Here is a 72,089-nt window from a genome sequence, read left to right as displayed (position 1 = left end):
AGCCGGTGCTCCTATATTTTTTGTGAAGAAAAAGGACGGATCGCTTCATTTGGTCGTGGACTATCAGGGATTAAATAAAGTCACCATAAGAAATAGGTATGCTCTTCCTTTAATCTCCAGTCTTTTAGAGCACATTGGTGGGGCAAAACATTTTACAAAGATTGATTTAAGGAGTGCATATAATCTTGTTCGCATTCGATCGGGAGATGAGTGGAAAACGGCATTTCGCACTCGGTATGGTCATTTCGAGTATATAGTCATGCCTTTCAGGCTCACATATGCACCCGCAGTTTTCCAACATATGGCAAATGACATTTTCCGGGATTTTCTGGATATCTTTCTCATAATCTATTTAGATGATCTGTTGATTTACTCTAAAACACCGGAGGAGCATGATATACATGTCCGGAAAGTACTTGAACGCTTAAGAAAGTATGGTCTGTATGCCAAACTTGAGAAGTGCAGTTTTGACAGCGAACAAGTCGAATTCTTGGGTTATACTATTTCATCTAAGGGTATCTTCATGGATCCAGCAAAAGTCAAAACAATATTGGAATGGAAACCCCCACGTTCTGTTCGAGACGTCCAATGTTTCCTCGGGTTTGCTAACTTCTATCGCAAATTCATACGAAATTATTCAAAGATCGTGTTGCCTCTCACCCAACTCACCAAGAAGAATCAAGCGTTTGTTTGGACTATTGAAGCGGACATAGCCTTTACTCAACTCAAAGAGGCATTCACATAAGCTCCTATATTAGCACATATTGATCCCGAAAAGTCATTTACCATTGAAGCGGATGCATTAGACTTTGCATTGGGGAGTATCCTATCCCAACCAGGCAAGGACGGGCAGTCCCATCCAGTCGCATTTCACTCGAGAAAATTTACTACTACGGAGATAAACTATGAGGTGCATGACAAGGAGTTACTAGTTGTGGTTGGCTCTTTCGAGCAATGGCGACATTTCTTGGAAGGATTGCCTCATCAAATAATCATTTATAGTGATCACAAAAATCTTACGTATTTTCAAACGGCTCGAGTGTTAAATAGGAGACAAGCTTAGTGGGCACAATTTCTAACTTGTTTTGATTTCAAGATCGTTTTCCACCTCGGGAAGCAACGAGGGAAGCCAGATGCGCTATCTCGACGTTCATATCTCGCACCTCGACCTAGAGATCCGGCCTTCGACGACCAAAAGCAAATTCTACTAGGACCATCAAAGTGTTGGGAGACAGGTCCCTCCGGATGGGAAACGGTATGAGGAGTACTCGGCTACGTAGAGCCGGATGATACAGGCCCGGTATGAACCGGATGAGGAGTACCCGGCTACGGAGAGCCGGATGGTGCAGGCCCGGTATGAACCGGATGAGGAGTACCCGGCTACAGAGAGCCGGATGGTGCAGGCCCGGTATGAACCGGAGGAAGAGACATATTCGTAAATATGTTTCTGAGAGCCCATCGAGGCTATATTTGTAAATAGCCGAAAAGTCATATTAGTATAAATATGACTTAGGGAAAACTTTTAGTTGTTGTTGTCATTCTTCCTTGTTGGTGCAAGAAGAAGAGAGAGTGTGTAACTGTACAGAGAGAGAGAGAGAGAGAGAGAGAGAGACGAGGTCGTTGCCTCTGTTGTAACCGCCGCCTGTGGCGAAGATCCGTGAGCACGAGGTCGTTGCCTCAGTGAACTCACTGTTGTATATTCCTACATAGTGACAGTTTGCAGCCTGTGGGCTGCCGTGGTTTTTCCCTTAGTTTGGGGTTTTCCACGTTAACCTCCTGTGTACCATTTCTCCTTTTGTGTCGTGTTCTATTTCCCGTTTTCTGTGTATGAAAAGAAGCTCGGTTGCGGCCGAGCGTTGGACATAAGGAACGACAAGTTCTCGTCAAGTGGTATCAGAGCGAAATCGACACAGAAAATGGACGAATCATTTGGCGGCATTTTCAAGCTCACCGGCTCCAACTACTCAGTGTGGAAGTCGAAGATGAGGGACATGCTCGTGGTTAAAGACCTCTGGCTGCCGATTCAGTTCGGGGACAAGAGACCAGACAAAATCGACGCCGCGATATGGGAGGTGATGCACATGAAGACAACAGCGTACATACGGTGCTTCATCGACATGAGCCTGTACAACAACTTCAATGAAGAGAGCAAGGCTCATGAGCTCTGGGAGAAGATCGGCATAATGTTCCAAAACAAAAATGCTGTTAACCAGGTTTCGGTATTCCGGAAGCTAGTAAGACTCCGGTACCAAGATGGCTCCAGCATGGCGGAGCACATGAATGCCTTCCAGGGGCTGATCCACCAGGCAACGTCATTGGAAGTACCTCTTGCCGATGAGGTACTAGCGCTACTCCTGCTCGGTTCCCTCCCGGATAGCTGGGAGACGTTGGTTGTCACTTTGGGCAACGCCGGGCCGGAAGGAAAACGGTTATCCCTAGCAAGAGTAAAGTCGAGCTTGCTAGATGAGGAGGCGCGTCGGAAAGATAAAGATACGAGCTCCGACTCCAAAGCGCTCCTTACCGAATCGGAACGCGGAAGACATAGAAACCGTAGTCCTCAGAACCGGGAGAAGTCGGGGACACGGTCAAAGTCAAGGGGAAGGCCCACTTGCTTCTATTGCGGCAAGCCGGGTCACTTCCAAAAGAACTGTCGGCATTTCCGTAAAGACAAGGAAACCGACGGTACCGATTCGAAGCAAACCCCGGACCGGAAGGGAACGACGACAATCGCGGCAAGTGAAGAAGAGTTGAGATAAACCTTGCCGGCGACGAGATGACCTGGGTGGTAGACTCCGGAGCGTTGTTCCACCTTACCCCGGACCGGAAATGCTTCTCATCCTACTCAGCCGGTGACCACGGCTGTGTCCGGATGGGGAATGAAGGTACATGCCGAATTGTCGGCATAGGAGACGTGTGGCTGACAACACCAACCGGATGCAAGTTGTTGCTGAAGGATGTCCGACACGTTCCGGAAGTTCGTCTGAACCTGATATTAGCCGGTCGGCTAGATGATGAAGGCTACACGGGTAGCATCCGGAACGGTGTCATGAAGTTCAGCAAAGGGAGCCTGATTGTGGCTCGGGCCCGGAAGGTAAACACGTTGTACCTGATAAATGCCCGGTTATGTCTGGAAGAAGTGAACGTGGCATCCGACACTGCCGGTGAGCTGTGGCACAAGAGGCTGTGTCATATGAGCGAGAAGGGGATGAAGAGGCTTGCAGACGACAACCTCATTCCAGTGAAGAATGTGCACTTGGAGAAGTGCACTGATTGTTTGGTCGGTAAGCAGAACCGGACCTCCTTCCAACCAAGGCCACCGATGAGACGTAATGCACCACTGGAGCTGGTGCATACGGATGTGTGCCAAGTAGACATGAAGTCACATGCCGGAGCGCAGTACTTCGTGACGTTCATAGATTGTTGGTAGACAGGTCCCTCCGGATGGGAAGGGAGAAGAACAATGCCGACGAACAAACTCGGCCGAGGCCGAAACGGTATGAACCGGATGGGGAGAACCCGACTTCGGAGAGTCGGATGGTGTAGGCCCGGTATGAACTGAATGAGGAGTACCCGACTGCGGAGAGCCGGATGGAGCCCATCGTGGCTACATTTGTAAATAGCCGAAAAGTCATATTAGTATAAATATGACTTAGGGCAAATCTTTAGTTTTTTGGAGCAGTTGTCGTTTTTGTGATTATTCTTTCTTGTTGGTGCAAGAAGAAATCAGAGCTCGTAACTGTACAGAGAGAGAGAGAGAGAGAGAGAGAGAGAGAGAGACGAGGTCGTTGCCTCTGTTGTAACCGCCGCCTGTGGCGAAGATCTGAGAGCACGAGATCGTTGCCTCAGTGATCTCACTGTTGTATATTTCTACATAGTGACAGTTTGCAGCTTGTGGGCTGCCGTGGTTTTTTTCCCTATTTTGGGGTTTTCCACGTATACCTCCTGTGTATCATTTCTCCTCTTTTGTGTCGCGATTCATTACCTGTTTTTCTGTGTATGTAAAGAATCTCGGTTGTGGCCGAGCGTCGGACATAAGGAACGTCAAGTTCTCATCATAGATGACCACAACCGGAAGCTGTGGGCCACACCGTTGAAGACGAAGGATCAGGTGTTATCCGTCTTCAAAGAGCTCCACGTGAGAGTGGAAAGAGAAACCGGCCGGAAGCTGAAGGCGGTTCGAGCAAATAACGGAGGAGAGTACCGGGGGCAGTTCGAGGAGTACCGCCGCTCGAAGGGAATCCGGCTCGAATTTACTGTGCCGAAGATGCCGGAACTAAACGGACTGGCCGAGAGGATGAACCGAACCATAATGGAGAGGGTCCGGAGTATGCTAGCACATGCAAAACTACCCAAGAAGTTTTGGGCTGAGGCACTGTCGACGGCGACATACGTGATAAATAGATCACCCTCAGTACCCTTGGACGGAGACACGCCACAGAGAGTATGGACCGGTAAGGAAGTGTCCTACCGGCATCTGAGAGTGTTCGGGTGTCTCGCGTACGTGCATGTAGCAAAGGACCGGAGAGGAAAGTTAGATCCAAAGACCCGGCCATGCATATTCCTCAGTTACGGTGACGATGAGTTCGGCTACCGAGTGTGGGACCCGGTCGACAAGAAGGTATTCCGGAGTCGAGATATTATCTTCATGGAGGACAAGACGCTCGCCGACCGGGAGTCGGAGAAGAAGATAATGAACTCCGAGTCGACCGGTAAGGATAGACTCTACGATGAGCAGACCCAACCGGCAAGAGACCGGTCAGCACTCGAGGAACCAGCCGGTTACGGTGAGGATACCGAACCGGCAGAAGAAGAAGTAGAGGAAGCTGAGACCGGAACCGGTCAAGACCCCGAATCGGATTCGGATGAAGAGCAAATAGAGGAGCCGGCTACCGAAGCCCAAAGACGGAGATATCCTCTAAGAGAGAGAAGGCCCCCCCGGAGATTTCCGGATGCAGAGCATGTTCTGCTGACCGATGAGGGGGAGCCGGAAAGCTTCGAAGAAGCGAAGGAAGACACCCACAACCGAAAATGGTTAAGTGCCATGCATGACGAGATGGATTCCCTGCATGAGAACCATACGTACAAATTGGTGGAGCTACCGAAAGGAAAGGGGGCACTCCGAAACAAGTGGGTGTACAAGTTGAAACCGGGAGATGCCGGAAACCCCCCGAGATACAAAGCTAGGATCGTGGTGAAGGGGTTCCAGTAGAAGAAGGGCGTGGACTTCGACGAGATATTTGCCCCGGTAGTAAAGATGACCTCCATCCGGACGGTGCTGAGTATAGCAGCAAGCATGGACCTTGAGGTAGAGCAGCTGGACGTGAAGACGACATTCCTTCACGACGACCTCGAAGAGGAGATCTACATGCAGCAACCTGGAAGGATTTGTGGAGAAAGGGAAGGAGCACCTGGTATGCTAGTTGAAGAAGAGCCTGTACGGACTGAAGCAGGCTCCCCGACAATGGTACCGGAAGTTCGACTCCTTCATGACCGATCAAGGGTACCACAAGACGCAGGCCGATCACTGCGTGTTTGTGAAGAGGTTCGAAGGAGGCGACTTCTTGATACTCCTCCTGTACGTGGATGACATGTTGATCGTCGGACGTGACCAAGTCAAAATATGGATGCTGAAGAAGGCCCTCAACCGAACCTTCTCAATGAAAGACTTGGGTCCGGCAAGACAGATGTTGGGGATGCACATCATTCGGGACCGGTCAGTGAAGCAATTATGGCTGTCACAGGAGAAGTATGTGACAAAGGTGCTTCACCGGTTCAACATGTTAGAAGCAAAACCGGTCGAATCGACACTTCCGGCAAACTGCAAGCTGTCCGGCAAGCAAAGCCCAAAGACGAAAGGAGAGAAGGCAGATATGATGAAGATTCCATATGCCTCTGCCGTCGGGAGCTTGATGTACGCAATGGTGTGTATCCGACCGGATATTGGATACGCAGTCGGAGTGGTGAGCCGGTTTATGAGCAATCCCGGCAAGGAGCACTGGAACGCGGTCAAGTGGATACTCCGGTATCTGAAGGGCACTTCAAATATGTGTCTCGATTCGGCTCCGGAAAACCTAAACTGGACGGTTTCACCGATTCAGACATGTCGGCTGATGTGGATACCAGCCGGTCTACATCCGGGTATGTGATGACACATGCAGGGGGAGCTGTTTCGTGGCAGTCAAGACTGAAGAAGACGGTTGCATTGTCAACCACAGAGGCGGAGCACATGGCGGCTGTGGAAGCCGGCAAGGAAATTTTATGGATGAAGGACTTCATCGGAGAGCTCGGTATACGGCAAGAGGAATACCGACTCTACTGCGACAGTCAAAGTGCCATCCACCTTGCTAAAAATGCGGCCTACCATTCCCGGACGAAGCATATCCAGCAGAGGTATCACTGGATCCGGGAAAGAGTAGATGACTAGGAGTTCGCACTGACGAAGATCCACACGGTCGAGAACGGGTCAGATATGCTGACCAAAGTGCTGACACCCGACAAGCTGGATGCATGCCGGAAGAGAATCGGACTGGTAAGACACCCCATGCCGGAGTGAAGGGGGAGTTTTGGGAGACAGGTCCCTCCGGATGGGAAACGGTATGAGGAGTACCCGGCTACGGAGAGCCGGATGATACAGGCCCGGTATGAACCGGATGAGGAGTACCCGGCTACGGAGAGCCGGATGGTGCAGGCCCGGTATGAACCGGATGAGGAGTACCCGGCTACGGAGAGCCGGATGGTGCAGGCCCGGTATGAACCGGAGGAAGAGACATATTCGTAAATATGTTTCTGAGAGCCCATCGAGGCTATATTTGTAAATAGCCGAAAAGTCAGATTAGTATAAATATGACTTAGGGCAAACTTTTAGTTGTTGTTGTCATTCTTCCTTGTTGGTGCAAGAAGAAGAGAGAGTGCGTAACTGTATAGAGAGAGAGAGAGATAGACGAGGTTGTTGCCTCTGTTGTAACCGCCGCCTGTGGCGAAGATCCGTGAGCATGAGGTCGTTGCCTCAGTGAACTCACTGTTGTATATTCCTACATAGTGACAGTTTGCAGCCTGTGGGCTGCCGTGGTTTTTCCCTTAGTTTGGGGTTTTCCACGTTAACCTCCTGTGTACCATTTCTCCTTTTGTGTCGTGTTCTATTTCCCATTTTCAGTGTATGAAAAGAAGCTCGGTTGCGGCCAAGCGTTGGACATAAGGAACAACAAGTTCTCGTCACAAAGCTACAAGCAACAACAGTTTATGCGACCCCGCTTGATTCACGCCTTGTTGATACTATTCGGCAACAACTTCACTCTGATGATTTCGCTAAGGATGTCTCAGCCCACATTAGTCCAAACCATGCATCTTGCTCCACATTGCAAGATTCATCTCAACATTATGAGGAATTCAAGTGGCAAGATGGCTTACTCTTTTACAAGAATCTCCTTTACGTCCCTGATGGATCACCCCGCCTTCAAGTATTACAACATTGTCATGATGCCCCTATGGTTGGACATTTTGGTATTGCCAAGACCATGGAGTTGGTGAACCACTCGTTTTGGTGGCCTCATTTGCAAAAATTTGTCGAAGATTATGTTCGTACATGTGACACCTGTTGTCGAGCCAAAATACCCAGGCATCATCCTTATGGCTTGTTACAACCATTACCACCTACAACCAAGACATGGCAATCTATTTCTATGGATTTCATTACGGATCTGCCACCTTCAAAAGGATTTGATACCATTTTAACTGTAGTGGATCGGCTTACCAAGATGGCACATTTTTTGCCATGTGTAAAGAGTATCAATAGTCAGGAAACCGCAGATATCGTTATGCGTGAAGTATTTCGCCATCATGATCTTCTAGATGATATAATTATTGATCGTGGTCCTCAATTTATCTCTCACTTTTGGAAGCACCTATGGGCAGGCCTCAAAATCTCTTGCAAACTCTCTTTGGCTTATCATCCACAAACCGACGGATAAACAGAGCGCACAAATCAAACGCTCGAGCAATATCTTTGATGCTTCATCAGTTATCAACAAGATGATTGGAGCAATATTCTACATCTTGCTGAGTTTGCATACAATAACACGGTACACTCTTCTACCAAGGTTACACCTTTCTTTGCCTACACCGGTAACCATCCTCGATGGTGTATCTTGGATCTTCCCAAGGTTGCACGAAACCCTAGTGCTGAGCATCATCTTCATCGACTACGTCGAATCCAGTAAGTGTTATCTTCACATCTTCAAACAGCTCAAGCACAACATAAGACCACTGTTGATCGCCATCGTCTTAAGTCTCCTTTTAAGGTTGGTGACCAAATATGGTTGGTTCGTCGTCACATCAAGACTATCCGGCCATGTGAGAAGCTCGGTTATCAGTGCTTAGGTCCTTTTCTCATCACTGCACGTATTAATGATGCCACCTTTCGTCTTAATCTTCCAGCACACATGCTGCTTCACCTAGTCTTTCATAGCTCTCTTTTGGAACCTTGTCACACCTCTTCTATTCCTAATCGTGTCGTGCCACCTCCGCCCTTTGTCCAACTTGTTGACGGCCCTGAATACGAGGTAGCTGCTATTCTTGATTCGAAGATTGTGCGGAATAAGCTCTATTATCTGGTTGATTGGGTTGGCTATCCTCCGAGTGATTGCACTTGGGAACCCGTCAATAATGTTTCTAATGCTCAAGTTCTTGTCAAAGACTTCCATCGGCGTTATCCAAACAAACCGGGCCCTACATTGTTAACGACGACTTCCACTCGTCGTTCTCAAAGGGGAGATAGTGTCATGAATACATAAGCATCATGGCTTCACTTGGGCTTAAACCCAAGACCTTGTAATATATAATCAAGAACCTAACCATTAGGATAACATATGATTATAAAAAATAATAAAACCTACTTCTTGTAATAGATTGATTATTGTAAATGTTCTGGAACATTCTAGAACATCTTAGAATATTCTAGGTCTAGAACATTCTAGAACATTATAGAAATCACTAGGCTATTCTATAGGAACCTATAAATATGGACATACAATTCTTCTCAAACCAATTCGAATGAACACCAGTCTTAAGCTTTCGTCACCTTTCTTGTATCCATCTTCATTCTATCTTACTAATACATTCACTCTTATCACTTCATTCCTCTCTTCTCGTGATCTCTTTACATCTTTCTTCTACCACTCTATCTTTTCTCTTGGTTCTGACATGTTGAGTGACAAGCTCAACATGCTGGATCGGCTGAAGAAGCCAACAGGCCATTAGAGGCCTATATTCCTATTTTAGTAATAGGAATATTGTAGGTAATTAGTGTTAGAGGCTCATTGAAGAGCATTCAAGTACTTGTCAGTACTTGTGTCAGTCCTTGATTGTGGGCTTGTGTATAAAGTGCTCCATGAGCACGTTTGTCTGTACTGAGTATTTTTAATAAAACTTCCTTTGTTGTTGTCTTCTCTACTCAGTCTCTCTCTATGTACCTACCTCCATACATACATACTCTGTGTTTTTCCTAATTGTCAACTGAGTCACTGTTTGAAAGCTTCCGCATACTCTAACTTTTACATAGTATATGTTAGGAATAGTAGAGAGGGAATTAGTACTAAAAGATGCGAATAAGTACTAAGGGAGAGAAAAGAGTGTAGAACTCACGAGAGACGGAGAGAGGGAGAGAGAGAGAGAGAGAGAGAGAATGATGATAACAAAATATATATTATATTATATGAAGAGTAAGTACAAGAATAGCTATGAGGCTTCAGACCGACGTTGAACCGATTTGGTTCGAAATAATGCCTTGTGCCTCCTTTTATATTGTTTTCAGGAGTACTCCTGAAGTTTCTAGAATGTTCCATACAACCAGAATGAGATTCAAGTAATAAGCCTCACAACCAAAATGTACATCAAATTGAGTCATATACAGCCAGAATGAGATTCAAATAATAAGACTCACAACCAGAATGTACATCAAATTGAGTCATATACAACCAAAATGAGATTCAAATAATATGACTCACAACCAGAATGTACATCAGTCAGAGGTATATACAACCAAAATGAGATTCAACTATTTACCAGATATTACAAAAAAGTTGGCAATCCGCATGAGATAGTAAATCGAGATCATATGTTTGATGTTACAAAGTACAACATGCAAGTGATTAAAATAACCCTATGCCTAGAGTCCTTCGTGTCCATTTTGCCATGATTTTCCGAAGGAGCTCCACGTCTTCGAATCCAAACCATTGCTCCTTACCCTACACCACAAGATGCCATCAACCTAAGCCCTTACAAAAAGAAATGCTCAAATTCAATTCTCATAAATACTTACAAATTGATCAAACTCAAATCCTTGAATGAACTCCTCGACCAACATTCAAATGGTTTGCATCATGTAATACCCACAATCCGTCCCATTAGGTTGGGTTGGGATATGCAATACCTGGAACCGCTCGTTGTTGATGATGCAATGGTCGTGTGTGGCGCTAGAGATATGTTGTACAACCAAATCACGCAATGTCTTCATGTTGGCAATCGGGAGATTATTTAGTGGATCGCAAAATACAATTGGGCTCCTCACCTTGGCATCAAGACCTATAGGATTTTGTCGCATCTTCAACCAAAGCACCCAATGCCCTGAGTGCAATATCGGAATGAAGACATATTCCCGTTCAGGGACCCGAGTGAGTATGTCTTCACCCTTATCACTTTGGCCTTCTAGTTGTACCCATAGTGGATCCACAATATGAAACCGCTTGTTGATCTTGGGGGGCAACGAGTACTCCATCCATAAGTGGAAGAGGGTCATCATCCATGTGGATGCCATCTCCCCCACAATGCACAACGAACATAGTTCTACCTCCGTCAAAAAGACTGCTAGATCTAATCGTCGACAAGCCACCTGAAACCTGTTTATTAGGCCAGATTAGGAACTACAAAAAAAACATGAAGTTAACTATTGATCTCATGCCCCCACCATAACGACATACCTAGTGAAATTATTTCTTGTTGTGTTATCCCATGTTTTCGTGATTGTCCCAAGACCAACAAAGACAATCCCAATGTCCGCACCCTCATCTGTGTCAGATGATGTAATGAACGACAATTTACCAGGGTCCACTTTTTTCTTGCGGATTTGGATTTTAGGCCTCCTTGGTTGTTGGGTTGTCGATTCTGACTGTTGGTCTTGACCACGATCGATCTCGACATGTGTCTCATCTTCTAGCATGGGAATTACGACATGATTCTTACTCTAAAATTCATACATAAGATTCACACATAATCATTCACACACTAGATTTAGACTCACATAAGATGCACACATAATCATAAACCATACTTACATAAGCTTCAGACACAACCGCAATCTTCAACTTCAATTTTGCCATCCTATGCTCCTTTCCCTCATCATACCTGTCCATCTCTTGGCTAACGAATTGGGCAATGAAATCGGCCTCCTTGGATGTTCGAAGTGCGTCTGTAGTGGCTTTGAAGATCTTAATCGCTCTTGTCCTCAACTTCCTCATGTGTGATTGGCGTGATCTGTTGTACTTTAGCTCCGGATCCAAAAAACGCTTTATTGATCATTGTCTTTCGTAGTGGTTGAAGAATGACATGGTTGTACTCCTCATGGAGGTCGATTGCTCTTCTTCTTCTATCTTTAGCCCCGAGGCAGTACTACACGAATGCCATGTGCCTTCTGTAAGTGAGCCTCCACGTCAGCTTTTTTGCGAAACCATCGTACCTCTTTTCTACATGAATCTCCAACGATAAATGTGCGACATTTGATACCTGTCGAGTCTCTTCCCGCCTTAAACAGGGACATGGGGTCCACTACAATAGTGGTGTGACATTTGCATTAGAAAAACCCAATATATACTTCAATAATGATTATAAGAATACACATCAACTCACCATTCACACTGATATCTTCAACACCTGACCCCACGTCATGTATGGGGTTCGTATCCATGTTTGAGTCTTCAGTAATGATGTTTTCAGCATCCATATTGTTGGATTTGGGGCACCTAGCACCCTTTCTTACAAAAACCCTAAACCATCATTCAAGTTAGCACACAAACATCACTATTTATACACAATATATACTTGAGAAATGATTCAAGCCATACCTCCCTTCATAGGGTATTGTTTCACCTCGATTCGCATCAAAGTCTATGAAGGTCTTGGACCGACTAGCCATCTGTACAAAACACGTGTCATCCTCAAAAACCACCAATGGATCTACGATCATATTTGGACATCCAAATTCTTGTTCAAAATCTAATCTCTTTTCAGTGGCTTGTTTCCTTGATATACCACATGGAAGCTTTATAGGTATTTTGGCCTCAGTCAATGTGATGGTTTTATACTCTCCCACCCTTGCCAGAGTTTGGATCCTTTCAGCGAAACTTGGTGGTGGTCGGGAACACGATCTTAGTAGAAATTCCAAATCTGTTGCTCAAGATATTGACCTTGAGCAGAGAGCCAAGTTTGGAGGTCATAATCATGACCTTGGTCAGAATGTGCAATTTGGAGATCAAGATCATGACTTTGGTGGGAATGATGCGTGTAATCAAGGTTGAAACCATTATAGGAATGCCAAGCATGGGGATCTTGTTGCAGAAGTTTTTGAGAATCTTCTAGCTCAAGGTCAGGACCATGGTAGCAACGGGAAATTGGTCAATCTTACAGTCGAATATGGGCGAAAGCATCTAGATCACGATGAAGACAACATTGGGAATGCTAAAACAGGGTATTTTTCAGGTGCAAATTCTGTGAAGAATCTTCATAGAACTAAACAAGAGACAATGAATGGAAAACAACAGAACTAGTGTTTGCATCTTGTTAAGTGTGCAATAGTGGACTGCAATGGCCCTATCTATGACCTACACGTATCTTTGCAATATTTGCAATATTTGCAATATTTGCTTGTTGGACAACTTGGTGGAGTGAGAGTTAGGCATCTCAGGCCTTTGATCAAAGGACACATAACATCGAAGAAGGGAGTACAGGAAGGACTTTTTGTTCCTTTCCACAACCAAATCATTCCAATGAAAATGTCAGAACAAGTGGTCAGTATATGTAGTCTTTCAGGGAAAGAATATTTGATATTGGATTCCCAAGGGAAGTTGCATATACTGGTTTTGCAATACTCCCATCATGGTGGTGAGAGAATGATGCTCAACAACAAATTCCTCCAGCTCCACTAAATGCCTTTATGCAACCCCTGCCATGTGTTATGAAAACAAAGATGGTAGTTGCTACTTCTGTAGCATCAACTGTTGAGAATTCTCTCACACCTGTTCTCTCACACCTGGTATGATCTTGACTTGTAGGCTTGTTCTATGCCTAACGTGTATGTTGTAAAGAAGGAATTTTGTTTGTAGATTGAGATGCTATCCACACATTTTACTATAGGGAATTGCCAACTAAGAAACATAGTTAGCTTTTTCGTCAAATTTGGTATTTAACCGTCAAATTTTTGAGCTTTCACATATTGAACACACAAATATTAAGCAATTCATAAATAGACAAGAAATATCAGTATGAGAAAGAGGACTGATTGCTGTCTATGGGGAGAGATTATGTTGATAGCCACTCTTATGAACCATGATAGAGATGCTAAGAAACTCTCGATGGGCACCGCATCTTCACATAGGGAGCTACTCAATGTCTGATTCTTCATCAAAACTTAAAATCTGATTCATGAAATTTAATTTTCTTCCTATTCTTTCATCATGCACCAGTTTGCTTTCAGCTTCCGAAACAGAGCTTGAATTGAATTCTTGATGTTTTCATTCCCATTTTCTTCTCTACTTTCTTAAAGGATTATTGACTTGTTGAACTTCCAATTCTCTTCCAGAATGAGAACATTCTCTTTGCACTAGTGTAGAATTTTACGTCATTCCGACACCTGTGGTATACAAGGGTGCCCTTACACATCCACCTTGGCCCCTTGCTGATTATCTTTCTTTTTGGTTTATTTACTACTATTCACATGAATAACTTTTGGAAGTCTTCAATTGCAATGAAATTCAGAAATTCGCAACCATTGGCCATGGTTACTTTGTCTTTGTTAGTTGGGTTCAAGGCTAGTTATCGAAATTCAGAAACTTGTTAACAGAAACTGAGAATGAATCAAGATATACTTTTCCCCATGGTTACTTTGTCTTTGTTAGTTGGGTTCAAGGCTAGTTATCGAAATTCAGAAACTTGTTAATAGAAATAGAGAATGAATCAAGATATACTTTTCCCTATCTTTTCTATATCTTGACTTGCCTACCCATAACTGGGTGAGACTACAAGAAGGGTGTGATGATATTTATGCCCAATTCAATTTCTTTGGCTAGGTAAAATTCCAACTAAAATATGTAAAATGATCATTTATAAATCTAGTTCATGATCTCATTGTAATGATATATAATTTTTTACACATTTTAACAACAAAAAGAAAAAGTTAGTGTTTTAGATCGTTTCCTTAACCCATATTTAATTATGCCCATGAATATTGAACACATGGCTTCAAAATGGAAGAAATAGTGCATACCCTTCATCAAAAAGAGCACAAAAAGTGTGCATCAAGCCAAAAACAATGCAAATCATTATTTCCATCATAATAGACTAGGATATTTAACAGACTAATACTCAGGTTCTCTCATCATTTTTCAAAACTGAGAGAGATATTGGCGAGGAAACTCCAAATTTTGGGCCTATACAGTTAGGGCCTATCCAATTTTATACGTCAAATCTTTGAGCTTTCACAAATTGAACACACAAATATTAAGCAATTCATAAATAGACAAGAAATATGATACATACCTCTGGACAGTAGGTAAGCAGGTGCTCATGGACAGCAGGATAGCAGGTGGTGCGCCTCACTGAAGATGCCCCCAATAGGTGCTTGCGGACAGCAGGTGGTGTGCCTCGCTCCTAAACCCTAAACCCTAAACCTCTCTCTACCTATTTGTAAATAGGCAAAAATGACAGGTATGGGTTTTTATAGTCAATCCCATTCATATAGTCGGGCTCCCTTTCACAGAGTCGGGCTCCTTCTTTAATGAGACGGGCTCCCCTAAAATTGCACTTTTGATGGCGCGCTTTTTCGCGCCTTTTCTTCATCCAGTTTGGATGGTGCAGATCGCATGCGCCCTCATCTAGCGACATGCATCGTCCTTCTCTGCAATTCCCTCACTGGCCCTCATAAATATTTGGTGGTAGTTAAGACACCACGATGATATATACATATACATATACATATACACACATACATATATGATATATACATATACACACATACATATATGCATATACACACACATATATCACTCATATATGTATATACACACATACATCAATAATTAATTAAGTCACTAATATAATAATTAATTAATTCACTATACATTAATTAATTTACTAATACATATCTTAATTCATCAAAAAATTAATTAATTCATTGAAAAATATTAGTTAATTAATTAATTAGGGCTTCTCCTAAACTTAGCTAAACTTAGGGTTTTAATGAAAGTCTGAGTTTGCAGTAGAGAACAAGATATAGGATTAGAATAGAGCATGAGAGGGAGTCAAGGATGCGGGCTGAAAAGAAAGAAAACTGTTGAAACTAGAATTATGATAGAAATTAGGGTTTTAAGCCAAAACCCTAATTTCTTGGCCGAGAACAAGATGCAAAGGGAAGCGAGGGCAACACGCAGAGGGAGTAGGGTGAGGCTTTCTCGCTCGCTGCTCACTGTTCGTTCACTCACTCAAAGGGAAAAAATAGTTTTTTATTTTTTATAAAAAATTCAAAAAAAGAAGAAAACGAATACATTTACATGCATTCGTATTCCTATTCATATGAATTTGTGGGGCAGGCCCCACGAATGCAAATATGTCAATCTATGATTATAAATATGAACATTAGCTTAGGGTCTAATGACATTCGAGTGCATATAGGAGGGTGCAAGCAAGATTTGAACCTTGAACTTCGAAGATAGAAGACTTTTATCTTACCACTAGGGCTACTACCAAGTACTTTAAATATGTATTTCTTTTCATATTCAAAATGCATAGGAAACAACCGTACAAAACCATGTGCATAAAACCATGGTTCAAGCTCATGGTTTTGTGCATGTTAGAATGAAGGATAGACCTATAAAAACCCTCGTAAGGCTTGTGTAAGGGGGGGCTCAATATGTGATATCATTATCATCACCATCAATATAATCTTCTTCTTAATATTCTTCTTGAAATCTATCTTCTTCTCAAGTGTAAAATCTTTGATCTTCTCAAGTGTGACATTAGTTTCCTCTATTCCTACATACACATCGTCATCTTTTCGACAATTTCGCGAACGTCCTCCCCTTCCCGAGACCCCGGTGGTCCCGCTCAAGCGAAGCACGCATGCACGCGCATCTTCGCGACAACGTAGCCCTTCGCCACACGTCGGGCCTTGTACCGATGGACAGTGCCATTGGCGTTGTGCTTTACCTTGAAGATCCATCGACATCCAATTGCCTTTTGGTGGTTTGAAGAAGGGACGAGATCTCATGTCTTGTTCTTGGAGAGTGCTTGCATCTCCTCATTCATTGCTTCGACTCATCTAGGATCCTTCGTGGCTTTGGAATAGTTTTCCGGTTCTCAGACTGTCGACACCTTCATCATGAATGCATAATGATATGCCATGTAGTCATTGTAGCCGAATCGGCCAACTATGCTCTTTTCTTGGGTGGATCGACGTGGTTCTCCTGGTGTCCTCATGATGGGCACATCCAATCTACCAAACTCACTATCAGGTAAGTGAGTTGATTCATTTCCAACCGAGTCTTCGTACTCAGGCATTTTGGCCTTTCCTTTGTCCAGTTTCGGACTCGGTCGTGACGTGCTTTGGTCGCTTAGAGGCTCTTGTGGTCCACTCAACCTGGTTGAGATTGAACTTTCCTCTTATGTGGGCCTTGGTCAATCATTATCCTCCGCATCTGTGTCGAACTCGGTTTCGACTGCGGCGGATGGGTCTAATTCGATTGTATACCAGCAGGCCGACTCGTCGAATACTACATCCTTACTCACTCGTACCTTCTTGGTGGAAGGGTTGAAGCACTTATACCCTTTTTGCTTGAGTGAGTACCCTACGAGTATACATTTATCTGACTTGGGATCGAGCTTCTGCCAATTCTCGTCAGGAATATGTACATATGCAATTGAACCGAATATCCTGACATGAGATAGGTTTGGTTTCTTCCCATAGAACTTTTCGCAAGAGGTAATTTCGTGCACTCCTAATGTTGTGCAACGATATATCAGATAAATGGTTGTATTCGCCGCTTCAACCCAATATGACTTTGACAGATGTTTCTCATTCATAATTGCCCTTGCCACCTCGAGTATGTGCTAATTCTTGTGTTCGGCTACTCCGTTCTGCTGAGATATGTGTCGGCAAGTAAACTCCTACCGGATTCCTTCTTGTCGAAGATATGTTGTAAAGGTGTCAGAGAAGTACTCTTTGCTGCCGTCTGATCAAAAGCATCTGACATGCCGGCCAGTTGCCTTTTTGACTTCGTTTTTGAGCTGTTAATCCTAGGGCCGGACAACAGCCTAACACAGGGTGTCCACTTAAGACACTTCACCAAAGGGTGGTATGACAAAATGACTTACGGCACAACGCTTAATTAGACCTTAATTGGTTACTTAGCAATTCGTAATTAACACGCGTAATATATAACAATGAATACAGAACGGTAATCAACACTGGGAGATTAAGACAATAAGCTCTATTAATTATCCGCTTCTGATTACATTATAACCGGGCCTTTATATAGGTCTCCGGTGCAAAATACAAAACGGTGCCAACCGGCACCTTTACGGGATCGTTCCGGATCCGGATCGGCATACCGATTCCGGTCCGTCCGTCCACATCTTCTCATATATTAATATCTATATTTTAATTACAACAGTTCCCGAATAAACTATTCCTTTCCACACTCTGGTTTGGACCTCCTTAAGCCTTCTTGCCAGCCGGTAACATGAGCTTTTGGAAGTGTCCGAACACTTCGCTCTTCTGTCGCATAAGGTAGATCCAGGTATGTCTAGAGAAGTCGTCAATGAACATTATGTACTACCAGCAACCACCGAATGTTGCCGTCTAGGCTTATCCCCACACATCGAAATGTATTACATCTAGGATCCCTTTGCTTGTGTTCTTGTCCTTTGGGAATAATTTTCGGTGTTGTTTGCTGAATTGGCAAGCTTCTCACACGCCTGCAATTTCCTTTTCGATGAAGGTCGGGATTCCAATGACAACTCCTTTCGACTGCATTCCCTTGAGCTTTTGGAGATTAATGTGGCCTATCCTCTTGTGCCACAGCTCTATGTCGGCGTCAATTATTTGGCCCTTGGCATACATTGCTGAGTTCATCTTGTGAGAGTTGAGGATGAACATTCGACCTTCTCTCCGACCGCAAGCGATAAGTCCGCCTTCTTTTTCAATGAAGCAACCTACATCGTTGAAGCAAACTTGCATGCCTTGTTCAACTATCTGGAAAACTGAGACCGAGTTCTTTGTTATTGTAGGAACATGCAGAACATTCTTGATGTATGTTTGGTTGCCTTCTTCCCCAAATGGGACATTGTCGATATGTTGAATGGGGGAATTGTGTCATCCCCACTTTCCACATAGCCGGGTCCTCCTTGAACCAATCCTCGTGGGATGTCATGTGGTTGGATGCACCCGAGCTCACGAACCATACATCTTCTAGTTTGGAGGTGTTGGTCGGGTTGGAGGCTACTGTTGTAGACAAGGCCGTCAATGCGGAAGATCAAGTAGCATTCGATTGGGGTTGAGTACCTGCGTATGACAGTTTCCAAGATCGTGCACAGAGATAGAGAGAGAGAGAGAGAGAGAGGAGGCACAAAAGACTCTTTCTATTCAATAGAAACAATAATACAACCAACCTTACAAAAAGGTTACTAGGTCACTTTATATAGTGACCGACTTAGGGCAACTACCATTTATGCTAATTACACAAATGGCCCAAACTTGAGCTATACAAAGGGATAGTGTGAATACGTCCATTATACACTTGTATTCGACACTCCCCCGTAATGGGCGTATACATGGGTTATCTAGGATTACAGGTATAAACCTAGGTTCTCGGACATATCAGTTTTGTTCGAGTCGGCAGGGTCCAAAGGCAGAAGGCCGGACTGGTCGGGTCGGAAGAGTTGAAGCCGATCATTAAGGAACTGATGTCGGTTGTCTGAAAACCATCCTGCGCTGTGTTCGGCTCTAACCGGACTGGTTTGTCGTTACGCCCATCTGATGCCGAAGGGACCGAAAGCGGTCTGCCGAAAGACACTTGGTCATTCCATCTGCGACATTGTCGGTTGTGGATATTTTCTCTAGACCGATTTTCCCTGAAATGACGCAGTCCCGAACGAAGTGATATCGAACGTCGATATGTTTGGAGGCGTTGTGGTGAACCGGATTTTTCGACAAGGCAACAGCACCTTGACTGTCGCTATAGACAACTGGGGCCGAGTCATGGTCGACTTGTCGAAACGTGTGCGCCAGCCGGCCGAGCCACAAAGCTTCTTTTGCAGCGTCGGACGCAGCTACATATTCTGCTTCGGTCGTTGAGGTCGCTGTGCACTCCTGAAGTTTCGACTTCCACGAAATTGCTCCATTGCCGAATTTGAAGCAGTATCCAGTTGTTGATTTCCGACTGTCTATACAGCCGGCGAAGTCCAAGTCGGTGTAACCGACTACGCCTGAGGTTGAGTTCGGACCGAAAAGAATGCCGTGGTCTTTTGTGCCAGCCAGATATTTGAACACATGCTTGACTGCGTTCCAATGCGATCGGCCAGGATTGTGCATAAATCTGCTAACGACTCCTACGGCATGAGAAATATCAGGCCGTGTCGCGACCATCAGGTACATAAGGGAGCCGACTGCCGGTGCATACGGTACCGACTTCATATCTTCCCCCTCCGGACCGGATGTCGGGCAGTCTCGCTGAGAGAGCCGAAGATTCATGGGGAGCGGGGTTGAAGCAGATTTGGCTGATTGCATGTTGAAGCGTTCCAAGACACGTCCGATATAGTCGGTCTGAGACAAAAAAAGATGTTGTTTATCGCGATGCCGACTAATTTTCATGCCAAGTATGTGTCGTGCCGGACCGAGGTCCTTCATGGCAAACTTCAACCGCAATTGCCGAATGAGATCGGCAAGTTCGCCCGCGTGGCGTCCAGAAATTAGCATGTCGTCCACGTAAATGATGAGGAAGATGGGTGATCCATCTTGAGCTGTGTTGGTAAAAAGACAATGGTCCTCATCGCTTTTTGAGAAGCCGATCGATTGGATGAAGTCGTCGAACTTCTTGTACCATTGTCGCGGTGCCTGTTTGAGGCCGTATAGACTCTTCCTGAGTCGGCAGACTAGATGTTCTTGGCCAGTTGCCACGAAGCCTTTTGGCTGCTCCATATAAATTTCCTCTTCAAGATCACCATGGAGGAAGGCTGTTTTGACATCTAGCTGAATCAGCTCCAAGTTGTCGGCTGCCACTACGCCGAGTAGAAAACGAAGGGTTGTCATTTTCACCACTGGTGAAAAAATCTCGTCGAAGTCGACGCCATATTCTTGTCGGAAGCCCTTCGCAACTAATCTGGCCTTGTACTTTGGGGTGGTCGAATCAGACGTCTCTTTTAGTCGATAAACCCACTTGCAAGGAAGAGCATGTCGATTCTTAGGTAAGTCGACCAGATCCCAAGTCTTGTTTGCCCGAATGGAGTGCATTTCCGACTCCATCGCCAGATGCCAGGTGGCTGAATCGACAGATGTCGATGCTTCTTCGTAAGACGTCGGTTCGCCGGCGTCGGTGAAGAAAATTCCAAGAGAATACCTCTCCAGAGGTTGCGACAGTCTCTCGGATCGTCGAGGTATGATTGGACTGGTCGTATCGGGTATCGAGGTCGGATGGTCCGAAAGCGAATTATTCTGCTGTGCCGAGTCAGAGTTGTCCGAGTCGGTAGTGTAAGGTTCAGCTACCCGTGAAGCTGACCGTGTGTTGAGAGCGGGGCCTTCTTGAAGGGTCAGCACATCGGAAAATGTTACCCTTCGGACTTCGATTGGTGTTTCGACTGATGGAATCATAGCCGACTCGTTGAACACAACGTCCGAACTTCGAACGATTTGTCTGCGTTCGGGGTCCCAGAGTCGGTATCCCATTTCGCCGTCTGATCCATATCCAAGGAAAATGCATTTCCTGGACCGAGGTGCAAGTTTTCGGCGATCATCTTTCGGAATAAGGGCGTACGCCTCGCATCCGAAGATCCTCAGCTTGTCGTAATTCGGCTTACTGCCGATCCATAGTTCCTGAGGAATTTGAAGTCCTAGAGGTCTGCTTGGCGACATATTGATTATGTGTACTGCCGTGAGTAGAGCCTCTGCCCAGAAGCCATCCGACAGTCCGGAGTGTTGGAGCATGGAAACTATCCGTTCTTGGATTGTCCGATTCATGCGTTCTGCAATCCCGTTTTGCTCCGGACTGTGTGGTGCCGTAAATTCACGTCGGATGCCGCGTTGTCGGCAGAATTTGACGAATTCTTCTGATTTGAACTCTCCCCCATTGTCGGTCCGAAAGCATTTTAGTTTTCGGTCAGTTTGATTTTCTACCATAGCGAGCCAATCGGAGAAGACACGATCTTTGGTGCGAATTGGATAAGCCCACACCTTTCGAGTCGAATCGTCAATAAAACTGACGAAGTAAGAGGCACCGCCGAGAGACTGATGCGGCATTGGGCCACAGACATCCGAGTGGACTAAATCGAGAGGTCTCGTTTCTCTTGGTGCTGATGTCGGGTGTGATGCGGCTGCTTGTTTGCCATACTGGCAATGTTCGCAGAATTGATGGTCCGAGAAGGAGAGTTTAGGGATGTATCCGGCTCTAGATAGGTGCGTAATGCCGGCCTTGCTGAGGTGTCCTAATCTTCTGTGCCATAGTGATGACACAGGAATATCCACCAAAAACAGGTTATCCTCTCTGAGCGTAACATGTAACGGATACAGTGAGTGTATCTTGGGTCCTCTAGCAAGCAGGAGGTTCCCCCTGTGGAGTGTCCACCCTCCCGAAGAAAAACCGGCACGAATGCCGTCTTCATCTAGTTGTCCGACTGAGATCAATGGCCTTGAGAGCTCGGGTACATGTCAGACATTGTGAAGTACAAGTGTAGAGCCACCTGCAAGGTTGAGCTCTACTGTGCCGATTCCAATGATGTCACAGTGTTGCGAGTTGCCGACTCGAACTGAGTCGGAGTGACGGATTGTATATTGCCGAAATTGGGATCGATGAGGAGTCACGTGAAATGACGCGCCCGAATCTAAGAGCCATGTGCTCGATTCTTCAGTCGTGAGCAGAACTTCTGATCCGACTGGATTTTCGATTGATAGTATATTCGGGTCGTTTGGTAGCACATCAGCTGAGAAGCTGACGTAATTGATCTCCTCATGCCGGCCACTCTTCTTGTCTGATTTCTGAGACTTGTCGTTCTTGTTCTTGAGTGCGCGGCAGTCGGCTTTGATGTGTCCGGGTTTCTTGCAATAGTTGCAGATTCGATTATCCCGTGACTGGCTCCGTCTTCGCTGATTGTTCGGCTGCCGTGAGGAGTCTCTTCCTCGTATGTTCGATCGTTCTGTCGAACCTTGTACTACATAAGCGTCGTCTGTTGAGTCTTTGGCGAAAGACTTTCTCCAAGCTGCTTCGGTCAGGATTGCGCTCGTGACTGCGGAGTATTTAACAGCCGTGGTTGACGCGTTGCACACGGTTGTGACGAAAGTTTCCCATGATGAGGGAAGGTTGCTCATGAGTATCATTGCTCTGAGTTCATCCTCGATTGCCGTCCCCTGAGATGAGATTTGGGAGCTTATGTTTTCGTACTCATTGAGATGTGCTTGAACCGAATCTGATTCTTTCATCCGCAAGTTGTAGAGGCGCCGGATCAGAAACATCTTCGTTGCAGCGACCTTCTTTTCGTAGGTGTCCGACAGTGTTTTCCACAGTTCGAATGTTGTCGTACACGATTGCACCGTAAAGTATACCGATTCCGATAGGTGCATCCGAATCGTGGCGCGGACGATTCTGTCCAGCTTCTGCCACTCAATTGGTTTGTATCCTTCTGGAGGTGCTTCATTTTCGATGGGATCGATTTGCCCCTTGACTATGAGATAGTCCTGCATTTGCTCCTTCCAGAAGTTGAAGTTCGATCCATCGAACTTTCGTAGACTCATTTCTGACGAGCCGGATGTTGATGTCATGACTCTGCCCTAAGTCGGCTACGAACTTTGGTGAAGTGCAGCGGTTTGGCCCACTCAGTGTCGTTCTAGCCGAAGTTGGACACAAGTGATGTTGATTACGGAGAATCGGGGATTTGGTTCGGATTGACTACCGACAACTGTCTTAGTCGAGTTGAACCTAGATTTAACGATCCGACAGTACTTCAAGCCAATTCGGTTTCGGTTGACTGCAACGGTGAGAGCAATGGAACCGACTGGTCCTTCCGATTATTGTCCAATCGAATGAAACACGAACTGGGGTTGTCCTTGAAGTCGTCGTTGTGCAGGAAGCCCACCTCAAGCAGTTACGATCAAGGAAGTAGAGTACAGCCGACTGGCTTACTCCGAGTGATGATCTAACGCAGCGAGATTCAAGCTTGTGTTTGCCTACTTTCTTCTCTGTTTCTTCGAATGACGCAAGAAACCGAATGCTTTGCAGACTAGGATGAAGCGAAAGGCCGAATACTGTGCAGGCTATGATGACGGCCGACAGCGGGTTGAGGGACCTCGCGCTCTGATACCAGATGTTGTAGACAAGGCCGTCAATGCGGAAGATCAAGTAGCATTCGATTGGGGTTGAGTACCTGCGTATGACAGTTTCCAAGATCGTGCACAGAGATAGAGAGAGAGAGAGAAAGAGGAGGCACAAAAGACTCTTTCTATTCAATAGAAACAATAATACAACCAACCTTACAAAAAGGTTACTAGGTCACTTTATATAGTGACCGACTTAGGGCAACTACCATTTATGCTAATTACACAAATGGCCCAAACTTGAGCTATACAAAGGGATAGTGTGAATACGTCCATTATACACTTGTATTCGACAGCTACCATCGAGTTCACTCTGTGCCTCATCACAAACATTCTGCCACGATTGTTGTAATCGGAGTAGGAGGCGTAGTTTGTGAGTTGTCGGCTTGTGGAGGCCGACTCACTCTTCTTTTTCCGACACTTTGCCTCATAGTGACTGAATTTACCATAGTATCCGCACTGAGTGGGATTGTTTTGTCTGCTAGGTTCGGCATGATTGCTCCCCCTCCTTCCGGACGCTCTACCTCGCACGTTCGACATGTCTTGTCGGTAATAGAAGTTATGTTCTCAGGGTTGCTCTTGGTTGTGTTGGCCTTGACCAAATTGACATCTTCTTCCCCAACCTTGTCCTCTTCCTCCATCAAAGTTCAAATAGAGCATTTGTCCTTCTTGCGCATTGCTTCTTGTTTGAACATGATTCTCCTCGACAAGCAACATCGATTGGAGGTCGAAGAAGGAGGGAGGATTCTCCCTCGTGAGAATTGCCGACCAAATGGCTCTGAACCGAGGTGTTAAGACTCCAAGGCAAATCTGCACCAATTCATCGTCGTCAATGTTAATATTGATCGACCCGAGGGCATCGCAGAGCTCCTTGATCTTCAAGGTGTACCTGCCTATTGACATGCCCCTTTGTTGTATACTGTTCAACTCTTGACGGAGTTGAAACTTTCTTGCGGTCGTGTTGGTCGCGAAAATCTTCTTGAGGTTCCCCCATGCCTCCTTCGGTGTTTTGGCCTCTCGGATGTAGCTGAGCATGTGATCATGGACGCATGATGCAAGGCAGTACAACAAATGACTCGCCTCTTGCTCCCAAGCTAGGTAGTCGGCATGTGTTGGGTTGGGTTGATTCTCGTTTGCTCCATCGACATAGCTCCAATAGCCTTGACCGACAAGGTATTGGTGCATCTAGTTTTCCCAAGATGCAAAGTTGTTTCTGTCGAGCTTTTCTGTAGGAGGAGTGCTTCCCATCTGTGTGTTCATGTCGAGCTTCTTCTTCTTCTTCTTCTTCTTCATGTGAACTGTGCAGATTGTTGCTACAACGATCATTCGGTTCTTGCCGAACGCGGAATCGGGACAACACACGCAGAGGCGATGGGCTTCGATCAAGCAACCATGCGCTCTGATACCATGTAAAGAATCGGATGGATTCTGTGCAGCGGAAGAATTGTGTGTGTGTGTGTGTGTGTGTGTAGAGAGAGAGAGAGAGAGAGAGAACTCGCGATTACAAAAAATCAGAAAACTGTATTACAAAGAAAGCAAGAATAACCAACCAACAATTACACAAAGAGGGAGAAGGTGCTTATGTAGTCACCTTCTCTCTAAGTTCTCTCACTAGTAGGGCCTCTTGGGAAAGAGATTGTGTCTTAACTACTTAAGGAATATGTGTCATGGAACATTAACTTCTATGACACACTAGTTACTATACAAGTGGGGTGTTCACACACTTGAGTATCTTAAAGTGTGTTCAAGTTGAGTTTGATTCTCAACATGATATAATCGAGTGTTATGGGTTAACCAACATGTCCAATATACAGTCATATGCATAATTGTTCCTTGTAGTTTTAAGTTAGCATCATGAGCATAATTGCTCCATTGTATTATTCACACTTGGCACATGCATGCATACATACATGCTCTAGTGTATCACACGCATACAACAGGCATGCATGCAATGTAAGATATATATTAGAGTTCACCTTGAATGAATTCAAGGTGAATAACACTAGTCAAGCTTGTCAATCGTGTCTTTATAGCACTTTTCGGCTTATCAATCACATCCTTGTAGCTCCGATTCTTCTGTCCTTAACAACGTGATCCTATGTGTGGAAGATCTGCTTAGTGTCTAACCATTCCGGTTCAATGCTAGTCTTTAGCACCCTTGTCATCTTGGACTCCTGGTAATGCAAATTCTTGTGCTCTTGTTCTATTGTTTTCTTCTTGTTTTTTTTTCCAAAAAAGGAGCCACTTTCCCATTAATAAGGAGAGAATATTGTCTTCTTTTCTTTGAAATCGACATCATCTACAAAGCTTTGGTCGTGACACTTTATCGTAATATTGGCCAGACCATTGAGTATGTGCACTCTACCTCAACCCATACATGACACTCTTGCTCTAATATACATCGGTATTCCATTAGTGGCCTCCATAGAAGAATATGAACTTTTCTTATAAAAAACTAACAATTTCTCTTTATGATCTTGTGATACTAAAACAACCTCATAAAACCCACGAGGACTGACATAAACATCTTCAATACGATCAACTTGTAAAATCCCATGTAACCATTGTTTGACCCTCCAAAGGAAAGGTATCTTCCTTGTGAAAAACAATATGACTCCTCTATCAAAAAAATAACAAATGATCCCCAAAACTCCTTATTGTCTATTTCTACCTTAGCCATGTCATCATCAACAAACTTGTCAATAACTTTTACATTCTCCCTTATACAATCTTCCATTAGAATATTTGTCATGCATTTTAAATGTTCCCAATTACTATCCTCCCTCTCAATATCATCTTATCGCATTGCATAAGCATATGACATATCAATACTATCACCTCTAAGACATCGTTGTCTTTTACCATCCCCTCTTGGACTCGCTACTGACTAAAACATGCATGCATCTTTTAAGGAGTTTAGAGATGCATCCATATTCATGACAAAACTAACATCCATATGACAAAAATTTATGAGAGAGCTCATTTACAAGTAATTTTGTTGGAGAAGGAAACAAAGCAAGCTACTGTTGGATGCATACAACCGAATGCCAATTTTGCTCATACGGAAACCACCAAATGATACGTGAAATTATTCTTTAGAAAACTCTCTGTGGAAGCCTCAAAAGAATCAGAAAAACAAAAGAAACGAATATCAAAGGAGAAAGATACATTGAAAATAGTGTTTGTGGTTCTCCAACATCTTTTCTTTTTTTCTTTTTTTTCGTAAATAATGGCTTTCATTACGAAAGAAAAAACACCACCATGACTAACTTACAACAAACTATAGAACCCCTTCTATCTAGGGATCTAAAGAAAACTACGACACCAAACTCAATGCCACCCTACACACCAATTCAAATGGCGAATATGATGATATGTGACCTTGCAGAGTTCTCTCTCTTCTTGGTTGAGATTTTGTGCCTTCTCTAGCATTGTCAATTGCCACAAAAGAAGTCCTTTTAACTTAAGAACATATTTTCTCACCCCAACTTGTGAATAAAAAATGAAGGCATTCCGCATATTCCAATTGAACCATAGCCCCCAATACCTCAAGAACTCAAAAATAATTTGAAAATGAGGCATCGGTTCATTGTTCTCCATATGTGCAAAAACCCAACTGAAGGAAGATAGACTTACTCCTGTTAGAGACATCCAGACTAAACTGATACACCTCCAAACCATCCTTGCCATCGGACATGAAATAAATCGATGCCTACTATGTTCCAATTCCACCGAACAAAAGAAACACAATCCTTTAGTAATGTTTCTTCTTTTTAATGCATCCCCCAATGGTAAAGCTCCAACCATAACTCTCCAAATCAATAGCTTAGCTCATAGCATCAATCAAGAACACCAACCTGCCTTGATCACATGAAACCACTAGGTAATGGGCTTACGAAAACCCCATACCTTTATAACCCTTTCTTCCATCCACTTATGTTTGTTTGTCAATCAACTTGTGATAAGCATCGTTTGTTGAGATCATGGCGAATCGCCTATTTCCAACAAACATCCAATCAAGCTCTTGAGATCCCGCATCTAAATCAGGAATGGGCCCATACGAAGATAATAATTATTGCAACTTATCCTAAATAAACTTATAACCTTTTGGAATACAAAATGTTGATCTTGTTGTTCAAAAGGTCATTAATCTTCTTTGTGACACCAACATAACATCCTTGATTGTTACTAAACCCAATCTAGCCATCCGATTAAATTGAAGGTTAAGAATTTGTTTACCTTCCCACCTCAACAACCTTGATGTTGCCAAAACCTCCATTTGTAATGAATTGGCACATCCCCTTTCTTGTGGGGGATGCCATTCCACAAAATCCAACATACTTTGCCAAGATGTCAACAAATGATTAACTATCATAGACCATGTACATTTGACATCCCTGTCAGAATTAATTACATTCCACCAATTACCTTCATGTTTCCAAGCTTTATTCCGTTCTTCTCTATAAAGTATGCCACCATTTCTGTCCAAGGTTGTACACCTTCAAACATGAATCGAATGAAAGTAAATCGACGAGCCACCATATGCTCATATAGATTCAATATTGATGCCCCACCAAGACGCTTCGGAGTACAAACATGATCCCATGCCAACCATGACAAGGCACTTTTCCCTTTTCTTTTCCATAACATTCGCATCGAGCGTGACAACATTTCAAGAGCTTTCTTTGACCATGGGAGCAAAGGAAGATAATAAGATACCATAGAGACCATAATCGATTGGACCACCTTAAGTCGTACATGAAAAGGCCAAAATTGAGACCTCCAATACATAAACTTATCCTCCAACCTTTTGGATACCCACTCAATAAGTTTCACATGAGAAACTTCCACCCCAATTGGATATCCAAGTTGACGACAAATCATACCACGATGTACTATCCTTCCTGACCACCCCAACCCTAACACGTCTTGTTCTGTACATGAAATGAGGACAGATTTATGTATATTAATTCTCAACCCCAAAGCATTTGAAAACAATTCCCACACATCTCTTGTCTTACTAATATTTTCTCGATTAGGTGCCAAAAACATAATATGGTCATCTGCGAGAGCTTGAACAATACATGGCTTCCCTGATGGCAACCTTAGTCCAAGCAATTCTTCCCCCATAGCCATATTGTGTAACTTAACAAGAATAGGATGTGTCACAATAGTGAATAGTAAAGGACTTACCGGGCATCCTTGTCTAATTGACCTCCGAATAGAAATCGGTTGGGTTACTCCTCCATTAAACATCACAAGTGAAACCGAACCCTCCCCTAATGTGTATATCAACTTAGACATACAATCACCAAAACCCAACATCTCTCTCTCTCTCTCTCTCTCTCTCTCTCTCTCTCTCTCTCTCTCTTCATGGTGACTTAACTCTTCATGACTTGTCTATGCATTGTAAGAATTTATATGAATTATCTCTTGCCGGAAAGATGATGTGTTATGGTTCTCTTTCACATATGTCTCCCTTCTTTACAATTGAAGATATATGCATAAGACTTAAGAAATTGGCCTCTCGAAAGGCAAGCGATCTTCAATGTATAAAAGCTTAAATGCTCAAATGGACGAGAAAGGAAGCACATATATGGATATGCGATATGTTCAATGATGCATTGCAACATGGTATGCCATATGATTGGACTACAAATTGGATCAAACCTTTACATAAAGGCGAAGATGTAAATAATGTAAACAACTATCGAACCATCATGGTTGGCTCATTAATGGCAAAACTATTTGGATGTATAATGGAATCAAAGATAAGTGTATGGGCAGAAAAAAATGGTAAGAGAGCTTATGGACAAGCTGGTTTTCGAAAACACCATAGCACCATTGATCATCTTGTCACTCTTCGAGTATTAATGGAGGAAAGTCGCCTTAGAGGTAAAGGTTTATATTGTTGCTTTGTAGACTTCAAGAAAGCTTTTGATATGGTACCTCATGAGCATCTTTGGAGACAGGTGGAAGAACTTGAGGTGCCAATTGAATATATGCTTGCAATTTCCCGAATATATGAGAAGGTTATATGTTGTGTGCATATGAGAGATAGTCATTCAAATTTTTTCAATAGCACTATTGGTGTTAAGAAAGGATGCCCACTCTCACCAACATTATTTGGTCTATGCATTGATGAATTAGAAGAAATGGTTACCAAGTTTGTAAAGGAAGAATGTGTTGAAGAAGTTGCCATTGGGAATGTTGTGATTATGCTTTTGTTATATGCGGATGATGTAGTGATTTTGCAAATACTTCAGGAGATGCACAAAAGCTTATGAAGGCATTGGAAAAAATTTGCATGCATACTAGATTAAGTGTCAATAGCTCTAAAACAAAGATTATGCTTGTGAAGAGTCAAAAAAGAGATAAACCATGCATTATGTACAACAATGAGCCACTTGAATGTTTGGAAAGCTTCAAATATCTTGGCCTTCAAGTTCCTTCAGGTCATAAATGGAATGAATTTGCTACACGCCGCTTAGAGGTAGGTAAGGGAGCATATTATGCATTTGAGAACAAGAAATATCTTTTTGACACTTTGGTGACCTCGGTTCTTCTCTATGGGGTGGAAGTATGGGGCGGTAGCATCCCTAAATCTACGTGGAAAGAGTTTGAAAATGTCCAAAAACATTTTCTTACAAAGTTTCTACAAGTTAAGAAACAAACACCCTACACCCTCCTCTTCCTTGAGACGGGATCGCTTCCCATTGAGATCATGGCCATGGAAAGGGTTGTTGAATACATGCTTAAGGTTCAAAAAAGCCCCTCACATTGCCCTCCTAGAATTGCATGGGAAGCAAGCAAAAAGATCCAAAAGACGCATAAAAGCAAAATTTTGTGTTCCGGTTGGATGCAAGATTTAGAAAAATGGTTTGGTAGATGGGATGCAAGACACTTGCTTCATGATGCGTCACTAGATTCCTCTGTAAATGAGACCTTTTTGCAACGCCAATGTATCATGACATGGGACAAATGTGGTGGCTCACGCTTCACACATTATACTATAAATTTTGCACCTAACTACAAAAACATATTCTTCGCAAAACGGGGAAGCCGTACACATCGATACATGTTAGAGCCCATCCCGATATCTTCCATTCGAACCATTGCTTCCATGTGACTTAGCTCGCACGCATTGAGATGTGAGACAGGGCGTTGGGGCACAACTGATGAGAGTGGTCGACTATGCACACTTTGCCCTAAACAAGTTCGAGAGTATGAGTATCACACTTTGATATAATGCTCTACCTTTGATCATATTCGACCATGCTTTCCACATATCTTTGATCGAGCCCAATCCTTGCACGAATTTCTCTCACAACCACGATGTTCACTCTCGATTGCAACATTTATTGGTAAAGTTCTTGAACATCGAGAGTCTCTACTCACCTTCACACGTATCACGTGAAATGTACTATTTTTGGTCTCATAGGTCATATTTGACCTCTGAAGATGATAATATAATCTCTCTCTCTCTCTCTCTCTCTCTCTCTCTCTCTCTCTCTCTCTTTCGTAAATGTATACCAATTATTCCATGGTTCCACCACCACCAATTGTGGAATCAGTGATGATAAAATAGGCAAGTGTACTATTGTTTGCCAAATCTGACCATATCCAAGAGGTATATGAAATCTACTTCTCACAGTTCAAAAATCCATTATCTGCCTCTGTGACTCTAAAATACCATCCTCCACAATTACCAAACCTAGTTTTACCATTCTATTAAACTTTGACTATAAACTGTCTTTTCCATCCCATTGTAATAATCTTGAAGATTCTATCACCTCTACTGGCAAAGAGTTGTAATCTTTTCTACATTCAGGTGGTTTCCAATTGAACAACTTCAAACTTTTTTGCCAAGAGACCACTAAATGTTGAACAATAGTAGATTCTGAACATCTAAATGATCGAGTACTATTAATAACATGCCACCATAAAGTTCTAATTTTTGTTTTACCATGTTGTATCCCCACTTTCTCCACAAAATAACAAATTATCTCTGCCCACGGTTGAGAACCTGAACACATCTCTTTCAAGAGACTAAACCTTCAAGCAACCAGATGATCTTCCAAATTGAGTAAACCAGCTCCTCCTAAATGTTTCGGGGTACATATATGAAGCCATGAAACCCAACTGATACCAATGTTGGACTCTTTCTTCCATAACGTATACCTAAGAGCACGAGCCAACCAATCAATTGATTTCTTTATCCAAGGTACCAAAGGCAAAAAATATGAAATCATCGGAATCATAATTGCTTGCACCACTTTAAGATGAGTTGCAAATGACCAAGCTTGGGACTTCCAATATATAAATTTATTTGATATGGTCCTAGAAATCCAAGTTATGCTTTGCTTTGGTGAAATATCCACACCAATCGGATATCCCAAATGTCGACAAATCTTCCCTTTATCTAATATTCAGCCACTCCAACCAAGATTAACCAAATCTTGTTTAGTGCATCTAATCAACAATGATTTTTGCATATTAATATGTAAACCTGATGCTAATGAAAACACCTTCCACACCTCCATAGCTTTGGCTATGTTACTAGGATGCACCTTAAGAAACAAAAAAGAATCATCTGCCCATGCTTGAGCTATCAGTTGTTTCCTTGAGGGTAAAACAAGTCCCACTATATCTCAACATATCGCTAACTCATGCATTTTAACCAATTTTGGGTGGGTAACAATGGCAAATAATAATGGACTCAATGAACATCCTTGTCTCACTGACCTTGTTAATGATATTGCCTTAGTCACTCCACCATTTAACATGACATGTGACATTGCACCTAACCCCAACATAAATGAGAGTCGAGACATCCTTGTACCAAAACCCATCTCAGACATAAGTTGGGCAAGAAATGACCAATTGACATGATCATAAGCCTTCTCAATATCCAATTATATCATAACAATTCCTTGTTTTGATTCCTTCGCATAATCCACAACCATTTGAACATTTAAAATGTTATGAAGGATGTCCCTTCCTGCAATAAATTCATACTGCATCGGATGTACAATAGAGGGTAATACCTTGTGAAGTCGATTGGCAATTACTTTGGTAAAAAACTTTTATAAACCACCCATTAATGATATTGGCCTCCATTGACCAAATGAAGTAGGAGAAGAAACTTTAGGTATAAGTTTGATAAGCCCAATCTTCCAAGAATTAGGAATGTTACCAAATCTCCACACTTCTTGAAAGATTATTGTAAGAGGGCCTTTAAGGTCTTGAACAAATGATTTAAAAAACTCATTCGTAATTCCATCCCAACCTGGACTTTTATCATTTGCAAGATGTGATAAGACAGACTCCACCTCTTCTTCTCTTATGTCCTCTTCTATACTCATCACAATCTGTTGCCTAACATTGCCCTTGATGCATCGAAAAAATATTGCTCATGCTTCTTTCATATCGTTATCTAGAATACTTTCATGACCTAGAAGTTTTGTGAAATGTTGAATACAATTATCAATAATTACTTGTGGATTTGTACTCAAAGTTCCATCAACTTCTAGGCGTACCACATTCATTCTGGCATGAGATGCATGTAACCCATGAAAGAATTTATGTGAGATAAAGTTATGATCATATACCTCATATTGCTTGTCCCTCACCCGAAACTGTTGATAACTTCTGACCTCAAGAACTTGTAGTGCTTGATTCAATGTAACTTGAATATCCAATAACACATCATCCACCGGGATTGAGACCAACAAAGCATTACAACTGTGTAATAATTGTTGGAGTGCTCTCACTTTTTTGTTTATAGACAATTGCTTGAGAAATCCCATAATGTTGAGCAAACAGTTGAATATTAGAAAGGGAAACATCCCATGAAGAAGCACCACCAATATTAACTTGTCTTCTAAATTCTCCCACCAGCTGTCCCATAGCATGCGTGAAGCATACATGCTCAAGAAATGAAGAATAAAATCTAAGTGATTGTCTTCCCAATAAAGCTTTAAAACCATCCACCCCTTGATTTGTGCATTCCAAGATAACTGGAAAATGGTCAGACGATACCTCTGTATACCTGCATAATCAACACTTATGGCAAATACTCTCATCATGCATTATACATATGCGATCCAACCTACTTCATGTTGATCTAAATTGTGTGGATTGAAAAGTATACCCAGAATCTGTTCCATTAATCCAAAGCCATGCATCATACTTCAAAACCTCTATTGCAAATAAGTCCCAAGCTGCTCTATTGCCCCACTTCTGAACACATATTGAAATCAACCAATAAAAATCTTGGATTTCCATTACGAAGAACTTCATTCAAACGTTGCCAAAGTTCAATACATTGAGAGACTTTATTTGGTGCATAAATACCAACAATCCAAATCCTTTGCCCTTCATAATTTATCTCAACCACGGTGTACCGAACATGTATATCACTTTGAACCACCATTGGTTGCAAAGTATCTTTAACAATAAGAATTACACCTGAATAAAGTCCACCATTGACACCCGCATAACATACATGATACCCATTATGTTGAATAAAAGACCCAGACTTCGTATGATCCTTACGCTCTACCGCACATAATATATCCCATTGACACTCTAGGATATCTCCAAAATAATCCCTTAAGACTGCAAAAGCATTTTGCACAGATGGTAGCTGATTATTAACCAGTTGGTTTTTGACCGATGTCTCAATGACTCTCAAATTACCTCCTTTCCAAGGTTGCTTCTCTAATGGGGAAATGAGTTTACCAATTTAATCAAATCGAAGGTTAAAAGGTTTTGATCCTTGATTTGATTGATATTGAGACTTGTGCCAAGGTTTTGATTTTCGTTGAGATTGATTGGAAATTACCTTTGATAACCCCATTAGATTGCTAGATGAACCTATGAGCTCCTGTCCTTGTTGCAATGGAACATTCCCCTTGTGATATCGTGAGAACCTGCCATTAGCACCAACCTTGGTCCAAGGTCTTTCCTTAATTTCAAACTCTTCTAGCACTTCTTCTACAACACTTTTACCTTTTTGCTCCGAAGGCCCTCTAGTGTCTCCTTTACCTATATTTACCTCCTGACTTTTGTTCCTCTCATGTTCTTGTTGTACTTGATTTAGCATTACCATATCACAACAACGCTCATGGACCGGCGTTTGTTGACATTCAGCCATAAAATGCCCCAATTCACCACATTTGAAACAATGACCAACAAATGAACGCAATGCAATTGGCAACGAAATGACCGCATTTCCTCCGATTTTATATTTAACCACAAAGGTCTCTTCTTAGTTGTATTCCACAACATACATAACCGATATCTATTATACGCTTTTGGATTTGGAGCAACTATCACTTTTCCAGGTTGTTCCCTTACACTTTGTATAATGGGCCACAAAAATGAGAATTTACACTCTACTTCAACCCATATTGGACACTCCTGCTTCAAAGTCTGCTAATGGTCACCATGGAACATTGTCTACCAACTTATTATTGAAGAAAACTGGGATACGTGATAATAATCTATCTCTTTGTTCTTCAGTGCGAAATATAACCTCAAAAAAACCTATTGGACCTTTATACACATCCTCCACAGTATTTCTACCCACCATAACATTTAACCATTGACCCACCCAATCAACTAGAGGAATTTTTCCAGTAAAGAAACAAATAATACCTCCATCATGGAACATGGAAAAGGCCTTCAAGATGTCCTTGCGGGGCAACTCCACCTCCACAATATCATCAGTCATTGCTTCCACCAGAATATCTTCATCATCGGGTAGCACTTCATGTAACGCTTGGTTTGCAACAAGATGGATTGTCTCCCAATATTGATCACTCATCTCCTCCTCCTCACCTTCAACCGCAACTTGGGAATATCATGGCTTGTGCACCTTCTACTCTCCTTTTGTCTTCTCTCTCTCTCTCTCTCTCTTCTCTTTTTCTCTTTGGTGTTTCTCTCTCTCTCTCTCACACACACACACACACACAATCACGATGTGCACTCTCGATTGCAACATTCATTGGTAAAGTTCTTGAACATCGAGAGCCGCTACTCACCTTCACACATATCACGTGAAATGTAATATTTTTGGTCTCATAGGTCATATTTGACCTCCGAAGACGATAATATAATCTCTCTCTCTATCTCTCGGCGTATATGTTACCCATCAACTACCACTACCTTTAGGGTTTAGGGTTAGGATTAGGGTCGACGAGGACGAAGAAATTGTTCACGAAGCAGTTCTATTGAGATTAGATCCATTATCAATGCCTTCCTATTCTTTTTCTTCTGCTTAGTTTTCGGATTCAAGACAAGATATACAGGTACACACGTAATAGCCATGAAGGATTCACAAAAGGGTGTCTTTCTGGACATGGTTCATGCAAAACATGCAGAAGGAAATGTTGTTTTGAATATCTCTCGAAGTAGTTATCTAACAGCACCATACGAAGAGAAAGTTGTAGCAAAGCCCAAAGATACTAGTGATCGAATTGCTGAGAAGTTGCAACATTCAGTTCATGTCATGACCTCTAGAGCTGATCAGGTATGACTTAGAATTGTACATTTAATCATCAGCATCATCATCGTCGTCATCATCTTGTATAGGTATAAGCTGATTGGTTATTGCTCTCTTCTTTGTGTATTATTCCAAGTCAATGCTGGTATTGTTTCTTATATGCATATTGTTTGCATTAACAATAATGGTGAATGTACTCATGTAATACATTAAAATGTTAGAAGCGTTAAGAGTGCAAGCATAGTTTACATCGTAGGAATATTTTCAGAGTATTCATATCATTCTATAAGAGTCATCGCCATTCACCTTATTGTCCCATATAGAGGCATGCTGGATTCAATTAGCATGCTCTTACAGGCATGGTTGATTCAATTATCACACTTCTATTTGCATATTTTATTGACAACAATGGTGAAAACGATCATAGCATGTTAAAAGTTCAGTTGCTTTTAGATGGTCAGAAATGAGGAGATTTGAGTACATATGGCTTGGATTTGAATGAAATAATAAGAGAAATTGTCGTAAGGAGAAATTGGAAGCATACCTCAACTTTTCCTCTTGCATATTCCATGACTTCTCTCATGCCAAGAGAACATTTGAAATAGCCATGCATGTAACTTGTAAGATTAGAAAACTTTTGTGAATACACTGTGAAAAACTCAGACAAATAGTCTGCCAAAGATCTTTTCACAATACAATATAGAAGGTTACAAAAATATATGTATGTGTGAAGACAGATTATCTCAAGGAGAAATTAGGTAGCATACTTCAACTTTTCCATTTTCGCATTCCATGGTTTCTCTCATGCCAAGACACCATTTGAAATAGTCATGCTTGTAAGATGAGAAAGCTTTTGTAAATACATTGTGAAGAACTCAGACAAATATTCTGCCAACGATCTTGTTTCAATGCAGTGAGAAGGTTACAAAGATATTTATATGTGTGAAGACAGATTATCTTAAGGAGAAATTAGGAAGCATGCCTCAACTTTTCCCTTTTCGTATTCCATGATATCTCTCATGCCAAGACAAGATTTGACATAGCTATGCTTGTAAGATGAGAGAACTTTTCTGGATACATTGTGAAGAACTCAGACAAATATTCTGCCAAAGATCTTGTTACAATGCAGTGTTGAAGGTCACAAAGTGACCATAAGCAATAACTTAGATTGACAGATTAAGGAGTTGAAAACAGCCAACATGTTTTCCTGGAAAGGACGTGGTTTATATGCAATATTCTCTGTGTACCAATAATAAACCAGTCAGTCATGATGAGACAGTGAGAGAAATATAAGTTTCCTTTTAGTTCATTAATGTAGATAGAATATTCCTGTAGATTATCATACATCTAATACAAAAGGCGGGCAGTCATTACATGTTTTCCAACAAGTGTGTTACACAAGGACAGGTTAGGCCTGACTTCTCAATAAGTCCCCTCAAGCTCAAGTATGCTGTATGAAGAGCTTTTGTTTTCAACAATTCCCCTCAAGCCGAGCAGGTCAAGTGGATGCAGATCAAGTGCTTTTGAATACTGCCTCAGTTTATCCGCCCAAAATGCCCCGGCAAATATATCTGCTGTCTGCTGATCTTTATGGATATGGTGGAGATCAACATCATACTGCTTCACATGTAACAATCATGATGCCCCCAAATTCCGTTGTTGTGATGGATAGTGCTACAGTAGGTTGCTACTGTTGCTTTTTGCTGCTCCAAGTGATGGCATCATTGCCTATGGAAAATCCAAAGCTCAATGTAGGCCATGGGTTTGCCAATTACTTGCCCAATTGGCATCTATAAAGCCATGTAAGTGGATCAGAACACCTGACTTATAAAATATACTGTTAACCAATGATTCCTTTGGCATACCACAAAACTCTTTTAGCACAATCCAAATGCACTTGTGGTGTTTCAATGAACTGGCTGAGTAGACTGCCATATAACTGAGGTCAGAAAAGAGGGGGGGATAGGTAAGTATATTGGGTTGTCAATGATCTGCATGTACTGAGGGTGGTTACGGATGGTGATTTTGTTGTCGGCTGTATTTTAACCTTTCATTTGTCAAGTTTCTGTGATTACTCACACCTTTATTTTCAACCCTTGTAATATCCATGGAATTTTCGTTCAATATACCTCTGCTATACCCGCTGTACTGGGAAGTGTTGCATTTTGTATCTCTAGTTGGTGAGGTTTGTTTTGCACAACTTTTCACTATGGAGGCTCATCTTGGATGGTGTTTTGGGTGGCATCTTGCTCCTTAATGAACTTCCTTCGAAATACACTCAGATATTTCAGCCTCAAGAACATTGCTCGCTGTGCAATGTATTAACACACCAAACGCTGGTGAACCTCTTCCATGTGGTAAAATTGTGGACTTAATGTACTCACAATCTGTCAACTTTGTTGATGCAAATGAGCCAGCTTTAATACGGGAAGGTCTTCAACAACATGATATAACAGAGAGATAGGCAATGAAAAATTAATTCTCGCGCTCTAACACCACTTGAAGTGCTTAGGCAAATTCTGCAGAGGATCTTATTGCAATTCAATTCAATGGAGAAGGTTGCAAAAATGTGTGTATGTAGAAATGTGTATATGTGTGTGAGAAGGAGAGATTACTACATAGAATGCCCATAAGCAATATTTTTGATTAATAGATCAGGGGGATATGTCTTGTAATGATTGCTAATGCAATGGGATATGTTGGCAATCTTCCAGTTGATTGTTCCATCCTCTTTAGGAGTTCTTGGGGAAGGTTGCAAAAATGTGTGTATGTAGAAATGTGTATATGTGTACGAGGAGGATTACTACATAGAATGCCCATAAGCAGTATATTAGATTAATAGATCAGGGGGATCTATCTTGTAATGATTGCTAATCCAATGGGATATGTTGGCAATCTACCAATTTATTGTCCCGTCCTCTTTAGAAGTTCTTGGACAACCTTGTACGAGTTCCTGAAAATCATGCTGTTTATTATCATAATTTAATCAAATTATGTTTTCTTCTTATATAAACCATTCTACATCTTTGTAATCAGAAGCTCGTTTTTCCAAATCTACTGATTTTTCCTTAAGTCTTCTAAGTGATCTTTCTGTGCGAGAGTTAGTCTAGTCTAAAATCCCTACATTTTCTACATAAACTACCTTTAGTTTTGATGTAGAATATTATGTCATATAGCTCCTTGCATGTACTAAAAATGCAATTGGCTTTCAATGTTTATATGTGGATGCTGTGTAGTTAAAATCTATTTTGTATTTCTATGAAGGTGCATATATTTCTCTGAAAGTTATTGAGGATTGATCATATCATCTTTCAAGGATTAAGTTGACCCTATTTAGACATTGTTTATTTGTATGTGGATGTATGTATATGAACATATATTTCTCTGAAAGTTATTGAGGATTGATCATATCATCTTTCTAAGGATTAAGTTAACCCTATTTAGACATTATGCATTTGTATGTGGATGTATGTATATACAAATACGTAATACAAAACACACATACAAGGATGTATGCTGTATTTCATGACTCAATCATTTTATATGTGAGTAAATTCACGAGGGCACAGCTTGAACCTGAAATGGGTTCAAACACACACTTTAATAAAATATTTCAAGATTTTGGTTCAAGTGAAAATATCAAAAGCACCTAGAGTACTCTAATTTACTCAAATACAATCTGTGCTAGAATCCATGATGCATCAGCCAGATGAAAGTAATAGCTAGATCTGCAATGATGCCTGTCAATGTGAGTGTGATTGCTCCAGTTATTATAAATCACGTGATGACAAAATGGCAGATGTTTTACTTGGAATTTATGAATCCTTCACTTAAAGTTTAACAGTATAATTGTTAACCCTGGTAGATGTGATTTTCCTTTTTAATTGGTGTTTGACTTCATTTTGTCTTATTTAAACAACTGCTTTGAAAGTAGCCCAGGATGCACGTTAAAAATCTTTGATATATTCAAATATGAAGTATCAAACCCTCAAGTTAAGAAAGAGGGTAAAGCTTTAGGATATGGGCATTTAACTAATGTTTACAACTAGGTAACAGTTACAATGTGAGGTCTTGCAAGTTACACGCATCCGATCAGTTCTCAAAAGGGCAAGAGTACATGCACATAGATCCCTGAAGGGCGACAAAGCAGGAAATTCAGTAAATAAGAAGTCGAGGTTATTTGATGCAGTACGAACTGAAGCAATGAAACAGAAAAAAATGTCTGGTCTTTTCCGATTATGTAGTAGTATACTACAAAAGGTGTGCAAATAAATTTATTATTTTTTCCATACTCAGGATACGAAATATATTCTGAAACTAATATGGGCCCACACAATGTTCAAACTCCGTACAAGGACTATTCTTTCGATTGTTTATGCAAATTGTTCTTAGAGACCTGCAGGGAACTATTTGCAATTAAATCAATGCAAAGAAAATTTCATCACAAAAATATATATTTCTTATTCAAACCAGTCTCGCAATTGAATCAGTACAAAAGAACTTCATTTTGAAAGTAAAATTTCTCATGGAAACCAGTTGGTGTGAACTGTGATATTAAGGATTATGGGCTATTTCTTAAGGATTATTTCTTTAATAATAGCTCTTTATTGCAGTGGAATTATGTTTATGAATGCTAAAACTCTTTTATGTTTCAGCTCATGCAGCATAGATGGGCATGGCCATTTTTGCAACCTGTGGATGTAGAACATCTGCAATTAAAGGACTATTATAAAGTAATGAAACTGCACTCAGCATATTTTCAACATTGAATCCTATTTGACAAATCTTACATCACATATTCTTGTTTTTTATGCATCTGATTTTATGCATAGGTCATTCGCAGGCCGATGGATCTTGGCACAATAAAAAAAAAGCTAGAGGTGAAGAATGGATCAGGATATCAATATGTACGAGAATTTTGTGAAGATGTGCGTCTTGTTTTCCGGAATGCGATGTTATATAATGATTCATCGAGTGATGTCTTCAATATGGCAAAAACATTGTCCCAAAAATTTGAAAAGAAGTGGAAGCTCAGAATTGAGGCTCAGTTGCTTGAAGAGGTAACAAACTCCTGTTCAAAAAGGAAAAGAAGACAGTAAGGTTTATTTGTATGTGTGCTCTTATCTTCGTTCAGAAGAAAGTTGGAAATGATTATCTGAAGGAAAATTCTGCTGGTAGGAAGGGAAGAAGGAAAATCAACAGGATAAGTTCTGCCTTAATGTTGCAGTATTGCATACTCAAGAAGAACAGGCTGCCATGCAACTTGGTGAGAATGTAATCACACAGGTACAGTGCTCTCTTTTGCATTTCCTATTCTTTTTTTGTGTGGTTATTATCATAAACTTAGGAGTATATATATATATATATCTGTATTTGGTTCTATAAATTGCTGAATATTGGATGGATATTATGCTCACTGCTTGAAGGCTAGTACTAACAGTCAACCTATAGAGGTTTCCACAGTGCAACAGGAGGATTATGGAAAATTACATGTGGGGCAAGGCTCATTGCTGATGGCAACAAGTGAGGAACACTATATTGCCTCTCAGGATGAACTCTTCTAGCTAGATTAATTGTTGTTGCCGACTTCAAGGATGGGATTGAATTATGGCGCAAAATCTTAGGTCATATAAGCCAAAAGGGTTTGATATCCTATATTCTTCCCACAAGCTGGTGGCAAGATCACCAAGCTTGCCTTTTGTAATAATCGCATCTATGGCAAACAAATTAAGTCTTCCTACTACTCTTGTCATTCTCGTGAACTAACCATTTGAACTTATGCACTCAGACGTATGTTCTATGCCTACAAAGCCCTTAGGTGGGTCTCTACACTTGATTACTGTTTTCGATCATTGCTCTAGAAGTTGTTGGCTATATTTTCTGGATTCCAAAGGACAAGATGGAAATACTTCCTGGATTCAAAAGGTTTCATATATTTACCACTACTTACACAGGGTTTGGTTACCATAGTTCAAAAGCCGAGATGTTATGTTCAATGAGGCAAAGGTGCAAAAAAATGTGGATGTCTCAAAATCAATGAGAAGGCTTAAATTTCAGCCAGAACAGCCACCCATTGACCCAAAATGGACCCAAAAATGGCACTTGAGTGAGATACAACAGGTTGAAGCCTTGCACAGATGAAAAACAAATTACAGACCTTTGAGGTGAAGAGCAGCAACACCCAAGCATGGTATGTGCCTGCTGAGCAGCGACAAGGTGACATTCCACTAGATCGGGCACTGATTCTAAACAACACAGATCATTGGATTTGAAGATCTACCAATGCCAAAGATGCTAATGCTGGAGATTTTTTGAAGGCAGAACTTTCAGTTAGAATCTTTAGTTCTAGTTATCTAGATGATTTAGTACCTATGTTTAGCTATATTTATTTTGGTTTGTTTTCAAAAAAGGAGAACATTTTAAGATGTTATTTCTTGTTCCGTCTCATAGGACAGTTTGGCCTCTTGAAGGCATTACAGTAGGTTTCTTTCTTTGTTCTTCTTTTATACACTTCTTTGTATTACCTCTGTTTGTTTATGTCCTTAGTACCTTTATTACATAAGTATCAGCTTAGAACTGTCCAAGATCGCTTTAGGTTCTTCTTGCTGGTCAACCCTGCTGGTGGAAAAAGAGTAAACAGTTGTGAAGACCGGAAGTAACCAAGCCCCCATAGGACACTGGTTGCTAAAGGTTGCATGTCAAAGCTCATAGTGCTAACTACCTTGAGCAATTACGGTCGACTGTTGATTTAGACGTATTAAGCAAACATAAACATAAACTGTAATGGAATTTATTTCTGAAGCAACAATTTACTTTGCTGTGGGCAGTCTTGCCAAGACTATGATAAGATGTGTCATAATAAGTAACATGATGCTCTATACTTCTCAGGTGGGAGGAAAATTGATTATATATATTCCAGTGAGACCACTGATGCTGCTATATCAACTGCTTTTATTTCTAATAGTACAATGGAAGTGGCAGAGTTCTGAAGCAAAACTAGGAAAGTCTTGCCAAGATTACAGGAGGAAATGGGATAATCCTCAATGTTAGTTGAGCAGGAATTAGCTTGTATATATATATATATATTTCAGTGCCTGCCAATCCATCATTCCTTTGACTACTTCTATGACAATGATAATATTTCTGTGTAAATAGTTATTCCAGAATCCACACCAACTTCCATGTTTTGCAAGTTTTAGCTAGTAAGATGTACTGACAACAATTTATGTTGTATCAGAGACATTTTCTAAATTTTCATCCATGATTGCATTGTGTTGAAAGATGGTCTGGTAGAATCATGCTATATTATTTTCTAATGACAGTTTAAGGATTAATTTGTATTTCTTTATTGAATGGAATTATGTGAGTTTGTTCCTAATTATTAATGATGTATTTCATGTTCATTTTCGTTATGTTTTGGGAAATTTAAGCACACTAAACACCCTCCAGATACAAATATATATTCTCTTGGTTATCTCCAGCTTACAGGTGTTGAAAAGAAGATCCACTCTTTTCTCATGCAAGTATTGCCCAATTGCCGGTACCATGAATGAAATCTTTATTTATACTTCTTTTAGAGTAATTTATCCATAGAATTTTAACTGATTTAATTTTGTAGGCCAATGAAAACTGAAGAGAAAACGAAATTATACCAAAGAATTCAGAAGCTGCCTCCTGTCAGTTTAACCAGGGTAATGGACATCTTACCTTTGGAGAATACCTGTGGCAGCACAACTGACATCCAAATTGATCTTGAAGCTCTTGTATGTTTTTCTTACCTTTGAAGCTGTATATGTGAATCTCTGAAAATGACATATTTTGACTGCATTTCGACACATTCTAGAGATGTTAACTTTGGGTGTACCATGCTTGTGGGGAAAGTTCTGTGATGTAGGAATTCAGTATAAGCTTCAGTTCTGTGAATTGGCGGGGTGTTCCCTGCATATATACACGGATGATGCCTAATTCCTAAAATTATGAAAAGAAATGCATGTCTAGATATTATTATGTGAATCTCTGAAAATGACATATTTTGACTGCATTTCGACACGTTCTAGAGATGTTAACTTTGGGTGTACCATGCTTGTGGGGAAAGTTCTATGATGTAGGAATTCAGTATAAGCTTCAGTTCTGTGAATTGGCGTGGTGTTCCCTGCATATATACACGGATGATGCCTAATTCCTAAAATTATGAAAAGAAATGCATGTCTAGATATTATTATGTGAATCTCTAAAAATGACATATTTTGACTGCATTTCGACACGTTCTAGAGATGTTAACTTTGGGTGTAATGACAGGACTCAAGCACACTTTGGAGGCTGCATTTTTTTGTGAAAATGATTACAGAATTCACCCCTGAACCAGCTAAGAAAAAGCTTGACAATAAAGGCCATGCTTGTGGGGAAAGTTCTATGATGTAGGAATTCAGTATAAGCTTCAGTTCTGTGAATTGGCGGGGTGTTCCCTCAAAACCATAATTTCCAATCGATATGTTGAACATGGTACAAAAGCATTGAGTTTGTGGAGAGCTTATAGTTACAAACAGAAGTTAATGTTGAGAATCTGTTTTTCGTGCCACAACGATTCACGGCCACAGGAACACTCAAGTGACAATATATACAGCCTAAGTAAATCTTTTGGATGAGGTTGGAAGAAGCAGATTTTGCGAAAGTTTTCTGCCCCAACTTCTGTGAAATGCTTTGTAAATAAAAGACAGTTAGCAAGACATCCGAATAATTCAATGGCAATCTGCAGAAATGGCAGTGTATATATCTAACTCAGAAATGACAACAAATGAATAAACTTTTACAGATACAATCTCCATCCTGCCTTTGCATGTTAGTTTGTGTTAGAGATTTTCTATAAAACAATCTCAGATAGCAAAATTTGGTCGCTCCTTTGTCATAATGGTTTCAACTGGTGGTATTCTCTTCTGGTCCTGTGAATTGTGGTTTGCCACTTTTTCTATGGAAGGGCTTTTTTGACTTGATGTTCGTTTTGAACTGAAAAGCCTTGGAAGTTATGAGGCATATCTTTATGTGAACCCAAAAATGTATATCCCATGTGTATGATTTCCTCTGGTCAATGTATTGCTGACTTGAATGTTCTTCCTGAAATTCTGAAACCATGGCTTGTGTGAGGCTGAAAATCTATATCTATTGGTTTTCCCATGGTTCATTTTGCGACTAAATATTGTTTTTGAACTTACGGAGTATGGCTGGTCTCAATCTGAACATGTGTATTACCTTTTACTGTGGTTTAATGAGTGCAACTAAATCTTGTTTTGACTATGAAATGCCTTGGAACTTACATTTGCAGCTTAACTTATGTGAAGCTTAACTTATTTTTTCGAGGTTCAATGTTTTGCAACTTAAGTCTTCTTTTGACAATGAAATGCATTTGCAGCATTGCTTATTTGAAGCTGAGTTTGTGATGTATTTTCCAAGGTTCAATGCTCTCATTGAACTGAAACTCTGGAAGCTATAGGTTTATAGTTTGGTAAAGGTCGAGTTTGTATATCCTGTCAATTTGGACAAAATGGTTTGTCGCATGGTTACCAATATTTCTTCGGACTTAAACAATCTCTTTTTGGAAAATCATTGAATTTACTGGAGGCATGCCTTATTTGAAGCTTAGAAAATATATTGCTTTCGTGTGAAAGGTTTTTCCACAGTTCAATGTTTGCTGATAAAATGTTGTTTTTCGAACTGAGAGTATAGAGGCTTAAGTTCAATTTGGACACAGGCATATCTAGTTTATGTAAAGCTGACCAGGTAAATGCTAGGTTTTCATTTAACTCAGTTAATGTTTTTAAAATATTTTGCAGCCATTGACGAATTAGTGACGTGAAAGTATATGTTGTGATGGTTATGAAGAGGCACAGCTTATATATGTGACTTATAGGTTGTTTCAGTATCATTCTCACAATATAGAAAATGGGATATTTATACATTATTGGAAAACTTCTTAGAACTCATACTTTGGCATGCTATGGTATCTTGTGTGCCTTCTTTGTACGAATGTTGACGTTTGAGATGAAATAAGATGTTTTTCTCTCATTGTTTTCACCATACTTTTTCTCTAGGTTGGCTATATGGGAAACGAGTGTGTACAACAGGCTAAAAAGAATCAGCAAGTAAAATATTAATTTGTAGGTAGTTATGCCCGTATAAAATGTCTTTATTGATGTACCTGCAATTTGATTCACCATCCTAGTAGATGGCTTTAACAAAGGGTACTGAAATACTGAAATGAATCAATGATTACTAACGCTGCTTTGATTATATGTAATTGTAGTCAACAAAGAACTGAAAACTTATTTATTCCATCTAAAACGTCATAAATTTGTAAAATTTTATAGCATTCATTACCCTTGGATGTATTTCCAGACTCAAATTTGTACATTAAACATTTGGGATTGATTCTCTGAAAACGGCTTATTGCGGTGACCCATGGAGAACATATATCTAGTTCTGGATCATTTAGGTAACAGATGGACCCATGATGAGGATGATAGTTTTTGTTCCAGATTTTAGCTTTGGCTAGTTCTCAGAGTGAATTTCTATCTCTGGTTTTCTGTGAGATGATGCCACTGTAGAGATTACAATGAAGATCAAATCTCTGGCTTACTGTTACAGAGACTTAGATTTTGAGACTTGATTCAAGGATGACGAATCAAGAAAAGCCAGATCTGACTAAATATCTTTACTTATCTTCAATCTCTCATATAATTCTCTTCTAACGTCTCGATACCAAATTTCCTCTTCAAAATAGAAGAGACTTCTCACCAGTAAGCTGGATTGACACAGGTCCAGATGGTAAAAATTCTACCGGGAGTCCCTTCTCATGTTACGATGATAAAGAAGATATGATACAAAAATTTACATGTGATGAGATGCCAAGAGGCCACCCAATTGCAACTGTCTTTGGACTTCTGCAGAAACCATGTCTTTCATGAGGGCCATCATCTTCATATTGTTATCACATGAAGAAGAAGAGGAGGAGGAGGAGGAGGAGGAGGAGGAGGAGGAGGAGGAGGGACTACTCAGCTCCTGCCAGTTGGTGGACGGTGCCAGCTGGATGGGCGGGATAACTTGTGATAGTGCCACATGGATGGCAGCACCCATAAGCTTTACTAGCTGATCTTCACTTTGCATATTCAAGCCATTACCACAATTCTTTGGTTGAATGTCCATAGGTTGCTCCTTCGTTGCGCAACCATTAATCTCCAATGCTTCTCCTTGGCATGATGCTAATGCTTCAGATTCTTTTAATGATCTCGCTGACCCTGGAAGAGATAAGGAAAGGAACAAATCGGCGGGTTGCGTGATAGAAGTAGTAGTTGTCATGTTGGCGGTGGTGGTAGTAGTAATGGTAGGTAAGGTTGTTGTCGTGGAAGCTCCATCATCGTCGGACAAGGGACTCCCGATTCGGTGGTCGGGATTGCTCGAATTACGTTTGGGATTGAAGGAAGCAGGCCCCGAAATCCGACACCCGAGATCACTTGAGTTCAAATTTAGATCAGATGGCATAGTAGTAGTAGAAGTAGTAATAGTGGCAGCAGCTCGCTTGGCTTGTTTCATTTTCTTAGAGATAGTGTAAGATTCAGAGCCAGAGTCGGAGGATGCGGTTGATGGAGACCGGTGGCGCTTCATTATTTGTGATGAGCAGCTGCTATCGCTTTGGTCGGCTATGGATGAGAATGACCTTGACATGGGGGGGCTGGGGCTGGGGCTGGGGCTGAGGCCGAGGCCAAGGCCGAGGGAGATGGTGGGCTCAGCTACGGAGGAGATCATGGAGGGGGGAGAATTGGGAGAGGTGGGCAACTTGGGTAGGAGGTGGTCCGATGATTGAGATGGGGCGGGGGCGGGGGCGGCCATCCCGGCCGATGTTTGATGGCCACAAGAGGCCCGGCGTAGCGTCGAGTTCCAGTGGTTTTTGATTGCATTGTCGGTGCGCCCCGGGAGAAGGCGAGCGATGGTCGCCCATCGGTTTCCGTGCCTGGCGTGGGCCGACAGAATGACGGCATCCTCGGCAGGTGTGAACGCGCGGTGCTGCACCTCGGGGCTCAATTGGTTGCACCACCGCAGGCGGCATGATTTCCCCGATCTGCCCATCACCGCCTTGCTTATCAACGACCAATTCTTGGGGCCAAAGTGATCGACGGCTCGATGAAGGGCAACGTCTTCCTCGGGGCTCCATGGACCTTTGATGCGCTCGCATTGGGCCATGGAGGAAGAGGAAGAGGTAGGGGTCGCAGCCGCCACACCCCAAAACATGGCAGACTTCAAGTTAGAGGTAGTAATGGTACTACTACTACTACTACTACTATTACTACTGCTACTGTGATTGTGATTGTGATTGTGATTGTGATTGTGATTAGGATGGAAGGATGATGCTTCCATAGCTGCTACCGGATGCGTTTCTTCTTGTTCGTTGAGAAAAAGATGGGATGGATAGATAGATAGATTCTCTCTTTCCCTCTCCCTTCCTCTTTCTTTCTTTCTTTCTAATATGGGCCTATCTCTTTTCTTATATATGTGTGTTGTGATATGAATTAGAATTGAAAAGGAAGAAGGTTCACGGAAGCTTCTTCAACATTAATTTGTTTTCTCCCGTAGCATTATTTATTTAACATTATTGTTTAACCCCAGAATTTTGGATAAATTGGGGGGGGATTATATATCAATTTATATAATAATACATACATGTATGTGTATGTATGTCCATAAGTTTGTGCTGTAATGAATGAAAATGTGGAATACAAAAATAAACTAACTTCCTCGTCACCAAACCAAATTTCATGGACAAATAAAACATAAGGAAAAGGAAGCCCAATTGTTTGGAAAAATAAGAATGGAAAGGGGAGAGAGAGAGAGAGGGAATAGTAATGGAAAAAGGAGAAGGCATACGTGGTCTCTGGCCTTGCACGTGCGATGCCAGCTGGCATGAAGGAAGGAGAGGAGGTTGGGTGACCGTTGGCCGCCCGCCCGGACGGATGGATGGCCTTAGAAGACGTTAATATATCTTTCTCTCTCTCTCTCTCTCTCTCTGTCTGTGCCTCCTAACCACCCCACCCATCCACCCATCTCTCCCCCCTTTTCTTTTTCCTTTCTCCCATCCCCTCTCTTTTTGTTTGTTTACTCTTATTTTTATTATTTATCCTCTCTACACATATATTATGTTTGTGTTGTCCCCCTCCCCCTTTTCTTTTCTTTTTTTATACTTTTTCCACATCACTCTCTCTTTCTTTGACAAATTCTTTTCTCCTTTTTCTTTTGCCACTTGCCACCCGTTAGTTAATAAACGTTGGTGCATGCAATGTACACACATACACACACATTCCTACATACAAATACATGCATACATACATTCATACAACATATGTAAAGTAGTGTAATTGTATGCCGCAATCGACATCGACTTTCGCCTTCCCTTTACTTGCCTTGCAAGATGGAAACTCTACTCCATCTTTTCTTATTATTCTCCACCATGCATATATCTTGTGATTACTCTCACTCTCACACATTGTTAACATCTCCATTCAATCGAGTACTCTTCCAAGGTCGTTGTTTCACATCCTCCTACCAACCCACATATCATTGCCCATGCACAATTTCGCGTCTATTCAAGGTTATGTTATGCTCTCGCACTTGGAATGACCCTGGCCAAGTTTATTTCTGTGATAGTCATCCTCCATTGTTTTGGCTATGGTCACAACCACATTGTTATAGGACAATATGCTCGTGCAACAATGTCTCATTCGTTGATTGTGGAGAGATAAAGGAGTTACATTTATGTTAGCTAGTCTTACGTACAACAACATAGCTTATAGACCTTATGGGCTAAGTAGGGGCTATAGGACTATAGCGTGGCACAATGATGCTTAGTGTTGTAGTAGGGTCGGCAAGAGATTTTTCACATTATCATCGTGTTTATATATATATATATATATATAATAACTTTTATCATGGCGAGAGAGAGAGAGAGAGAAAGAAAGAGTGTGTGTGTGTCCTTGATTTTTACGCAATACAAGTCGGCATTTTCGTACTTTGACACTTGAGTTACATAAAGGTCAACATCATTTTCAATCATTTTTCCAGTCTCAATTGATTCCTAACATCATTGCCAATGTAAAGGTTGTTTCGACCATCGTGTAGCTACATAGAAATCAAGAATCAATGAACCTTGTTTCTTAATCCACACTTAATTTTCTCAATATTAATAGTAACAACATCATTACACATATATGGCATAAGCATCATTGAATAATTATGACCACCTCATTATTTACAACAATAAGATGTTACCAAAGGATTACTTGTGCTTGGGTAAAAGACAAGTTATTCATGTTGACCCAACCGACACCTCATCTCAAGTTTTTGATGCTTCCAAATTTAGGGTCTTATCTATTTTTGGTTAGGGTAGTGTCTCATTCTCATTTTCATCTCATGCACTTACTTTATTTGGCTTAAGTGGGTTGTGGGACAATAATGGATTGTGGAATGTGGTGGAAGCAAGTTAAGATGAATGGCCCTTATAGGCTCTCCTAATGATTGTCAAAGTCCCTACCTATCTTTCAATAAGGCTAAGTTAACCCTTTGAAGTTACATAACATGGTGCAACGGTCCAAACCCATATTTTTTTTTCCCCTAAAAAGGAGATACTTTCCCATTAGTGAGGACAGATTTTTACAAGAAGCCGAGTTGGTCCAAATCCATATTGAAACTCTACATAGTAGTATTTGCCTCATATAAGATAGTATGACATCAAAAAATGCAATATTGTCTATTGTCCAACTCTCGGTTCCTCATACATAGCGTGCATTTCTTGCTATTAGTTGTTGGTTTCTCCCATTCTACCACTCTCTATTTTGAGTTTAAATGCATCATCCTTGCCTTATGTGGAATAGGGGGAAAAACCCATGTTGTCTTGGTGTTAAATACTCATGAGATGCATATTCAACATATACATAGTACGTTAAGCATACATGACATTTTCTAAAACAAATTATAGCGAGTTTACTGTTTTAAACAATAGATAACATTATATTACCTAGTCCATTTAAAGTGTATGTGCCTCATTTCATGAGTTAGCATTTAAGATCTGAGATCAAACATAAATTCTTAAGGAAACAAACAACCAAAATCGCTTACTTTCAATAATTGGATTATACAGCCTCTATAATAATGTTGTCAAGCAACTTCATGTAGGCTCTATAATATAAACAAAGTAGCAAACACCGCAACATTATTTAGGCATTAAAATGAGATAAAAGAAGTCCACAATATTCGTTATTAATACAAACTTTTGAAACTACTTCAAAAAACTACTTTAGCTAAAAATGACAAGTCTTTCGCAAAACCGGACGAAAATGTTACTTGGTCTCCATCATTCAACTTCAACTTTGGTCTTAAACTCCAATTTCTCGTAACTTATAACCATGTCATTGAAATCAACCCATTGTCAGTGCGCTCGAGACATAAGGAAAAGAAAAAGTAAGGGGAGTTTTTTTCGTGAGCAACGATTCGATAACAATTTTGAATATTTGATGTACATGAAATGTTTCATATTTAGGATATTGGGAGTTTTTTTAAATAAATACATACTACTAGTATTTTTTGCACCGATATATTAGCATTACATTAAACAAAAAATGAGCAAGTTGGTATAGTAACTTTAAAGTATAGTAGGTATAGTGTCATTCACGAGGTAGTATATGTACCTAAACGTTACGTGCTTGTGGTAAAAACAACCTTGATATAGAGGTTTGACTATCATGGTTGTTTCCCTTCATTTTGATATGGTCATTCCACGTGGTGTTGATGGCTTTGCTTGTATGATACGTGATGTAAACATAATGAATGAAATTTCGAAGTGCTCTTATCCATCATAGTACTTTTTGTGTGCATTGTTTTCTCATCAGAGCAATTGTATTGTATACATGGATATTAGACTTCTCGCCCTAAAACTTTGACCCATATATATGTGGTCATTACACTAGAGTTCAAAACCCTATGCATTGTGGCTGAAGTGTGCCAAGGTTGCACAAATAATTGGGTTTGAGTTTTCTAACGTTTCTTACATGGATATTAGACTTCTCGCCCTAAAACTTTGACCCATATATATGTGGTCATTACACTAGAGTTCAAAACCCTATGCATTGTGGCTGAAGTGTGCCAAGGTTGCACAAATAATTGGGTTTGAGTTTTCTAACGTTTCTTACTAAGAGAATTGTGCGTCTTTGAGAAAATCCCGAAGTTGATATATTGCCAAACATATTCCAAGGGAGCTCCTTCAAATATAATGCATTTGTTGCTTGCTTGCTTGTAGGGATGTCGTTCAGTCTTCCATCCTTAATAGAAATGTAGGTAATCTACTCTCATGCTTGTTGTAGACTTTCGTTTGGAGAAGAAGTGGCACTCGATCGTTTTTTATGCATTTCTACTGTCTATTGTTGTAGCCAAATGGGATATCTGATATGGTGAATTGGGTAGGTGTCTTCGCGTTTGCAAGTCATGAAACCATTCGCCTTGACTTACCATATGGTTAAATGACCATAAATTGTTTGTTCCACTAGTTCTCTTTTTTTTTTTACAAAAAAAAAAACTCCCATTAGTTATAAAATTTTATAGATGAGAGTGTTATATACAAATCCTTGCAGGGACGTGATAGTTCCATCTTATGTGAATGGCCACTGACTCAAGAAAGGGAGAGGACGATCATTGTTGGATGAAGGCTAGTCATTGTCTTTCAACTCCATCGGATTTGCCCTTGAGGCCATCGTATTGGCTCTTTAGAGTTGGCTACAACTTCACTCCATATCTCTCGCATTAACATTACTAGACATGCGTGGTTTCGTTGGAGAAGACCCTTCGACACTGTTGTTTCCTTAGAATCCAAGGAGTTATTGGGCTGACCAATTCCAACACAACTTGAGTTTTGGCATTAATAGGAGTTGGGTGGATATTGTTGATGGTGGGAAAAAACCCTCTTGTGCTTTTATCACCAAAGTCATCCCCTCTTAATGTTCGTACTTGTAAACTAGGGCCTACCATGAAAACCAACATACATTTCCCCACTTGATTATGCCTTGCACCTAACATAATTACAATAGGCGGCCAACCCAGCGCCATATTCGATGGATTTCTGGGCAGTCCCACAGAGCGTGTCAGATTGATTTTGTTGCATTTGGGCACGCTACACAATTAGGAGAGCTAAGGTTTGCATCTTGCCATGCTCCAACCGGTAGGGACTTATGTATCAATAACCATTGGAACGTGGTAATTCGCCTAGCATGTTGTTGTTTCTAGATTTTTTGCCAAACGTAAGTGATAATTGTACGAGGAACATGATATGTGTGCCATACCTTGGCACTAGCCAGCTCTCGGGCGGTTTGAGCGGCTAGAATGTGGCGACCCAATCTAGTCGTGAATTGGAAGAAAGGGATGGCTTTGCTTCCTTGAACCGCATAAGGATCACGCCACACCCATTGCAAAAGGTCCCAACCATGTGTTTTCATGAGTACATATGTGCCATTCTGGTTGTACTTTGATCGGATCGGAATCTACAATCCCTTTATGACCAGTATATGCGAGCACTCAAATTGCCATATTATGGTTGAGGCATATGTCCTTCATCTTGTCCTTATTCATGTTTATGATGATTGATGAAAGAGATTAGTCAATAATTATATTTTTAAAATATAGTTGTTGATGGGCATTCTTTTGTTGAAATGTTATTCAAATCTTGATGGAGTTGAAGATTCTCAATGATTTGTTTTGATCGAAAAAATCTTCTTTAGGTTTTCCCGTGCTTACTACAAGGTATTGATACATCTTATATTTCCATGATGCAAAGTTACTTCAATCAGGCTTCTCACTTGGGAGAGAGCAATCTATTTGCGTTTTCATTGTAAATGGTGATTTTTTTGTTCTTCTTCTCTTTTTGTATCCCTCCTTCAAAACTACGAATGAAATTGAACTTCTTCCATGCACAAGCTCTATAACCACAATAGAATAGCAGTTGTCGAATATCACTATGCATAATAAAAGTATAAAGAAGTTCAGAGATAAAGGATTATGTATGCATATAACTGGCTTCGTAACCTAGTTTAGGGTGTTGTTGATAGTGTCATTCTTGTATTGTAACTTTTGGAATGAGACTATTACATTGTGTGCCTCCTTGTCTCTCTCTTTCTCACACTCTATCTCCTTGATCCTGCTTTAACTTGTTAACTTGGTGATCTTCTTAGCATAAATCCATTCTTGTTTCCATACTGACGGTCTTAGACTCCAACATCTGGTATCAGAGTCAGGTTCTTCAACTCGCTATCGATTGTCATCTATCTTCAACAACAACATTGCCCCTGTCATCTTGAAGACACCAAGTTCAACAACCATCAAGAGAAGAGAAGAAAGACACTAGTTGGTCTATAGTCCAGTGAGCTAGATCACCTCCAAAGTAGGCCAGTCGGCTATACCTTGTTCCTGTGATCATAGCCACTCGGAGTGGAACCTACGTCAAACAAGTCTCATTCGTGCCTCATTAGGTTAAGCAAAATTCAGACAGGCCAATTGGCGTTGCCCACTTAACCAATCGAAGCAGAATAGGCATCAGATCTAATGCCATTTGTGCTCCATCTGGCTAGAAGAGATCCGGGAAGACTAGTCAGCTCTGTCCCTCCCTCTATCGTAGCCACTCGGAAGCAGGATCATCACTGAAAACGGCACACTAATACTGTGATTCACACTTTGATCGGTCTAATCCGTGCTTAGCTCGGCTAAGCAACATTCGGGAAGAACAATCGATTCTGTCCCTTTGGTTGTTGTAGTCACCTCAAGCAGGATTGGCAATCAAGTCAAATCGAAAATCCAATCGTCACGATTCGTACTCAACTCGGCTAGGCATCACAAAGGAGAGACCAATTGGTTCTACTCCACACCTACCTGTATCCACTTTGAGCAGAACTAACCGAACAATTGATTAAGTTTGTGTCCAATTTGGCTAGATCAAATTCGGGTGAACCATCCGGTTGCACCCCTCCTACCGATCATAACCACCTCCGAACAGAACTTTCCGACTAGTTGAATCACATCAAAATGGCTTCAACATCCGACTCGTTAGAGGTGAGTCTAAGGAAGTTTGGCGAATCAAACTTCAATTCTAGAAGGAGTGATTACAAGACTATTTAATAGTCAACGGTCAGATCGACCCAATCGAGACTAAAATGCTCTAGAAGGATATGTCATGCCGAATGAGTGGACAAAGCTAGACAGAATCGTCCGTGCCACCATTCGGATGCACTTGTCGGAGTTAGTGTACTTCACAGTGTAGTGGTGTTGGAATGCCTTCGAACTATGGAAGACACTCTTGGACACTTAAGAAAAGAAGATCGTCTCAACAATGATATATACGATCCAACATCTCTACAACCTTCGGATGAAAGGATCTGACTCAGTCCAGGCACACCTCAATGAGTATGAAAGCTTAAGCTCCCAAATTTCGACTCAAGGGATGACAATCGAAGACGAATTAAATGCAATGTTGCTCATGAGTAGTCTCGAAGGAAATCATTTGCAAACAATTTGGCCAGTGACGCCTTCGTAGTACTAGGTTCGGCCGACCAACCGAACAGTTGAGGAAGAAGTTCTTCTTGACCGTCGAACAATGTGCGAAGCCGGAGCAAGTCCTGGGACAATCGAACCTGCAACTACTGCAAGAAACCCGGACACATCAAGGCTGATTGCCGCACCCTCAAAGCTGAGAAGGATATAGCTCAATGAGCTGATAAGATGGGTGACCAACATGAGGAAGTTAACTACATCGGCACTTCAACTAAAGTATTGATGGATGACCTGAACATTCTCTTTAAAGAAAAATTAGGAGAATTAGAAGTTTTGCTTATGATTGAGGAATCGACCAAATGGCTCCTGGATTCGGGTGCATCCTACCACGTGACCCCTCATAGATCCCAATTTTGGCAATATTCGGAAATTCGTAGCATTGTGACATAACTAGAATCGGCACTGTAGAGCTCAACCTTCTAGGAGGCTCTACATTGATACTACACAATGTTCGACATGTACCTTAGCTCTCGAGACCGCGGATCTCGATCGAATAGTTGGATGAAGATGACATCTGTGTCAACTTCTCATTAGGAGGGTGGACACTCTACAAGGGGAACCTCTTGCTTGCTTGAGGACCGAAAGTACATTCACTGTACCCGTTATATGTCACACTCAGAGAGGGTGACTTATTCCTGGTTGATGTTCCCGTGTTATTATTATGGCACAGAAGACTTAGACACCTTAGCAAGGCCAGCATAACACACTTATCTAGAGCCGATACATCCCCAAACTCTCCTTCTTGGACCACCATTTTTGTGAGCATTGCCAATACGACAAACAGACAACCACTTCACACCCCATGGCAACACCAAGAGAATCGAGTCCGCTCAATTTGGTCCATTCAGATATATGTGGCCCGATGCCACATCAGTCTCTTGGCGGTGCCTCATACTTTGTCCACTACATCAACAATTCGACTCAAAAGGTGTGGGCATATCTTGTCAGAACCAAAGATCGAGTGTTCTCGATCTGTTCTGAATGGCTCGCCATGGTAAAAAATCAGTCTGGTCGAAAGCTGAAATGCCCTCAAACCGACAACGGGGGAGAGTTTAAGTCTGAAGAATTCATCAAATTTTGTTGGCAACACGACATCAAATGTGAATACACGACACCACATAGTCCGGAGTAGAACGAAATTGCCGAAAGGGTGAATCAGACAATTCAGGAATGAATAGTGTCCATGTTCGAACACCTTGGACTGTCGGATGGTTTCTGGGTAGAGGCCCTACATACGACAGTACACATAATCAATATGTCGCCGAACGGGCCTCTAGGACCTCAAATACCTCAGGAATTATGGACTATAGAAAGCCGAATTATGAGAAAGTGAGGATTTTTGGCTGTGAGGCTTACGCTTTCATATCAAAAGATGATCGCCGAAAGCTCAAACCAAGGTCCTAGAAATGCATTCTCCTTGGCTATGGATCAAATGACGAGATCGGATACCGACTCTAGGACCTCGAGCACAGAAAAATTGTCCAAAGTTCGGACATAGTGTTCAACGAGTTGGCTATGCATAAGATGGCCGAAAGGCCTTTTGAAGTCCGAAGGGTAACTTTCTCGAAAGTGCCAACCCTTCATGATGGCCCAACTCATAACACGAGGTTGGATTCACGAGTAGCCGAATCCTCTAACACCGAATCAACTCCAACCGATTTGGCATAGCCGAACATTTCGGCTCTGGACCATCCAACCCAGATACCCGATCAAGCTAGCGTAGTCATACGAAGGAGATCCAAAAGTCTATCTCAGCCTCCAAAGAAGTACTCTCTTGGAATCTTCTTTAGGGACACTGGTGAGTCGACATCATACGAAGAAGCATCGGCATTAGCCGATTCGGCCACATGGCATCTGGTGATGGAGTCAAAGATGAACTCTATTTGGAAAAATAAGACTTGGGACCTAATCAAACTTCCGAAAATCGACATGCTCTTTCGTGCAAGTGGGTCTAGAGACTAAAAGAGATGTCTGATTCAGCCACCCCAAAATTCAAGGCCAGATTAGTAGCGAAAGAGTTTCAACAACAATACGACACTGACTTAGACAAAATCTTTTCACCAGTGGTGAAAATGACAACCCTTCGCTTCGTGCTTGGTGTCATGGCAGCCAGAAATTTGGAGCTAATTCAACTAGATGTAAAAATGGTATTCCTCCATGATGACCTAGAGGAGGAAATTTATATGGTGTAGCCGAAAAGGTTCGTGGTATCTGGCCACCAACATCTAGTTTGCCAACTCAGGAAGAGTTTATACAGCCTAAAGCAAGCACCACGATAGTGGTACAAGAAGTTCGATGACCTCATCGAATTGGTCGGCTTCTCAAAATGTGATGAGGACCACTGTCTCTTCACCAAAACAACTCGAGATGGATCACCCATCTTCCCATCATCTATGTGGACGACATGCTACTCTTTGGCCGCGTTGCCAGAGAACTCTCCGAACTCGTTTGACAACTGCGGCTGAAGTCCACCATGAAGGACCTTGGTCCGGCGAAACATATTTTAGGGATGAAGATAAGTCAGTTTCAGAATCAATGAAAATTGTTTTTGTGCATGCCGGCTACGTGGTTCGTGTCTTAGAACGCTTCAACATGCAATAGACAAAATCTGCTTTGACCCCACTCCCAATTAGCCTTCGGTTATGTCAGAAGGACTGCCCGACATCTAGTCCTGAGGGGGAAATTATGAGGTTGGTGCCATACGCACCGACTATTGGCTCCTTAATGTATGCAATGATCATTGTAGGAGTCATCAACAGATTTATGCAAAATCCCGATCGATCGCATTGGAATTCAGTAAGCATATGTTTATATATCTGGTGAGCACAAAAGACTATGGCATCCTATTCGGCCCAAATGATACTTCAAGCGTAGTCGGTTATACGGACACAAACTTTTCCGGTTGTGTAGACAGTGGAAAATCGACAACCGGAGACTGCTTCATCCGCAATGGAGCAATCTCATGGAAGTGCACTGCTATGTCAACGACCGAGGCCGAATATGTAGCAGCGTCCGACGTGACGAAAGAATCCTTATGGCTCACTCGGTTGGCACACACGTTTTGACAAGTCTACTATGACTTGGCCCAATTGCCTATAGTGACAGTTAGGATGTTGTTGCTTTGTGGAGAAATCTGGTTCAACACAATGCCTCAAAGCACATCGATGTGAGATATCACTTCGTTTAGGACTGCGTCATTTTAGGGAAAATCGGCCTCAAGAAGATATCTACAGCTAATAATGTCACAGATGGGATGATGAATTGTCTTCCGATAGACCGATTCTAGTCTCTTAGGCACCAGATGGGCGTTCAGAAAAATCAGTCTGATTGAGTCAGAAACCCAGGATAGGTTTCAGACATTTGACAATTGACATAGACGACTCGGCTTCAAACACTCCGACTTAGATGTATTGTCGAACTGGCCAATTCGACTTTAGTCCTTCCGACCTTGGTTGACTCGATTATTTCTTATTCGAACAAGGCCGATGTTTTTGATAACCTTTGTATACATATGTATTCTTTTGCTTACTCATTTAGTACAGATTTTTTGTTCTATACGCCCATTATGGGGGAGTGTCGAATACGAGTGTATAATGGTCGTATTCACACCATCCTTTGGATAGAATAAGTTTAGGACAATAATGTAAATATGTCAAAGGGTAGTTGCCCTAGCTTAGCTGGTATATAACTGGTTCTGTAACCTCGTTCAAGGTGTTCTTGATAGTGTCATTCTTGTATTGTAACTTTTGGAATAAGACTGAACAGACTGTTACATTGTGTGCCTCCTTGTCTCTCTCTTTCTCGCACTTTTTCTCCTTGATCGTGCTTTAACTTGTTAACTTGGTGATCTTCTTAGAATAAATATTGTTCTTGTTTTTGTACCGACAATCTCAGACTCAAACACTAGGGAACCACCAACTATTGACCAAAGTGTCTGTGTAGACATGTTGATATAACATGCTCAACTGAACACCTTATGTGTGGCTCATTAGAAGACACATATGTTTAAGCTCACCATTGACTTAATGAATGGGAGATAACTTTGCATTGTATAATTAGGTGGTTATTTTACGCAGCGTACTCACTCTCCTATTTTTACTAAATTGATGTTAGCTTCTTTATGCATTTACAACTATGTCCTCTTGTATATTGTTGATTAGTGTTCATATAAGAGTGTTCTTATCATTGTCATCTTTCCATTTATTTGTCAATAAAAGCTCGGATTATCTTAGCTACTCTCTCTCTATTATTGGCCCCAATACACGGGGAAAATGCAATCTTGAACGTATCCAAACATGTCTCACTATCACAGTGGTTAGATCTAGAAAGCCACAACACTTCATCTAATTGATTTACGCAAGTTTGGTGTTGAGGTGGCATCATTGCATCACCACCATAATGTGAAGATATGCAAAGTATACAGTGGAAACCTAGTGGAGGATGAGTATCACGTACTTATCGCATGCTGAATATATAAGGTAATTTTGGAGAAATATGAGGACTTATTAGACAATCACGATAATATAAATGTAATAATCAAATGTCTACCAAGAAGGCTGAATGCATATGTGCACACATTATTTTCACATAGAGATTTTTCACTACATAGCAGTAACTCCCTTTCCTTATAGAATTTTAATTAACATTATGCAAAATTAAAGAGGAAAATAATGAAGAAAGGGTGCCAGTCCACTTGACCACCCCGTAGTGAAGGTGAGAGACGGATCCACGTCCCTAGCCAGTGTCCCATACAACCGTGTACATACATGGATTGTACCTTGGGCTTGAAGAAGATGGAGGCATACGTGTATGAAGCTAGACCTTTGCCACACTGTCAAAGTCCCTATCTCAAAATAATAAAGAAAAGAGATGCCCGTTCATTGAAGGTAGCTAGCCTTCTAACATAGGCTCAAACCCTAGGTCCTTGTGTGTATTTCACACTTGGTTGGGTTTTTTATAAAAAGTAGCCAAGTGATGGAACACTTTAAAGTGATCTCTCACCGTAGTATCGAGATAACTCAACACTCACTCTTCATCCTTACAAATTAGCTGATAATTATGGTTACAGTTATGCTTGTAGCATTTCCTTGGAAGGAGTCACATACAAGAGATATGTTGGTATGGTCGCGTAGGTCAAAATTGGCCTCCTCCTGGATGATAAAAAAATCTATTCTATTCTATGTACGTGTACAGGAGCACGCACCCCTATTTATCTATTTCCACTATAGGACTATTGAACTAGTTGTCTAAATCTTTATGTTGTATTAGAACATGAAGGTTATTCATCAACGTTGACTCTTTGCTTACTTGTGTTATTCTTTAAGGCATATGTGTTCAAGAGGAATCACTAATTGCACTTGTGTATCCAACTAGTGTTTAGCTAAACCAACCTTCATGATGCCATTCTCCATGTTCAATTAATCATTAGTGCACCTTTATAAGAGATTATATACATGCATGTATTTATGGGTTCATGAACAATGACTTGTGTGAAGAGAAGTCATTAATAATAATGGAAATCTTGTGGACTTGAGAATAAATATTTGACATCAATATATGATTATAAATTCTTCATTGTCACACTAAATCACAATGTGCAATGGTGAAAAGGTGAGCCATCTAGGACAACCTAAGCTATGTATTAGATCTTCAATGCCTGACATAAAAAAAGATGGAATATCCAAATCATGTAGATATAGCAAGATCACTTGAAATCTTATTAATGTTAATTTTGGAGCAACGTAAGTATGTCATGAAGGTCTTTGTCGAACTCCTTAAATCCCATCAAATTACTATAGAGAAATCAATATTAGGTCTCAATGCTCATGAATGCTTTTTTTCTCCTAATTTCAAACTATTGTAAATGATTCATTTTCTTCCTTTTTGTTGTTAATGCATACCAAAGACGGAACAAGATCACATATGCCAAATCTCAAAATGAAAATATAACCTTTATATGTCATAGAGACAGTTGTCTCCACAAGTTATATTTCCTAATCTTCCGTGAAAATTATATTTCTTGATGCAAAAGATTGGGGAGAAGATTGGCACAGTTTGTCCTTCAAAGGCAACCATGGTAAACAAAATCAGAGACTCCCCTAAGATTAGGGTTCTTGAGTAAAGTTTGTCCACACTCCCCACTATAATTAGGGTGCACGATGTAGAGGCAAGACTGATAGATGTGGAAGTGGAATATGAGGGACTACCTGGTCAATGTTTCTATTATATAAAAAGGGCCACATTGCTAAGGAATGCCCCAGGAAGATCAACAATAATGTAAGGGAGGAGAAGGTTAAGGGGCCGATAGCTAAGCAAGAGAAGACAGGGGTGGCAAGATAGAGTACTCTCAATAGGGCCGAGAATGTGAAGGTTAATGCCAACGTCTAGATTGTTGTTTTGGGACGTAAAAATGGATTGCAACAAAAAGGAAACACGGCTACACCTCATGTAGATTTGAGAAGTTGTTTTGAAGTGTTGCAAGAAGAGGAGGACCTATTACAGGATCAAAGGACAACTAATGTTGAAGAGTGAAGAGGTGGTAGCGTGCACACCCGATGTCTTGCCAAACAATGCACAACTTAGACAAGAAAATGCCATGAGCTCCCCCTCCTCCATTGGTAAAAGTGGAAGTATTGGATTGAGAGTAGTGAAATAATAGTTATGCAATGGGAGGTGTCAAGAAAGCTAATCCACCACTTCCGAAATTTAGAAGTTGCAAGCATTGAGACAAGTAAGTATGGAGGCAGATGTCAGAGTTCCGGTCAAATTTGTTAGGTCCAAAAGATCGGAAAGGGACACGCTTGGCAAGGGGTTTAGGTTTAGGCAATAGGCTCCCATAAGACCGACTTATTTGTGTCATGAGGAAGCCCTAGGGCTGAGGGTTTATGTGATTGTCGCTTAATGAAACAAGCTGCCGAATGTAGGCTTCTCTTTTGACCTGACGAACCTGGAGGTTTCGGCCTGCAAAATGGCATGGATCTCCAACTCTAGAGAAGTCAGGGTGCACAATACTTTAACAACCCACCCACCACCTCAAATGGAGATAAATGGATGTCAATGCGGATGAATGTTGGAATGATATATGGGAGTTTCAACGATTCTTGCATTAAAAAGTAGCTACCCCTATGCCTAGAGGAGAGGGTAGACTCCCTCGATGAGGTGTTACACTTCCATGAGGAGGAACTGGAAGAAGATACAAGGCATGGTGTGGTGTTAGGATGGGAGAGGATCAGTGAGGGAGATTGGGCATGGACTCGAGGGGACAGACTATGTCCTTCTTGGGAGACTTCACAATTGATTTAATGAAATTAATCACGTGGAACATACAAGGTCTAGGTGGCAACAAATGCATGATGGAAAAGAAGAACTTCCGTCAGGAATTAAAATCCCCGAGCTTTAAGGGGATCCCAGACATTTTTCTCTTGCAAAAGCACCATTTGAGTGTGAACAAAATCTTGAGTATTGACAATCCTCTTGAGGGGTGATGACATACTTTTTGGTCCCCAACTTAGGGTGAGCATGGTAGAAAAGGGGGTGTTTGTACATCTATCAGGAATAATGTAGATATTGTTGTTGTGGGCTAGGACACCATAGTGGAGGGACGTGCCATCTATGTGATTGTCAGATGGCATCGATCTATAGTCGAGATTATAAATGTATATGCACCCAATTCATCAACGATGCGTGCCTTTTTTTGGAGGAAATTGGCCGATGGCCTGCCGTTTGCCGATGTGTGGATCCTCACAGGGGATTTTAACATGTCTTTTCACACAGAGGACAAGGTGGGGGGCATGCATACGGTGGTGCAGGGTTAGAGTTCGCTGCATGGGTTTTGTTGATGGGCGGAATAAGAGTGAAAGATGTTTGGTATCTACTAAAAAAGCCTCAGAGTTCTCTAAGCTTCTCAAGAGCATGCTGCAGTATAAATGGCTTTTGCATGTCTCACATAGACAGAATATACATAAGCTCGGAACTAGAAAAATATGGCAACAATGTTGAACTCATCGTTGGTGAAGCGTATTTTGATCATATGTCGGTTAAGATTATGCTAGTCAACTAGAGGAGGCCAGAAAGGGATTGCAACCTGAGGATCAACAGTAAGTTTTTTGAGGATGCAAAGGTAGGAAGGAAGATAAGGAGCATATGGGCAAGTATTCCAGCTGGTTGTGGTACACTTGATAAACTTACAGGGAAGATTATTGAAACTTCAATGTATTTCCAAGCGGAGACTAAAAATAGAATTGTGAGGTCTAAGGAAAGAGAAGTGAGATTAAGAAGATTGATAACAGTTGCCCAAAGAATGCTTCAGAAAGATCCCATGTGTCACTGGTCTAGAGCAGGACTTGAAGCTGCTAGAGAAATGCTACCACGGTTGATTGTGTCTAGAAACATGATGTTATTCAGGAGTTCCACGTCATGGTGGCACAAGAATGGGGATAAGGTAAACCAACAATTTTTTTAAGTATAAAAAACCGAGAACAAACTGTAGCTACAATCCTAAGCTGATTAAGGAGGATGGATCATTGTCGGAGGATGTATCAGAGATCATGGAGGTGGTCACAACTCACTATCGTGGGCTATTGTCAAATAGTTATAGTATCCCCGAACAACCTACTCTAACAGAACTTGTATTGGAGGGAATGCAACAAAGAATTTCAGAGGCTGCACAAGTTAATCTGTCAAGGCCACTCTTGGAAGAGGAGGCGTCGGATGCTTTGGCGGGGATATATAGAACTTCTTGTCTAGGCATCGACGGATTATCAATTGTTTTTTTTGACATTTTTTGGGAAGTGATTAAGGTTGACTTGGTTGATGGTCTAAATGAGGCATGGGATGTTGGGTGCTTACTTGAGTATTTTAAAGAGAGGCTGATATTTCTAATTCCTAAGGTACATGGTCTAATAGCTAATGCAAGGCAATCGAGACCGATTACAATGCTCAACACAATTTATAAGATTTTTGCCAATAATCTGGCCAAGAGGGTCAAACTCCACTTGCATGCACTAATTAATGTTGGAAAAACAGGATTAATGGAAAATAGATGCATAATTGATAATGTGTTGACCTTTTGGGAGGTGATTGCCTTAGCAAAGAAAACCAATCAACATATTGCATGTCTCATGCTTCACTTTGAGAAGATAGAGCTCAAGGTCGTTGCCTTCGAGTCTCGCACTATAGTACCTCTCTCAGATAGTGATCTTGTTCGGAGTATGAGAACTCCAGTGGTTTTGCCTTTTCGAGGTTTTCCACGTAAACATACAATGTCATCTCATTCCTGTGTGAGTGTATCAATCTTCATTTCTGTTTTGTTTCTTTCATAGCGTGTTTGGATCTCGGTTGTGGCTGAGAAAGATTCCTCACAAGTGGCATTCTGGATGTTAGACAAATCTTGCATCAAAAACATTAAGGCAATGGTGAGAGGGTTCCTTTGGTCGGGTAGAGACCATGAGATGACGTCAACTAAAGTGGCGTGGAGTTGTTTGATCAAGGTGAAAAATTATGGTGGACTTGGGTTGGTGGATCCATTTCACCAAAGTAAGTTTTACTCAGTAAGATTCTGGTACGAAGTCTACAACTTGGACCATAATTATGGAAGATGCTTCTTAGGGACAGAGCTGACCTCTGGTGTCCGAGGAATGACAACCATTGGAAGGCAAAGATGTGGTGGTCATTCAGTCCCGATCTAAAGTTGAAAGAACTAGTTAGCATGGAGGATGGGGTGGCCTGCGCCACAATGAGGGCTTGGTCATGTGTAAGTGAAGGGTCGGTCTTAATGCAACTGAAAACGTTGGAGGAACAGTTTTAACAACCGCTATTTTGGAACCCTAAGATTAGAAGCGAAGAGGGTAAGATGCTTGGACCGAAAAAATATTTGTCATGGGGGCGCATGTTAGGGTACAATGTTAGTTCAGTAAGAGATTGGGAGGTTTCCAAAATGAAGAGGAGGGAGGGTCAGACTGGTAATAGTATGTGTATTGGCAAGCTAGAAAAGGTGACCCAGCTGATAGAAAAGGCTATTTATGGTCTAGATAGGTTGAATGAGGAAGAGGGGTTTTGGTCTAGGTGGTTTGTAGGTGAAGGCGATACACAAATTATCCGTGGCAGGTTCCCATCTAATGAATATCGCTTGTGGGGAAACCTAAGTGCTTTGTCCAACAATGGCCGATGGTTGGCAGTGCGGGTGGCAGTGTTGGAAGGTAAGAAGTGGCAACCGAATCCGGACCTAGGGAAGCTGGATAATGATTGTAAACTATGGCTATTTGACAACATGCCCCTATGTGATTTGGAGTGGGATCCACTAGAGGTATGGTGGCAGAAACTGGGAATGAACAAACTAGAGGGGTTTTTTGAGTATAGTACTAAAATAGGAAGGCACGTCATTGGCTCCAAATCACTGGGCACTTCTCTAACTCGCAATAGTTGGAGGGGTAGAGGCATATAAGAGGACTTGTTGAAGTCATTTTGGAGGAGACAATGGGTGTTGGATATGCCAAAAAAAATAAAGGTTTGGTTGTGGCTTCTTAGCCATAAGGCGATACCTGTAGGGGAGTGGATGAGGTGTCGTGGTGGGGAGGCTGGCCATAAGCTATGTGGACAATCTTCGGAATCAATATCTCATTGTTTTTGGAATTGTGCAAAAGCGATTTACATTTGGGGTACAAGTCTCAAGATAGTGGTAGCATGCGGTGTGAATGGGAGAGTTGTGTGGTGGTCCTTACAGGGTTTGAAGTTAACAGGGGAAGGTTAGGCGGACCAGTTAAATTCACATGGTCATGGATTTATAGTGCATGGTGGCAGCGTGTTCTAATGTGTTGGAGTACGAGCTGGCACAAACTCTACATTTTTTGAGGAGATATGGATGATGGTGGTGTGCTTATCGATCTGGTATAGTTGGACTAGATGTTGTATGTTTGTTTTTCAGCAGCCAAAGCTCCCAAGTGGTGAGGGGTTGCTAAACATATGGTTCGAGTTGGTATCTTGGTTGTGCGGATGATACGACTCGATTCAAGGGGACTTGGATGAAGCAGAAAGGGCTCGGTCAAAGTTTCTGTTGAAATGGGGTGGTTCTCCTACAATAGTCAAATCATCATACGGGCCTAAATGGAACTACTAAGCACCCAGATGGTTGTTTCCGCCAATGGCTTCCATTAGTGGGCAGGAGATGTAAATATGTATAGCTACGGTACAAGTACGCTACCATGTAAAAAGAGTTGGTGGGATACTTTTGTTGTAAATGAGGGGGTGGGGTTTATGATTAGTTCTGTGGGGAGAAGTGTGAGTTTTGCTGAATATGGTTGAACTTTGATGTACTTTGTTTGCTAACTAATGTGAAGTAGTGTTGTTTTGGTAAAAAAAGAAAGAAATATTGCCTTTAAGTCATGCAAGATTCACAAAACAAAAAGAGGAAATAAGAAAAAATGTTTTACATTTACTAGATCTTGGAGTATCCATAAAATCAAATGATAAGATACAATAGGTAGACGGGTACAACACTAAACTGGGTACATAAACTAGGTCGGGCTTTTCAACTGCAGCTAGACGGCCCCTTACGCAATGGCTGGCGTACATTGGGCATCCCTGATGAGGTGCTCATTACCTTTTGGAAGGGTCTCTGGTGTCTCCACTTGCCGGAAAAGATAAAGATTTTTTGGTGGAAAATCTGTCACAATGTGGTTCCCGTTGGCGAATGGTTGGGTAAACGTGGCGGCCTGTTAGGCTGCCCACTTTGCCATTCACCTATTGAGACTCTGAGGCATTTTCTATGGGATTGCCCTCACACTCAAAAGGTATGGGATAGAGTGACTTGCCTCCTTGCGGCATGTGAAATGGAAGGAACAACATCGTGGAGTGTTGCGGCATGGCTTGATCACTCTGGTGATAGGTGGACGGACGCCTTCAATGCGGATAGTTGGTGCTATGTATGCATGAGAGGAAAAATCGCCAAGATTCGATTTGAGAGAGGCTTGCAGTCCGCATCCCCTAGGTTCCCGAACCTTTGGATGTTGATCGCAGGCTTCACCCTATGGTATGTATGGAAAGTGCGTTGCCTAAAGGTCTTCCAGGATCTGGTGCGACCTCTAGAGGAAGTGATCATGGGCATATGGTTTGCGCTATTAGCTGCCTACAAGGGCAATTGGACGAGGTTTGCAGCCATTCCTCTGACGTGGGTACTGCTCGTTTGCGCTTTTTGCAGAAATGGCGGAACACGCCTATGGTGACACAAGGAGGTAGTGGCCCGAGGTGGAACTACCAGCCCCCACGCTGGCTGTTTCCAGTTCACTTACCACCCTCCCTCTGTTGTCGACCCCAAGAGTTGTCTCGTACTAGCCATCACTACAGGGAACTGTTTTAGCTTTAGGTACTTACACTAAGTAGTCAATCTGAAAGGCGATGTAACTAGTCTCAATTTCTTGAACTTGATCGGAGGGGGATTCCCCAATCTCTATTTAAGCCTCCTTGTACAATCAATCTCTTTGTAATAATCCTACCTAACTAATGGGAAAGTAGCTTCATTTTGGAAAAAAAAAAAGATACAATAGGTAGAGTAGAAGAATGTGTGTGTGTGTGTATACATATGAAAAACACGAAAAAGATATGCATGAACATGAGCTTGCATAGAGACAAGGTTTGAAAATTAAAAAAAATAAGATCTTGATCTACAAATCATGTAACAAATGAGGATGTTTGTTACAAGCTTAATTAGATTACAGAGTAGCTAAGGCTGTTTTTTGTAGTGGATCAATGGTCTTATTCGCTACTTTCTAGAAACCTAATCAATGATTAGAACTTACTATTTAACCATTCACTAATCCCATTGAACCACAATGATCCATGTGTACCTAGGATAACATGCTCATACATGCTTCATATATGAATGTCACACTTGTTGCAATGGCTCTACTTATGAGGGTTTGGCCAACTCTAGGCCTCAATGTCTCACTTCGTAACATTTCTCCTCCCTTACAATATTTTGTCCTTAAATCTTTTGGAGTTCTCTAAGAGAAAGTTATTTACTAGTACATGTAAATCAGAAACACGACAAGAAGCCTCACTTCGATACTCATGTCATATGGTAAAACCTTAGTTTTTGCATGATGGTTGGTCTACCCAATTGTTTATTGGGATGAATGGGTGGCCAAGGCCCATTTTGATAGATAGTTCCCCGAGTGCATGAGAAGATGGGGCTCTATGTCACATGGCAAAAGCCTATCCCATATTTATATCTTAGTCTTCGAAGCCCTTTGTTTCACCATGAACCATCCATCAACCATGTACACCTATATTAATGCACATATATGATCAATATGCATCTTCCTCTTCTTGAGATAGCCTTCCTTATGGGGATTACGACAGACTTGAATCCTTTATAAAAATGCTTGTAATTATTCTCTTGGTTCAATTTTGGATGGAGAATCTTGCACTTTGAGGATAATCCAAGATAGATGCATTTTCTTGATATACCACCTTTAGATCTATATTGAACCATTAAAATGATTGATTAAATTTCATTTGTATAGATTTAGATCCATGGCCTCATATAAGAAAATGAGGTAATCTGCAACTTAATATTAATGAGGGATCACCAAATAACACACACAATATGACATTTCTCAAAATAGGTTTCTTCTTTGGTTAAGTTCATTAAAGCGACTAATTGTGAAGATTGACTAATTGTACATAAGATATATGAATGAAGATCGAATGCTTGAAATTTGTTTGGCTTATGGACTCCAACAATTATTCCTTTCAAACATTTGTATAAAACCAATACTAGGGAATCAAACGTGTTATCTCCACAATGGTTCAATTTGAGCCTTTTGGGAAGAATTTTTTTGTATGAGATTTATGCTTAGCACAATGAATAACAAAGATGAATCTATGTTAAAATGAAATTTATATATCAAAGTACCACATGAAAACATTGTAGTGTAGTGGTAAAGCTTATGTTTTGCATCTTGATCTTTCACAAGCTCCAAGCATCTAGCAAAGTTAGATGTAAAACAAAATTTCTTTCAATTTTGGGCATATATATATTACCCATGTACTGATAATCAATGTGCTTTAGTGACATAAGCACTTCCTCTTTCTAGGTGATCAAATGTTAGTGCATCTCCTACTAAACATATTGCACTCTTTTGATCTTAAACATTAATGTATTTTATGACAATTTAAGTATGAAAATGAGGAAAAGGTATTAAATAAATGCAATATTGACTAATTATATGTAGTACAATATCATTTACATGACTTATACACCAGAAAATCAAATGACCTAATTTGAACCAGCTAAGCTTTAGATATTCACGTGGGACTTAATAAATATGTCCAAACTTTTTCCAAATTCTGATAAGGTAACAATTTAGGTTGAGAAGTAAAAGGTTTAAATAACTCAAACATTGGATGTGACATGATGGGCTACCAACTTGATCTAGTTTTTTGTTGGTTAAGCTAGACATCAAATTTATGCAAGACAAAGCATGCAAGACTTATATTCTTTGTTATGATTCATGTTGATTGATGTTATGGTTCACGTAATTTGAACACATCGTGTCAAAGGAGACAATGACAAATTACACTCATACTGGATGGCTAAAGAAATTATTAATAAGGAAAATGGAATTAATTTAAGATGACCCCCTATTTATTTGATAACAATGTCTCCAATTCATGAACATGTGAACAATGTTTACTCCTTTTGTTGCTCCAATCATACTACTCTCCAACACAATTTAATGGCATCAAGTATCATATGTGTTACATTCACTCTCTAGTGATTGTATATGCATTAGACAACCTTTCATGTCTTAAAATTTCATCCCTTATGTCGCTTAGATTCGTATGTTTGATCTTATTTAAATTATTTGCAAGTTTCAACTTCAGCATTACCGATTTCATATTTATTCTATTCTTTTTGCATTGTTTTATTTTCTCCTTAGCATTGAACTTTGAAATCTTTTTATGTTTTTTGACTTCCTCTTTTTTTGGGGGGACTTTTGAACCTCTAATGGGGCCATAGACACCCCCCCCCTTTTGTCAAGCTCATTCTTTATTAATGCACGAAGCTCCAACTTTCTTCAATTGAAGTGGATATAAAATCCACCACTTTTTCTTTCCACGTATTTATATATACACACATATGCTAGACATGTGCAGTTGCATAACAATATTCAAATATGATTTATGTTTGGTTAGTTAGATCCTATACTTCATGCTTTTATAATGTTGTCTTTGGGTTTATTGGGATTCTTCACCCTTCATTTATGTGTACACAATGGGGTGACCCACAAGTAGACATTGGTTATCTTTCAGTTTTTAACCAACCAATTGAATAATGTAACATGAGCTGGTCACTAGTTTAAGTTCCACATATTGTTGACATATATGCAAGTGCCCAATATTCTTGCTTCCTTCAAAGGAACACATATTCGGTTTGCAACTCAACTCTATTAGAATATTAAGTTTCCAGACAAGCTTGTATATGGTTATGTGTACACATGTGCAAATCTTAAAACTATTCAAGATAATATATTATCATAATCAATGGCCTTATTTGAGAGAAAAATATTTCAATTGTTGGAATTCGTATATGGGTATACTAATGTAGTGCAATGCGAATGTGATGGGTCAATCAAATATATAACTAACTACCAGGAAATGAACATGTTTATGCAAACATATGCTGAGAGAGAGAGAGAGAGAGAGAGAGAGAGAGAGAGAGAGAGAGAGAGAGAGAGAAGAAAGCAAGAAATATTAATAGCAAGTAGTTTTGATAGCAAGGTTTTTTTGTATTGCCATGTTGTTTTAATATAAACATACATTTACGAAAAAAAAGAAAGAAAGAAATATTAATGTCTTCTAAGACCAAATTTGGCGCATGAGACAATTGGTTACAACAAAATGGGATGTGTACCCAAACATTGAAAATAAAAATAAAAACATAGATAACAGAGTTCTAGTATTGTATAAGAGATGTTATGGTGTAACATATTCAATCAAGGAAATGTCTCTGTGCTAGGCCTATTTTCATTTTCATCCAAGTCTCTCGAAAAGAAGCAGGAGGTCAAAGGGTTTCGATGTGGGTGTGGCCTGTGGTCCCGATGTAAAAGGTGCCCTGACCAT

At 41.1% G+C, this 72,089-nt stretch overlaps 2 protein-coding genes across 3 annotated transcripts; one reads left to right on the top strand and one right to left on the bottom strand.

Moving 5' to 3' along the window:
* The first annotated feature begins 35,983 nt into the window (after positions 1 to 35,983).
* Positions 35,984 to 45,162, top strand: LOC147860156 (transcription factor GTE1-like). 2 transcript variants are annotated; one of them, XM_087324442.1, is made up of 8 exons: positions 35,984 to 36,371; positions 40,401 to 40,604; positions 41,000 to 41,077; positions 41,177 to 41,404; positions 41,523 to 41,630; positions 43,826 to 43,884; positions 43,963 to 44,107; positions 44,643 to 45,162. In XM_087324442.1, the coding sequence occupies exons 1-8, from the start codon at positions 36,168 to 36,170 to the stop codon at positions 44,763 to 44,765; spliced, it is 1,149 nt and encodes a 382-aa protein (XP_087180568.1). In that variant the 5' UTR covers positions 35,984 to 36,167; the 3' UTR covers positions 44,766 to 45,162. The 2 variants fall into 2 exon arrangements, with proteins under 2 accessions (XP_087180568.1, XP_087180569.1); XM_087324443.1 differs by lacking the exon at positions 40,401 to 40,604.
* A 1,485-nt stretch (positions 45,163 to 46,647) lies between these two features.
* On the bottom strand, positions 46,648 to 48,860 carry LOC147860155 (uncharacterized). The gene has a single exon (XM_087324892.1). The coding sequence runs from the start codon at positions 48,747 to 48,749 to the stop codon at positions 47,226 to 47,228; it is 1,524 nt and encodes a 507-aa protein (XP_087181018.1). The 5' UTR covers positions 48,750 to 48,860; the 3' UTR covers positions 46,648 to 47,225.
* Positions 48,861 to 72,089: the final 23,229 nt, after the last annotated feature.

This window comes from Azolla caroliniana, unplaced genomic scaffold (genome assembly GCF_043228905.1).
Source record: "Azolla caroliniana isolate FFs.n. ecotype wild unplaced genomic scaffold, voAzoCaro1.0.p SCAF_9, whole genome shotgun sequence".
Lineage (NCBI taxonomy): Eukaryota > Viridiplantae > Streptophyta > Polypodiopsida > Salviniales > Salviniaceae > Azolla > Azolla caroliniana.
This window is presented reverse-complemented; position numbering and strand designations above follow the sequence as displayed.

What these genes read in the sequence shown, in the direction of transcription:
- LOC147860156 (XM_087324442.1), top strand. Translation starts at nt 36,168, where the DNA reads ATGAAGGATTCACAAAAGGGTGTCTTTCTGGACATGGTTCATGCAAAA. An exon ending in TGACCTCTAGAGCTGATCAG is followed by an intron (nt 36,372 to 40,400) that starts GTATGACTTAGA and finishes ACTAGGTAACAG; the next exon opens with TTACAATGTGAGGTCTTGCA. An exon ending in AGGCTCAGTTGCTTGAAGAG is followed by an intron (nt 41,405 to 41,522) that starts GTAACAAACTCC and finishes TTCTGCTGGTAG; the next exon opens with GAAGGGAAGAAGGAAAATCA.
- LOC147860155 (XM_087324892.1), bottom strand. Translation starts at nt 48,749, where the DNA reads ATGGAAGCATCATCCTTCCATCCTAATCACAATCACAATCACAATCAC.